This window comes from Lycium barbarum, chromosome 2, assembly GCF_019175385.1.
Source record: "Lycium barbarum isolate Lr01 chromosome 2, ASM1917538v2, whole genome shotgun sequence".
NCBI lineage: Eukaryota > Viridiplantae > Streptophyta > Magnoliopsida > Solanales > Solanaceae > Lycium > Lycium barbarum.
The window spans coordinates 127,058,389-127,121,510 of NC_083338.1; the positions used below are offsets into that span (position 1 = coordinate 127,058,389).

The following is a 63,122-nucleotide window of genomic DNA, read 5'->3' on the forward strand; positions in this document are numbered from 1 at the left end:
AATCAAAATAAATATGTTCATAAACATCATTTACAAATAACATAAGGACAAAAAAAATAGAAATTGTTAAACAACCACCTTGGCTCCAAATACCACAACTTAAGTAATAATTTGTTCAGCAACTGCCTTCTAGGGTGTAGCCGATTTCCTTGATCTACTCTATCTCCTTCATTAGTTTCTTCATCTTCTAGTTCTGCTTCACTTTCTTCATTTGTATCTACTGCTTCTTGGCTCTGTTCTTCATCTCTTTTTGAGGATTGATTGTCAGTTTGGCTGTCAATTTGACTATATCTTTCCTCAACATTTGCTGATTCATAAATAGATTGTCTACACTTGTTGCAACAACTACAAATCTGTTGGATATATTCTACAAACAGAACCAAATAACTGAAGCTATGTCCAACAGATTTGTAGTTGTCGTAACAAATTGTCTATTTGTTGCAAGTGTAGAACTTGTTGCAAAAACTACAAATCTGTAGGATATCTTCTACAAACAGAACCAAATAATTGAAGCTATGTCCAACAGATTTGTAGTTGTTGCAACAGATTGTCTACTTGTTACAGTGTAGAGCTTGTTGCAACAACTACAAATCTGTTGGATATCTTCTACAAACAGAAGCAAATAACTTAAGTTATGTCCAACAGATTAGTGAGTCGTTGCAATAGATTGTCTACTTGTTGCAAAAAGTGTAGAACTTGTTGCAACAACTACAAATCTGTTGGTTATCTTCAACAAACAGAACCAGATAAATACCAGGACAAAAACCAAAAAGCTATCTGTTAGATATATTTTCCTAAACCCTGAACCATTCTAGGACAACAATAGAAAAACCATCTATTTCACTACACACACAACGACAACCTGAATTTTATCCAAACTTTTCCTAAACCAAACAAAACAAAACAAAAATAATCAAAACTTCCTTTCAAGTTTTTTTTTTGGAGTGGGTGGGGGTGCAAAAAACCAAAAATAACTTTTCAAAACATTTTTTAAAAAAACAATTTTTTTTGGGGGGGGGTGGGTGGGTGGGGGAAGTAAGAAACAAAAAAAATTCAAAATTTTTTTTCAAGAAAAATTATTTTTTTGTGGGGGGGGAGGAGGAGGAAGGGGGGTGAAAAAACAAATAAAGAAAATTAAAAAAAAAAATTTAAAAAAATATTTGGGAGGGTGGGCGGGAGGAGGAGGAGGGGGGAGGTTGGTGAAAAAACAAATAAAAAATATCAAAACTTTTTTTTTTAAAAAAAAATTGGTTGGGGGAGAGGGGGTGTTGTGGTGCAAAAATCAAAATCTTTTTAAAAAAAAACATTTTTTTGGTAGGTTTTGGGGGTTGGGGGTGGGGGCCAAGGGTGGGGGAAAGGGTGGATTAGGGGGGTGGAAAAACAAATAAAGAAAATCAAAACTTAAAAAAAAACATTTTGGGGTGGGGGGGGGGGGGTGGGCGAGGAGGGGTGGTAGGAGGAGGGAGGTGGCTGGTGAAATAGCAAATAAAAAAATTAAAACTTTAAAAAATTAGGGGGGGGGGGGGAGAGGAGGGGGTTGGTGAAAAAGCAAATAAAAAATATCAAAACTTAAAAAAAAAAATTGAGGAGGAGGGGGTGTCGACTGGGAGGACGGGGTGGGAGGAGGAGAAGGGGGGCTGGTGGGTTTTTTGGGATTAAGTTGGGGTCTTTGTGTATTTTGTAAAAGATTATAAGTTTTAAAAATTATAATTCAGTCCCAAAATAAGTTAATCACATTTTTAAGACAGGTTTGACCTTGGCTGGCTAAACTTGTCACCATTTCTAATTAGTAGACTTTTTTGTCACCATAAGTTAAATCTTCCAAGTCTTTGGTATTACAATTTATTTGAGAATTGTTGCATGTCCATCAATTTTGCCATCTCACAGCCAGCTTGAGTGAAGTACTTTTTAGCTTGCAGAAGTACTTTTTAGCTTGCAGGATCTTCTGAATAATCCAGAAATCTTATTTAGGTACCTCTTCTAGTAATTTCATATGGCTCTGATATTTGCAATGTATCCATTGCACTAATTCATCTTTTGTTTTAAGAGGAAATGTGTAAGATATTCAGATTGTAACATCTCGTACCATCGAGCTAAGGTTTAACTCGTAAGAGGAGTATATACTGGAACCAAGATAGGGAAGTGTTTTAAAACCTATAAAAAATATAAGAAGAATCTTAGGACAAAGTAAAGCTGGAAGCTACTCTACAGACCATGTTTTCAAGTGAGTTTGCACAAGGCCTCAATTTTAGCGAGTAGAACCCCTTTATTAGTTGGGAATTTTGGAAAGCTTCCTTGATGAAAGTTGTAACCCTTTAAATATCTTTCCATTCATATGGATCTCTATGAAAAAAAGATATGGTCATTTTACTGGGCACTACGAAGTCTACGAGGTCGTCTGCATGGCGCACCTTCAGGTGCGGCACTTTTTATTTTTATTTTTTATATTAAGCCAATTCCCCATACTACATTTGTCTGTGGCCATTGTGTGTGTGTGTGTGGGGGGGGGGGGGGGGGGTTGATATTGACTCCTACCTTATTAATTGAAACATTATAATATACATGGAAGGAGGACTACACCGTGACTCCCTTTTTACACTTGTGAGGAAACAAACCTCTATTAATAGTTTGTCCCTAGAACCAAAGAGAACACTATTAATTAGAAGAGAGGTTCTAATTAGCTATGTTCTCATTACAAAAAGAGATTATATACTTAGGGGACATCATAACTAAAGTAAAAGAAAAGCCTACTCCTTTTACAATGGACTTGTAACACATTCAGAATGAAGGTTTTACCAGTTGTCCGCAGAACTTGACTATCATTTTATACAAAAGATCATGCACTTTTTTGTTATATAACTCTTTCTTCTTCCTCTGTATGCAGCTTCTCCTTTCCTTTTATGCTTCTGCTTCATATTCATCTCGTGTGTTTGATTCTGAAGTTCGTCAGTTGAGCTCTGTCCATCCTCAGTGCTCCCCTAACTTCTCTTGGAATTTCCTGCATTGAATTAAAAAAGTTAGCTATCAGGCTAAATTGTGAACTACTTCCAAATTTTGCCAATTTATCAACTACTGTGTTTGCTTCCCCAAAATAATTTTGGATTTTGATATTTCTTTTGTCAATGATTCTCTTCATGTGCTCCACCTCTTTCAAGAATTTCCAGGGGATATCATATGATCCATCTAGCCATTTAACCAACAGAATCGAGCCAACTTCCAAAATACTATTGTTGATGTTATTAAAATCAATCCAGTTGATACCAAAACTTGCAGCCGTAATTTCTTCACTGTTGTTGGAGCAAAATTGTAAGGATTTGCGACCGCGCACTGGAGGTAGTGTTACTGCCTTTGGTGCACATTCTCTGGGCGGTTGGGCTTGCCAGCTGTGAGGCCACACACAGGGGAAAGTCATTTTAAAAACCTAGGTCATACGCCACACCCAAATACAAAACTTGCTATAGAAAGGAAGCTCTCAAGAACCCAACTTCCTCTAAGGTCCCTACATTTTTTGTTGAATGTATCAACTCCAGAAGTTTATGGCTTAAACTTATGCCGTGGTTATGAATAACCTGTCGAATCATATCTACCTGGAGCCTCATGCAAACATGGATAATTCAGCACACAAAGGGTGAATTTAGACAAGCTCGAATCCTTAAGATAGTTTACACAAAATTCATTCATTCAATTTGAATTGAAAGAAATATAGGAATATTTGGGAAGAAAGAGAGAACTTTAGATGTTTTAACTAGATAAATAGCTTGTATCTGCAATGTGAAAGCTAATGCCACTCTTAGCTTGATCCTTCAATAAGCAAATTTCCAAGTTTTTGAATAGTGTATGAAATGTTGGATGTAGAGGCAACACTTTCTAGGAGGTGAGCTTCTATTTCTTAGTTGTTTGATCAATTAGTTTTGATTGTATAGAAGTTTGCTAGCAAAATTTTGACCGACCAGGCTATGTCGTACTCTGACTAGATTTGTAAAAATCATATTTGATAATTAATGAAAAGTGCTAGTTAAAAAAAAAAAAAAAACCCCTCTTTTCTTCCCTTTTTTTTTCTCTTCTCAAATTTCTATTTCAATGTGAAACAAATTTATTGCTTTATTATACATCTTAGTACCTTATATCTCCTTAAATATATATTTTTAAATCTTTTATTGCATATGCATGTAATCTTAATTACACTAATACTATTAGTAGTACTTTATAGGTTGACGTTTTAGTAATGGTAATGAACTTAATGACTTATGATTGTTATTTTTGTTTGGCTTAAGTCATAAACAGACCCCCAAACTTATTCATAAATTCCACTTAGACCCCTCAACTGAGGGTCGTACCATATGAACCCTTCAAGACATCTTTTAATGTGCCACTTGGACACATCGGGCCAACTGGATAAAATAAGACTTATGCGTGTTGGCACGTGCTGCCTACGTGTATAAGCCTCGCAATTACATTTTTCCACGTCATTTGATATGCCACATACGAATGGGCCAACCCGTTTTAAACCCATTGAACCCGTTTATATTTTTTACCCAAATATATCACACACCATCATATTCCCTTCACAAAATCCATTTCTCTTCCCAAATATAATCAAACCCTAAATTCATCCTAATTCAAACCCTAAATTCATCTATTTCCATTTTAGAATTCGACATAGTGTTTAAACTTCCACCCAATTCTAACTCATACGATGTTAGTTACCCCCAAAATAAACCCTAAGTTCATTTTTTTCAATTGCTTGATTTTGTGTGTTGGAGTCTTAGTTTTCTATGGGTTTTGAAGGTTATTTTGTGCATTCCGTTCATTCTATTTCTTTAAAAAGATAACTTTTGTTGTAGTCTTTTATTATTGTTGAAATATTTAGTGGATGGTATTGTTGATATTTTGGGCAAAATTAGGGTTTTTATTTTTAACCGATTGGAATCTTAAAAAGTAGATATGTTAGATATTATTGAGGTCCATTTTCACCATGGTGGTAACTTTACAATGGACCCTAACCCCAAATATGTAGATGAGATGCATATTAAAATTGATGATATTGATAAAGACTACTTCTCTTTATTCAAGCTACTGTTTTATACAAAAAATTTTGGATATAATTTAGTGGGTGGTTTCTTTTACCAAGACTTGATAAATAAAACTTTTGTCCAAGTGATGACCGATGGAGAATTGTTAAATGTTATGAGTGTTTTGAAAGATGGTGATATGTTACATTTTTATATTTCACATGTGTGTGAAAACCCTGAGGTGGTGGAAGATGTAGGCCCTACTGGTCTTATTTTTGGGTTAGAGGTAGGTGAAAATGAGGTAAATGATGCATCTAGGGCAACAAATGTGGCTTTTGACACTGATATAAATACTGGGGTTGGAGAAAACATAAAAAACCCTAAAGAAAGAGAAGAAGAAGCTGTAAATGCTCCTAGTGTTGAATAGGTTGAAGAGAGAGGGTCTGTAAATGTTCTAATGTTGAAGAGAGAGGGTCAACTGTTGAAGTTGAAGAGGTTGGTGGAGAGGAATTGAATGTTAAAGATGTTGATGATGGTGAACAAACTGATGATGGAGACTCATTTTTGGCTAGTAGTGAGTCAGATCTAGATAAAATACTAGATGAAGGTGCTAGTGAAGCTGATGAAGAGTTAACTTCTTTGAAAAATGAAAGGGGAAGTAAATTGAATAAGCAAATACCAAGGAAAAAAGGAACCAACTGTCACTGCTGAGGTACCCCGAGGTGAGGGAAAAATAGATAGGGTTTTAAAGATATTGGAAAGAACAAGGCCTCCAAATACAATGGATTCTTAGCAGGGGATGAGCAGTATATTGATAGTTCTGCTGAAGAGTATAGTGAAGATTCAGATGATGAGCTGGATATGGATGCTAAACCTGGTGTTGACTTGCCAAGTAAAATGCCACCTATCCAAGATTACACTATTGCTTGGTTTGAGAAAACATTGACCAAATCCTATATAGAAAACGATGATTTCATAAGTCTTTATTTCTCAGTTTTTGTTTTCTATTGTTTTGTTATTGCTTCTAATACGACTTGTTTGTACAAATTCTTCCAACTATGAATGTTCTTCCACAAGTTGACAAAGAAGCCGTTATTTATACGACAATGACACTTTCTTCATGAATTACAAGATCAGTCGAAAGGCGTGCCTTAACAACGGATGGAAAGAGTTTGTTGATGCAAAAGGCCTAAGGGAAGGGATTGAGTTGCGTTTTCAAGTTTGTGATCTTGAGGATCGCTTCCACTTCATTCTTACTGAAGTGGAGAATATGGAGATCATAGATATTGATTAGGCCGTCTCTTTCTATTTAAGAAAAATGATGTTTGGTTTGGTTTGTTTTGTTTTCGTTTACTTAATGAAGTATGATTTTGATTTGTGTTAGTATCCAAATTTTAGTAGTTTATACTTTGCCCGCAATATTGAATCAAAAAAATACACACAACAATGTCAAATGCAGTGCATTTTAACCAATATATATTCATTCGATTCATAAAAGTGTGACCATATACAATTACACAAAACCACAAAATTTGGCCAACTTTGTGAGATTAACCTATACCATAGTATACTACCTAAAACAGTCAAATATACTACCTAAAACAGCAAAATGCAATGCAATTTAACCTACTAGAATTATTAAAACTAAACTTCATCAAGTACAATTTGAAAATTGGAACCAAATTGCAAACAACAGCGCTAGACTAAACACCAATATCTTTCTAGTTCGTCTTGCACGAGCCTTTTCTTCCTTAAGAGCTTTAACCCTCTTCAACAACCCATAAATGACTTTATTTGCTTGCTCGGGATGCCTTGGTTTATACCAATTGAAGTAATTACATCCACCTCTAGCCTTCAAAGAATAAAAAGAAGAAGCTTTTTGAATCAATTACGAGGAATAATTAAGTAATGAAATAACTCATAAGTAGTATACGCTTACCTCATCAATTGGGCACGAAAAAAATCTCCTTCCAGGATTATTTGGACTTCATGAAATTTTCGATTCTCAAATATGCCCACATCAGCAAAACTCGATTCTTGAAGTGTTAGCCATTGTTGAAGCAAGATTAAAAGCAAACGAGAGAGATAGAGTAGAAAAAATTAGTGAAAAAGCAATTAATTTGACTGAAAATTAATAATTTTGGAGCAATAATGGTTTTGGTGTAATTAGGGTTCAATATAATGAATTGGGGATGAAGAAGATATATATAAAATGGGCGGGGCAAATATTACCGTTGGAGGGGTCCATTTGACCGTTAGTTTTAGTCTAGGTCAGCGTTTTTAACGAGCTCATGCGTCCATAAATCGTGAAGTCCACGCGTTATGCCAAGCTGGCCAGAGGTGTCCAAGTGGCACATTAAAAGATGTCTTGAAGGATTCATATGGTACGACCCTCAGTTGAGGAGTCTAAGTGAAATGTATGGACAAGTTTGAGGGTCTGTTTATGACTTAAGCCTTTTTTGTTGTACGAATTTGAATATTCTAAATATCTTATTCTTTCTCTTTTATAATTTTTATTGAAATAATTATTTTATTAAATAAATTTTGATCATGATTATAATAGTTTGAATATAATATTATGGTTTATTATTAGCTTTATTATAATGTGTATTTATATAAATTCTGTTGTAGGCTGATTGATAGAAGGCGTTGGTATTTTTTTTTAATAGGTAGTTTTAACTCTTTAATTTTCTATTCATTAGAATAAATATTTATTATAGAAAAGTACTTTCTGAACTCTTTCTTTTTTCTTTTAGAATGATAAATTGGATTTCTTTTTCTTTTCAGAAACTCTATTTTATCACTTTTCTGATCATATTTTTAAAAAATTCACTTCTTTCCAGCATCAATGTCATACTTGGGATTCCAAATAGTAGGGGTGTCAAATTTGGCCCAAAAAGTGATTGCCCGCCCAACCCGCCTAAAATTTTGTGGGTTTGGCTCAAGATAATTTCACATTGGGCTGATTTTAGCCCAACTCAACATAGTCTATTTTAAAATGATCTCCAACTTAGCCCAATACTAGCCCAATTCTAGCCCGTTTTAAGGATTTACTTAAATTTAGATTTATTGCTTGAGTTTACTCTATTTTTTTTTTATGTATACACTTTTCTTGTATCATGTATCTTATAAGTTTGTAGTATGTTTGATATGAAGGGAAATATTTTTCACGAAAAATGTTTTGCTCGAAAATATTTACTACAGAAAATGTTTTCCTCAAAAATATTTTCGAAAAATCCGCGAAAATATTTTTCGCGAAAAATGTATTTCTAGAAAATGCTTTTCACAAAAATGTTTTTCTAGAAAATAGACCCTTCAAATAAATTGAATCAAGTTGGGCAGGTCATGACCCAACCCATTCTTAGCCCATTTCAGCCCAACCCATTTCAGCTCAAGTAACTTTTGGGTCAATGTTAGCCCAATCCATTTATCACTTCAGCCCATTTTGATTGGGTCAATTTCAGCCCACCCCGCCCATTTGACACCCCTACCAAATAGATCCTCCCTCCCTTTCGCTCCACTTTATCTTGCTCGTTTTCTCTTTCCTTATGCCTGCAAAAACCCATCCGTTTCTTTTAAAACAAATCACGAATTTCCTATTATATTCACATAAGTTGGTAAATAATAAATTTGTCTGAGTTTTTTTAAATTAATTCAAATTAAAATTTTATTTATTTAAAACAATATTACTTTCTCGATATTAACCTTTAATTTATAATAAATTAAGAAAATCAAATTTTATTTAAAAAAATATATGTCTAACATTGTAATTATACTTATACAACTAAATATGACATTTTAATTTACAGTGTAAATTATATTATGACAAATAAATACAAGTGTCAATTAAAATGATTCATAAAAAACATCTCAAGAGAGACTTCACTCTCTCTCTCTACACGTCCATTGATGATGTTCTTCTTCTTTTGTCCAAACACTTAAATTTCACACAAAAAGGTGCAACTTTTCTTAACCCTTTTTTTACTTTAATTAATTTTCCCATTAAAAAAATTAACTTATTTATTTAAATGTCATTGTGGGCCAATCCTTTAAGGTAACATATATTGTCATTTTATCTCACTTTCATTATGATGACTCTTTTCAAGATTCTACAATGCTTCCTTTCTGATCCGATCTCTGTATATTGTTAATTTGTCACAGTATTTTTAAATGCTTTATTAATTCATTTTTTCTCCCCATATTATATGCATGTAGTAATATACGTATATACTGTATGCATGTACAGGTCATTAATGGAGATCTGGGTATGATTTTTAATCTTTCTTTGGGGTTTATGCAGAATTTCTTGGTTCAAATCTTGTACAGTTATGTATAAAGATTTTTAGGTGAAAATGGGGTTTTCTCAGCTTCTAAATTGTTAATATTCAACCTTGGAGAGCAACAAAGGAGCTGAATTTGGCAGCATTTAGACGAATTTTGCGGCAAAGGTAAATACTTTTTTTTTTTTTTTTTGAGTATATTCTGCAAATTTGGTTCCTGGGGTATCTTACTTTTGTTTATAGATTTGATTCTTGAAGTTTAAGTTTGTGAAGTGGGTCTTTAAAACTTTTGGGATAAGAATGACTGTAAAACTTTTGATGAAACTTCTTGGAATTAGAAAGACTTTAGGGTGTGTTTGGTATGGAGGAAAGCATTTTCCAACTTTCCCATGCCCAGTCGACTTTTTTAAAAAAAAAAAAAAAACAAGTTCCTTAAAAATTGAGGAAAATAGCTTCGGTAGTGGAAGTAGGAAAAACAAGTTCCACCCTCTAACACATCTCATCTTCACCCCCACCAGCCCAGACACCCCCCCCCCCCCTAAACCCCCATAATATTTGTCTAGATTATTTACAAATGCTTTTAGGATAATATTTTTTCTTTACTTACCGAATACGAGAAAAATAAGTAAGAAACCTACTTATTTTCCTGGATAACATTTTCCTTCATACCGAACACACCCTTATTCCTGAATCTTTTTCCAAGTGAAGCAGATCAGGGTTCAAATCTTTCCACATTGTCCCTTTATTCTATGAATTTTTCTCTTTTCTTTATGTTTGCGGTGTCATTGATCAAGCAAATCTGAATGCCACACTAATGTAAGGTAGTCACATTGTGTAGGAAGCAAGAAGAGTGTCAAATTGGAGTCTTGTTGCCAATGTCAAAATCTTCTTTCCCTGAATTGAGCGACAGGAAGGTTTCATCCTCTTCTCAGAAGAACAGGTCTGTTCCTCACTTTGATGTGCATGTTAGATATGTTAATGTGCTGCTTGGGTTGGTTTAAATGTGTTCCAGTACAACTACCAATCAGAGATTTTTTTTGGTCCAGAACAATTCATTTATCTTTTTGCTAGAAGTTAAGTAGAGTATTTTACTTCCTGGCTGCTGAGCTTTTCTGAATTCATTTATCTTTTATTTTTTCCGTACACGGAACACTGGGAGGACCAGGGTGGATTATCTGGCATATAACATTACTTATTTGTTGCCTATCATTAATTGTCTAATGACAGAAGTCACTTGCACATTGCTTGATTTTACTTTATCCTTTACTTTTTGCATCAATTTATGAGGCATACTATGATTTATATTGACAATAAAAGATGTTATTTACTTCCAGCGAGGCCAATGGAACTGCTGAAATGGATGATCAGGAAAAGACGATGTCAACGGTTGCTCAACTTATTGAGCAGCTGCATGCAAATAAATCTTCCCCACATGAAAAAGAACTTACTACAGCACGCTTGCTCGGCATAACCAAAGCAAGAAAGGAAGCACGAGGTCTTATTTGTTCACATGGCCAAGCAATGCCACTATTCATATTCATTCTCAGAAATGGCACTCCTTTGGCAAAAGTAAATGTTGCTGCAACCTTATCTATATTATGTAAAGACGAAGACTTAAGGTTGAAGGTTCTTCTAGGTGGATGTATTCCACCTCTACTTTCAGTTTTGAAGTCGGAATCCGGTGAAGCAAGGAAGACAGCTGCAGAAGCAATTTTTCAGGTGTCATCTAGTGGACTTTCCGATGATCCTATCGGCACCAAAATATTTGTTACAGAAGGTGTCGTACCAACTTTGTGGGAACAGCTTAACCCAAAGCAGAAACAGGATAAAACAGTAGAAGGATTTGTGACTGGGGCTTTGAGAAATCTCTGTGGTGATAAAGATGGATATTGGAGAGCAACACTTGAGGGTGGTGGAGTTGACATTATTGTAGGACTTCTCTCTTCTGATAATGCTGCAGCTCAATCAAATGCAGCTTCTCTATTGGCCCGGGTAATGTTGGCATTCAGTGATAGCATTCCAAAAATAATTGATTCTGGAGCAATCAAAGCTCTCCTAAGCCTCTTACATCAGAAAAATGATGTGTGTGTTCGTGCCAGTGCAGCTGAGGCTTTAGAGGTTCTTTCTCTCAAATCAACCGAAGCAAAGAAAGCTGTTGTTGAGTCACAGGGTTTGCCAATTCTCATAGGGGCTGTCGTAGCTCCATCCAAAGAATGTATGCAAGGCGAAGGAGGAGAGCTTCTGCAGCGGCACGCAATACAAGCGTTATCCAATTTATGCGGTGGAATGTGTGCTCTCGTGCTGTATCTTGGTGAACTTTCTCAGTCCCCGAGGTTAGCTGCTCCTGTTGCTGATATAATTGGAGCACTTGCTTATGCTCTTATGGTCTTTGAGCTCAATGCAGAAGAGCGTTTTGATGCAGCAAAGGTTGAGAATATTCTAATAATGCTTCTAAAGCCACGAGATAATAAGTTGGTCCAGGAACGTCTCCTTGAGGCGTTGGCAAGTCTTTATGGCAATGCTTATCTTTCAAATCTGGTCCATCAATCAGAATCTAAGAAGGTTCTTACGGGCCTCATAACAATGGCCAGTGGTGATGTACAGGAGTATCTGATACTCTCCCTAATACAGTTATGTTGTGATGGATTGAGTGTCTGGGATGCAATTGGAAAGAGAGAAGGAATTCAGTTACTGATATCACTGCTGGGCTTATCCAGTGAGCAACATCAAGAGTATGCTGTTGCGATGCTTGCAATCCTAACTGACCAAGTTGATGACAGCAAGTGGGCAATCACTGCTGCTGGTGGGATTCCGCCGCTTGTTCAGCTACTAGAAATGGGGTCTCAGAAGGCTAAGGAAGATGCAGCACATGTTATGTATAACCTGTGCTGCCATAGTGAAGACATCCGTGCCTGTGTTGAGAGTGCTGGAGCTATACACTCGTTCTTGTGGCTTCTGAAAAATGGTGGACCAAAGGGACAAGAAGCATCAGCTAGATCCCTAACAAAACTAATCACTACTGCTGATTCGGCTACCATAAATCAATTGCTACTGTTGCTGAAGGGAGATTCACCAAGCTCAAAGGCCCATGTAATTAAGGTGTTAGGTCATGTGCTTACCATGGCATCTCAGTATGACCTTGTACATAAAGGGGCTGCTGCTAACGAAGGGCTAAGATCACTTGTCGAAGTACTAAATTCCTCTAATGAAAAGACTCAAGAATATGCTGCCTCTGTCCTGGCAGACCTATTCAGCAGTCGACATGATATTTGTGATAGCCTCGCAACAGATGAAGTGGTTAATCAATGCATGAAGCTTTTGACTAGCAATACTCCAGTTGTTGCGACACAGTCAGCTCGAGCCTTGGGTGCTTTGTCCCGTCCAACAAAAGAGAAATCTACAAATAAGATGCTTTATATTGCTGAAGGGGATGTAAGACCACTAATTAAGTTGGCTAAAACTGCATCTATTGATTCTGCAGAGACTGCAATGGCTGCTTTAGCCAATCTGTTGTCTGATCTGGAGATAGCAGCGGAAGCACTGGCTGAAGATGTTGTTTCAGCTTTGACTCGAATTTTAGGAGAAGGATCATTAGAAGGTAAGAAAAATGCATCACGTGGCCTTCATCAACTATTGAGGCATTTTCCAGTGGGAGATGTACTGACAGGAACCGCTCAGTGTCGATTTGCTGTTCTTGCTATTGCGGAATCCTTAAAAGCAATGAGTGCAGACGGAACTGATGCTGCAGACGCTTTAGATGTTATTGCACTTCTTGCTAGGGCAAAGCAAGGCACACATTCGACATACAACCCCTGGACTGCCCTTGCTGAAGTTCCATCTAGTTTAGAGTCTCTTATATGTTGCCTCTGTGAGGGATCTCCCCTGGTCCAGGATAAAGCAATAGAAATTCTATCTAGGCTTTGTGGAGATCAACCAGTTGTGCTAGGTGACCTGTTAGTGTCAAGATCCAGGTCAATAGGTGCATTGGCTGATAGAGTAATGAACTCAAGCAGTCTCGAAGTAAGAGTTGGTGGGACAGCATTGGTTATTTGTGCTGCCAAGGAACACAAAGTTCAGTCAATGGATGCACTTTATGCGTCTGGATACTTGAAACCTCTTATATATGCATTAGTTGATATGATGAAGAAAAACTCCAACTGTTCTTCCCTAGAAATTGAAGTCGCAACCCCTAGGGGTTTCACAGAAAGAACTCCATTTGGGGAAGGAAATGAGTTTGAAGTTCCAGATCCAGCAATGGTCTTGGGGGGTACTGTTGCCCTTTGGCTGCTATCAATAATTTCATCATTTCATATAAATAGCAAATCTACTGTTCTGGAAGCAGGGGGACTTGAGGCCCTTGCTGACAAGCTTGCAAGACACACTTCCAATCTACAGGTAGACATTGGATAAATCTCACCCTTGTGGTTTATGCTTTCCGCTCCTCTACCCGCCCCCCCCCACCCCCACACCCACCCAACTCAAACAAAACAAATACCCCGTTTGCATCATTGCTCTTTGTGCTGCACGCCTCTTCCCAAAGAGCTAATTTTATTCTGTACTTTTCTTTTTTGGACCTTAGCTCTGTTTATTATTCTCTTGTGGGGTTTTATATAGACTGATGGATACCAGATGGCCAGTACTGTAAAACTATTCAAAACAGTTGAATAATTCATTTACCTGACTTATTCATGTGGCTGTGAGGTGTATTATCTGTATTAATTGTGTGCTTCTGGAATAGGGCCAGCATTTATGTCCAGCTTCATGTTTTCGGATCACGATAAAAGTGAATGTGTTTGAAGTGCCATGTCTCATCTTCTGTTATTCGACTGCTTTCTCTTTGTCTTTACATGTGCTAGCTCTTAATAGAAACCACTTGAGTTGCTAAATGGAAAATTTTGCGAGCACCACCCTCTCATCTTTGGCAACAGAGATGAAATTAATGAAAATATAATTAAAAAGTAAAGAAAAGAATGATAACCAAGTAACTGATTCATTGTCACCTTTGCTGTATGCAATCATCGGAAGTGATGATGGTTCACATGGCTCTTTTTGAAGTTTTCATCTGGTCAAGTGAACTGAAGAAAGAATTGTTATGGCAGGCAGAGTTTGAAGATGCAGAGGGCATGTGGATCAGTGCGTTGCTTTTGTCTATATTATTCCAAGATGCCAATATAGTATCCTCTCCAACATCCATGCGTTTTATACCCTTGCTTGCACATCTTCTGAAATCTGATGAAATGATAGATCGATTTTTTGCTGCTCAGGCAATAGCTAGTCTTGTTTGTCAGAGGGACAAGGGGATAAATCTTAGTATTGCGAATTCAGGTGCAATTGCTGGTTTGGTGAGCTTGATTGGTCACATTGAAATAGATATGCCGAATCTTGTTGCTCTCTCTGAAGAATTTTTATTGGTAAGAAACCCTGATCAGGTTGCCCTGGAAAATATTTTTGAAATTGAAGACGTGAGAATTGGTTCCACTGCGCGCAAGACTATCCCTCTACTGGTAGATCTGTTAAAACCACTTCCTGATAGACCAGGTGCACCTCCGTTGGCTGTGCGTCTCTTGATACAAATTGCAGATGTTAATGATGCAAACAAGTTAATCATGGCTGAAGCTGGGGCGCTGGAGGCTCTAACAAAGTACCTCTCTCTGAGCCCTCAAGACTTGACTGAGGCAACTATTTCTGAGCTACTGAGAATACTATTCAGCAATTCTGATCTTCTCCGGCATGAAGCAGCAGTTAGTTGCACGATACAGCTGATTGCTGTTCTTCATTTGGGGTCAAGAAGTGCAAGGCTGAGTGCTGCTAGGGCTTTAAATGAACTTTTTGATGCTGAGAACATCCGAGATTCTGAAGGATCAATCCAAGCCATTCAGCCATTAGTTGACATGCTTGATTCCGCATTAGAAAGTGAACAGCAAGTTTCTCTTAGCGCCTTGATTAAGTTGACCTCAGAAAGTGATTCAAAAGCATCACTGATGGCTGATCTAGAAAGGAATCCCCTTGGGAGTCTACATAGGATTCTTGCTTCACCTTCTTCATTGGAACTGAAAAGTGATGCTGCCGAGTTATGCTTTGTACTTTTTGGTGATCCAAAAATCAGAGCATTGCCAATTGCTTCTAAATGCGTAGAGCCCCTGGTAATGCTAATGCAATCTGACGCAGAACGAGCTGTGGAATCAGCAGTTTGTGCTTTTGAGAGGTTGTTGGATGATGAGCAGCTAGTGGAGCTTGCATCAGCTTATGATCTTGTTGATCTTCTGGTTCATCTGATTTGTGGCTCAAACCACCGGCTCAGTGACGCAAGTATTTGTGCACTTATTAAGTTGGGTAAAGATCGAACTCCCCGCAAGATGGATATGGTCAAAGCAGGCATAATAGAAAATTGCCTTGAGATACTCCCAACTGCATCCAATTCCTTATGCTCCACTATTGCAGAACTCTTCCGCATATTGACAAACAGTAGTGCTATTTCGAGAAGCCCATCTGCTGCAAAAATTGTAGAACCTCTCTTTATGGTTTTGCTACGGTCAGATTTTGGACTGTGGGGACAGCACAGTGCTTTGCAAACTCTTGTAAACATTCTAGAGAAGCCACAAAGTCTTGCAACTCTGAATCTTTCTCCTAGCCAGGTAATCGAGCCTCTGATTTCCTTTCTTGAATCCCCAGCTCAAGCTATCCAGCAACTTGGAACCGAATTGTTATCTCATCTCCTTGCACAAGAGCATTTTAAGCAGGACATAACTACAAAAAATGCAGTAGTGCCTCTTGTGCAGCTGGCAGGCATTGGTATTTTGAACTTGCAACAGACGGCAATTAGGGCTTTGGAAAATATCTCATTAAGCTGGCCAAAAGCAGTTGCTGATGCTGGTGGTATTTTTGAGCTTGCAAAGGTTATTGTTCAAGATGACCCTGTACCGCCTGTTGCATTGTGGGAGTCAGCGGCTATGGTTCTCTGCAATGTCCTGTGCTCTAACTCTGATTACTACTTCAAAGTTCCCCTGGTGGTTCTTGTAAAGATGCTGCGTTCAACAGTCGAGAGCACCATTACTCTTGCACTAGATGCACTTTTAGTTCATGAAAAGGCTGATATTTCAAGTGCGGAACTGATGGCTGAAGCAGGTGCAATAGATGCCCTTCTGGATCTGCTAAGATCTCACCAGTGTGAAGAAGCATCCGGAAGATTACTTGAAGCTCTTTTCAACAATGTCCGGATACGAGAGTTGAAGGTATCTAAGTATGCAATTGCTCCTCTGGCACAATATTTGTTGGATCCACAGTCTAGATCGCAAGACGGTAGGCTTCTTGCAGCTCTTGCTCTTGGTGATCTCTCTCAGCATGAAGGACTAGCTAGAGCGAGTGATTCTGTCTCAGCCTGTCGAGCTCTGATAAGTTTACTTGAAGATCAACCAACAGAAGAAATGCAAATGGTGGCAATTTGTGCATTGCAAAATTTTGTAATGCGCAGTAGAACCAACAGGAGAGCTGTTGCAGAAGCAGGTGGAATTTTAATGGTTCAAGAACTGCTTTTAGCCCCTAATTCAGAAATTGCAGCACAGGCATCTATGCTCATAAGGTTTTTATTCTCAAATCACACGCTTCAAGAATATGTATCAAACGAGCTTATCAGATCTTTGACAGGTAACTTGCTTATTAAAGTAGTATACCTGATCCCAATTTGTGTGGCACTGTTTGACTGGTCACAATTTAAAGAAAGAAAGCAAGACTTCTGAAACTTGTGATCTAAAACAAGCCTTAGACATCTGTGTGGCTATAATCATCTCATTACGGGTAAAATGAGAATTTTAAAGTTCAATTGTGATCTAAGACAAGCCTTAAGACATTTCTATGGCTATAAATCATCTCATTTAAGGGTAAAGTGAGAATTTTAAAGTTCAATTGTTTCTAAAGGTGACATTTTCTTGGAACAAACTAAAAAGAAAAGTGTGTCACATAAATTGGGACAGAGGGAGTACTTTTATCATATTTTTTTTTCCATCTTTATTTTTTGGAAGCATGTTGAAGACGAAGCCACCCACATCCAGTGAAGAACTATTATGGAAACAAACATGAACCATCCAAAGCCTACCCGGAAATAATGTTACATGTAGTCTGCTGAAAACCCTAGAAAAAGTCTTCAGATGTAAATCTCTGTTCCAATATTTTACCCTTTGGAAGTTTATGCTGCAATAATTTTCTCTTTTGTCCCCACAGGTTGAAGGTACGGTAAGGCTTGAAACAATAAATTGAAAGCTATAGCTTTTCAATGTCACTTTAGGAGCTAGCACTTAATTGAAAGCTATAGATTCACAGTCATTTTCAGAAGCTAGATCTGTAAGCTAAAGATAGTGCTCCAAAGAATTGGCCAGCAGCCAAAAGGAAACATAAGCACATTAGATTGATAAACATAAAACCTAACGCCATAGTGCCATAAATTGAAACAACCTTACTTATAAAAAATAAAAATTTGTATTTTCATTTTCTTCATCAAAAAAAAAAAAAAAAAAAAAAAACCTGTATATTAAGTAACAAGATGTCAAACTGTTTTTCCTATGCTTATTGTTTCCAGTTGTCTAGTTTTGCTTGTGGCGCTTCAATGCAGCAGTTAATCTTTCTGATCTATGAATTTTGAAGCTCATATTTCCATGATCTAATGTCTTAAGCTACCAAATCCTACATCTTTGTTGTATTCTTTTTGTTCTCATCTCTTTCTTGTTCCTTTCTTCTTGTCATGGACTGTGGTGCAAGTATTTCCTTTTCCTCTTATTTGCTTAACACACTTCAAAATTCCTTGAAATGCAGCTGCACTGGAGAAGGAATTGTGGGCCACAGCAACTGCTAATGAGGAGATTTTGCGGACCATTCATGTTATATTTTCTAATTTTCCCAAGCTCCATGTTTCTGATGCTGCTACGCTTTGTATCCCTCATCTGGTGTCAGCATTGCAGGCTGGTAATGAGGCTGCACAGGATTCAGTATTGACCACACTATGCTTACTCAAGCAATCATGGTCAACCATGCCGATGGATGTGTCAAAGTCCCAAGCAATGGTTGCAGCTGAAGCCATTCCAATATTGCAGATGCTAATGAAGACTTGCCCACCAAGTTTCCATGATAGAGCAGACAGCCTGTTGCATTGCTTACCAGGTTGTTTGACAGTCACAATCAACCGTGCTAACAATTTAAAGCAGGTGATGGGAGGAACTAATGCTTTTTGTCAATTGACTATTGGCAATGGTCCATCACGGCAAACAAAGGTAATGAGCCAGCACTTTATAATTGTTGATGAGGTACAAAGGCTTTTGTTATTCTGAAATCTGTTTTTCACTTTGAAATCATTTGCTTATCATGAGAATGACTGTTCTGTACAATCACAGCCTACACCAACTATACTAGGGTTATATGCACCAAGTACCGTCACAGCCTACTTTGAGTATAGTACGGTATGTGTATTGCACTGTCACGGCCCAAACTAGGGGCAGTGACCAGCACCCGCAGGCCTGGCGCTCGCTGAGTAAACCATTTTCAACTAATTATAAATAATGAACATCCTGTAGAAATGCTCAAAGCGATCACAAAGTTGAATTAAGTCTTGTGAGACACAGCTCAAATACAATGCCAAGTCCATATAATCCTATCCACAGTTAGTCAGTGGACCTCCTATAGAATACAGTACATATATGTAGGAATGGGACATGGCCCAACATGTAATATTAATGGAAGAAAATGACTTGAGTAGCCACCACACGCCTAGTGTGGGGCTCGACACCAAACGTATGTAGGTGGTGCTCAAGCTATGGCGTCTCTAGCTGAACTTTGGGACATGAAACCAAGTGGTACAAGTAGCTTAATTGACCTCCCTTTAAAAGGTGGGACAAGTATCTTAAGTAACAGACACTTTAATATCAAACCATATTCCTCTTGTGTATCGATAAAATCTCAAAATGATAATAAACATATGGTAAATTATTTAGAAATAATTGTGTGGGGCTCGACACCAAAAGTATGTAGGTGGTGCTCAAGCTATGGCGTCTCTAGCTGAACTTTGGGACATGAAACCAAGTGGTACAAGAAGCTTAATTGACCTCCCTTTAAAAGGTGGGACAAGTATCTTAAGTAACAGACACTTTAATATCAAACCATATTCCTCTCGTGTATCGATAAAATCTCAAAATGATAATAAACATATGGTAAATTATTTAGAAATAATTTTTCTTAACTCTAGTATTGCCAGTAGGCTATTAACAGAATATGTCTTAATACTAGGGAGGTTCCATCTAGACACTGACATAATACACCATCTGTACATCATGGGGCAATACACTTCTCCCAATCAACAAGGAATCTGCACCAAACAGTAATATCGTATGAGTAGGATATGGAATGCTAGGAAGACTGAAGAGAAATCCAAATACACCTCTAGTCATGGGCTTAGTCGTAATCCCGTAATCCCACACAGACACGTTTGGTTTTGGGGAAACACCAAATGACATGGGGTAAATACCCACTCATTTGACAGTTCCTCCAAAAACATGCGTTTTATCTTTCAAATCACAAATACAGCCCTCAGGCTTAGTCATGAATTAGTCGTCACATGTAAACATCATATTATTCATATCTTGTTTCTTTTATTCTAATAACATGAATTGGAGTTGTAAAACGTATAAACACGATCATTTATTAGTTGAATCAAATAGTGGTCATAAAATACATAAACATGGTGAAACTAGCACAAGCTCGTCCCTACATGCACGAGAGCACAAAATAACATTTTAATAAATTCTTTTAATGCACTTAAAACTCATAAAACATGAAAGGATCGAGGGAATAAACCTTTGAAGGGATAGGTTTCGACTTACCTGCTATCTTAGATTAAAGATGTGATGCTAAGTTCTGTATTCGATTACCGCAGTCAATCTTGAGTGGACACTAATAGTCATTTAAGGTTTTGGAGTGTTGAATTTTTGAAGTTTTGAATTATTGGAGCCTTAGTTGGCAGCGAATCTCTCAACTCTCTGAAATGCCTCTTATACGTTGCTCTGTGTGGAGTAATAGAAATAGTGTTGTCATTGTTAAAAAGTAAATTAAACAAGAAATGAGTTTGCACCCAAGGGTGTGGCCTAGTGGTCAATTATGTGGGGCAAGAACTATGAGGTCTCAGGTTCAAATCCTAATAGAGGCAAAAAAGACTGTGATTTCTTCCCATTTGTTCAAGCCTTGGTGGGCAGAGCAGCCGGTGGGAGGTGGCAGGTTACCTCGTGAAATTAGTCGAGGTGAACGCAAGCTAGCCTGGACATAACGATTATTAAAAAAAAGGAATGAAAGAACACACGGGAATGAAGTACGATTTTGAAAAGTGCTTACTGATGATATTTTGCACTACAAATTCTTGAAAACCAAGCTTGGAAGATGGTGTTGTTTGCTCACTTTACGTCTTGAAGTTTAGTTTGATTTTCATGTCTCTATATAGGTGGGGACGTGGTGGTTGAAAGCTTATTTAATTGGTAGAGTAATGGCAGTTTAGGGTTCTCTAGAATTGCTTAAAATCTAAGTGATCCTAGACTTAGAAATTCCATTTGAAAGTCAATGAAGTCAGTGGTGCTTGGAACATTTGTATCTGGGATATACTATATTAAAGAATTTAATTATCCCCTTCAAATATTATAATTCCCTAGTTTTTTATCTATTACAATAATTATCAAATTGTGAATCCTTTACAAATGTAATCCTTGTACCATAACGTCTCCTATTATTTCTTTGAGACAATGTTAGAGTATCCAAGATCAACTTCTCATTACAAATCTAATCACAATATAGCAAATTTATTGTGTCATTATATTCCAAATTAGAAAAAGAAATATAATATGATTTTTCTTGTGAGGAAGAAGTAGAATGTCGTCTCAGATTCTCAGCTCTGGGTGTTGACACGTTACTTTGAAGTTACTTAGTTTATGCCTGCGATAGTGGTGTTACATAAACATTGCTTGTGTGCTTGAAGAGAAAAGGACAAAAATGGTCCCTTAACTATGATAGTAGGTTCAAAATAGTCCCTTAACTATGTACTTAACGGTTTTAGTCCTTTAAGTTTGTTACAAGTTAACAAAAACGGTCCCTTAACTATGAGAGTAGGTTCAAAATAGTCCCTTAACTATGCACTTAACGGTTTTGGTCCTTTAAGTTTGTCATAAGTTGACAGTTTTAGTCTCGACAAAATATTCATCGAACTCTATTTGTTAGATTTGACGAGAACTATGAAAAAAAGGGAAAAATTAATGAGAACTCTAGATCGGTCAAATAACTCGGGACAAAACCGACAGACGTTAGTCGGTTATAGGATGGACTTCCGCACATTTTTCCTCAAAAATAACCGATGGACTTCCGTTGGTTTTCGTAAAAAACAATAAAAATAAAAAATAAAATAAAAAATAGTGTCCCTCGATTTTATCCATCGATTTCCGTCCATCATTTTTTTCGCTTGTTTTTGGTAGTGACAACTTTTTTAGTTTCTGCTATTTCTAATTTATTTCTAAAGTCTAGTGTATTTTATTTAGTCGATGGATTCCCTCAGTTTTAATCGATAGAGTCCGTCGGTCTTTGTGTTTCGAGACACCATTTTCTGACATTATCAAACCGTTAAGTGCATACTTAAGGGACTATTTTTAACCAACCCTCATAGTTAAGGGACCATTTTGTCAACTTATGGCAAACTTAAAGGACCAAAACCGTTAAGTGCATAGTTAAGGGACTATTTTGAACCTACTCTCATAGTTAAGGGACCATTTTTGTTAACTTGTAACAAACTTAAAGGACTAAAACCGTTAAGTGCATAGTTAAGGGACTATTTTGAACCTACTATCATAGTTAAGGGACCATTTTTGTCCTTTTCTCTGTGCTTGAATGTTTAATTACATGATGTCTTGTATAGCTTCTCTTTGCACAAGAATAGTGCTGAATTCCATGGATCTCTGTAGATAATCATATTAAGCTCATCCAACAATTAAAAGAAGATATATTCACGCTAAGAATATTTTTTGCGATATTTTCGGGTTGGCTTCTTTTCTCTCTCTAACAACCCCCCCCCCCCCCCCCCCCCCCCCCCCCGGTCCTTTTTTTTTTTTAATGTTTAATTTGACTTGCAGTTTACTTGATTCTTGATTATACTTCATCGGAACTCCCAAGAGACAAATATCAAGTCTACCTATTAAAAAATATTTAGGTTTAGCAATGTGTTAAAAGAACCTATATATAAAGAAGCTTCTTGTTCTGGTGAGCTATATTTCATATTAACAGTCCATGGTTTATGATTAGGTTGTGAGTAACAGTACATCGCCAGAATGGAAAGAAGGCTTCACATGGGCTTTTGAGGTACCGCCCAAGGGACAAAAGTTACATATCTTGTGCAGAAGCAAAAACACCTTTGGGAAGGTAAGTCGCTTTATATTCTGAATGTCCGATGTGAAGTTTATATTCTTTGGCCAGTAAACTTCCAGCTAGAACATCAGTCTCAGCATTTCTGATGTGTATACTTTTGTTTCAGACTACTATCGGGAGGGTAACGATCCAAATTGATAAAGTTGTTAGTGAAGGGATGTATAGTGGTCTTTTCAGCATCAGCCATGACAATAACAAGGATGGCTCGTCACGGACTCTAGAGATTGAGATTACCTGGTCCAGTAGGATGCCTAGCGATAGTGAGTGAAGGGAAGCAAGACAGAAATAATTCCAACTTTGAGGACGGAGCTGGACCTGGTAAAGAACAATCTCTTCACATTTCCAGCCTACTGCAAGAGCTGTTGAGGGGTGAAGTCCAAGTTTTGTTGTATCTAAAGCATTGCTACCTGTGGTGTAACTGTAAAATAGTAAGATATTTGCAAGCACAGAGAAGTTGAGAAAGGTTTCCACAGAACAAGGTAAGTTTTACACCTTAGATTTTAAGCACCAAATTGTACAGGTTCTGCAGTTCTAAGAAATATCAATATCAAATAGTCACATTGAGAAGAACGGAGGATCCGTTTTTCCAGTTAAAATATGTTGTAATGTTTATTTCAAATCCCAGCAGTGTATTTGTGATGCAAAGTAGCAGCAAGTACCAAAGGGTTTGCTGTGCAGAAGGCCTGGCATTAAAGTTATATTAGTTTTGCTTCATGCTTTTCATATTTACTTCTTTGCCTCATTCAACTCGATTTTCTGCCCGAGGAGTGAAGTGGGATTAGCTTAATCAACATGACAAGATGACTACTTTGCAGCAACAACTAGTGCAAAAGCAGGAGCCAGTGATCCAAACTGCAACTTATGAATTGTCGTTACAACCAAGCTCAACTGATAACTGCAAATCAGAAATGTAATCTTATGCATAGGGAAGCCTTGTGGTAATTAGATTCTCAATCCAGATTTTACCAAAATGGTGAACAGGTTAAGCCCATCCAGGAAGGGCATACTGGAGAATATCTAATTAATATGCCTAAGAAAAGATTAGAAAGAGGAGAATAATGAGAGGGTCTCCCTGGAGGATATCATGCAGTTCTTTTTGTGTTTAAGCAATACCTTACTTTTCTCAAAATAAAAACAATAAATAAAAAGTTTAACGCTATAATTGATGACTACAGTGTCATTATCCAGATGAAGCCTATCTTTTGCCTACAACAATTTCAATAGATAGAGATCAGCTAGCTAAAAATTCTTGAGTCAAATAATGCAGGTTAATTAGCTTAACTATAAAATTTGATTGAATTGTCAATCGAGTGAAGGGCCGATATTTGCAAAAGTGTGAGCGAATGGGGTCACGTACCAATAGTGATAATGGAAAAGGGGGTAGACACTAGTTATGCAAGTGAAATGACCTATTGAACCTAATCAACCCAAATCAATTGCTTCCATTTCTAGAGGACCATTAACAAGAAGAAGCAAAATGTCATATCTAAAGCACTGCTAAGTCGGAAGAGATTGCTCCAGATGAGTGTTTGGATATCAAACCAAAGAAAACTGTAGGTGAGGAGAGAACTTTATGACAACAGTGATTTGGCACACAGAAGCAAGAATTTGGAAGATAGAACTAATTTAATGTGGAAGTTACTGAAAGAGACTTGTTGTGTAATAAACAAATTACTTCACACAAGAACCTCAGGCCAATTAGGAACCAAAGAACTACCAAGTTTTTTTATAAGAGAACGCATTGGGAGTCGATTGTTAGAACTCAGTATTTGAAATTGAAGTCCATCTTGACTTCATCATTCTCTAATCTCTACGTTTCTTACTTAGTTTACAATATTATACAGAAGATGCTTATTTAAAATTTATACAGCCCTTTCGTAGGGATGAATGCTTAAATCATGAAAACACAGCACATGATATAGATCATGTTTTTCACTTTGATGAATGGAGATAAAAAGAAAACAGGCACACTAGTGAAAGAAACTATACACGTATTATCTAGCTAGTTAGCAAATGAGATCACTTACTACGATAACATTGACAAATGCCCATTGGGAGTATCCATCCAAAACTGTCATACTTATGTATTCTAATAAAATACAATAAATATACGACTCTACAACTTGTTTTCTATTCTTCTTCGTTCCACTAACAATATGCACCAATTTTTGTTTTCTTTTTCTAAAACCATCGCCAATGTGAAAGCAAAAAAGAGCCAACTTATGCCAACAATAATGAATATATGGAAATGTTAATTTAAACTGACACAAGAACAAAATTATAAACATTACAACAACGACAACAACATACCGAGTGGAATCTCACAATGTGGGGTCTGAGGAGGGTAAAGTGTACGCAGACCTTACCCCCACCTTGGAAGGTAGGGAGGCTGTTTCTGAAAGACTCTCGGCTCAAGAGAAAACAAGACAAAAAATTTAGATAAGGACAAGCATATCAAAGCAATATAAAAATGGGAAATAACAAAAGCGGGAAAGTCATGATAAAACAGTCTGGAAAGACAAGAACCAACAAATATAAGCGGAAATCAAAGGGCAATAAACGATAGAGCAAGACTACAAATACTAGTACGAAAGAATAAGTGAGACTACCTACTAGCCTTCTATTCTAATCTGAGTCTTTCACAACTTCCTATCTAAGGTCATGTCCTCGGTAAGCTGAAACTGCGCCATGTCCTGTCTAATCACCTCTCCCCAATACTTCTTTGGCCTACCTCTACCTCTCCTGAAACCGTCCATAACCAACCTTTCATACCTCCCCACTGGGGCATCTGTGTCTCTCCTCTTCAATGCCCAAACCATATCAGTCTTGCTTCCCGCATCCTCTACTGAAGCCACTCCACCTTGTTCCGGATATCTTCATTCCTAATCCTATCTCTCCTAGTGTGCCCACATATCCACCGCAACATTCTCATTTTCACGACTCTCATCTTCTGAACATGAGAGTTCTTGACTGGCCAGCACTCTGCCCGGTACAACAAAGTCGGTCTAACCAGCACTTTGTAGAACTTGCCTTTAAGTTTTGGTGGCACTTTCTTGTCACACAGCACTCCGAAAACGAGCCTCCATTTCATCCACCCTGCATCAATATGATGTGTGATATCATCGTCGATATCCCCATTTCCTCGTATAATAGACCCAAGATACTTGAAACTCCCTTTCTTTTGGATGACCTAGGTACCAAGCCTCACTTCCACGTCAGCCTCATGTGGTACATCACTGAATTTGCACTCCAAGTACTCTGTTTTGATCCTACTCAACTTGAATCCATTAGACTCCAACGTCTATCTCCAATCCTCCAGCTTAGAGTAAAAAATATATAAAAAATAATTAAAAAGTATTACACTTATATAATATGGGCTAATTCATAACTAATTCACTCACTCATTTATCACCCAACCCATAGTTTATCAACATGAAATATGAGCGGGCTGAAACTCAATCCGTTTTTATTCAAATCATTTTCAACATGCCCCAAATCCAATCACACCCAGCCATTTGCCACCCCTTGTTGCATTCAAGGTATTCCCTGTCAGTGCACCATCTAACATGGTACTAATAGGTTTTCCAACAAACGACGTGTCAATTAATTTCTTGGTCGACAATGGTAGAGATGAAATGATATCATGATCATTAGCTGGATATTGAAATGTATATAACAACGGCATTTTGAAATCATATCCTACCGTGTACTCTTAAAACGAAGAAACTGCTTTCCCGTTTCAATTTATATAGAACCTATTTAATTGAATACGAAATTTAGAAAATTTAATGTTAAACGAATCACATGTATTTTATGTGAATATAAATTGTATAAAGACAAATTATTTTCAAGTACAAAAAGAATTCATTTTTTTTAGCATGAATTGATAAAAAAATAAACTAACATAAATTGAAACGGAAAGAGCATGTTCGTACAATCTAGCTAGTCCAATAAGTCAATGAGATCACTTACTACGATGACAATGACAAATTCCCATTGGGAGTACATCCAAAACTGTTATACTTAATGTATTCTAATAAAAAATACAATAAATATACGATTCTATAACTTCAACTTCTTCTTCTTCTTCGTTTTTTTTAACAATATACACCAATTTTTTTTTTCTTTTTTCTAAAGCAATCACCAATGTGAAAGCAAAAGAAGAGCCAAACGTTGTACAAACATCCGCACATGCCCTGTCATTGACCTCGGTCTCTTTTGCACGTGCGACAAAAAATTGAAGCAGGGACCCCCACTTACTTCATCACTCCAACAAATTACACCCAATAACCTCGTAAATGTGCAATCTCAAACTTTTGACCATTAAGGAAAAAATTCCTGCCTTCCTGAAGGCTATTCTTGTAAATCAACCATCATCCTTGGCTATTTCTCAAAAGGGATTTTGTAGGTACATGAACATATCCCGAAGTGGCGACATCTCATAACAGCTCTGTAAGCTGTTATCCGCGGTGGCATCAGTGTAATTAAACGGAAAATCAAGGGCTATTGTTTTCTCCCATTCGCTTAATTTCGGTTCGCTTTGAACTTCCCTCTCGCACGTGACCTCCATCGAAGGCACCTGTTCTGAACAGCTTGAATCAGCGTGAAGTTTAGGGAGAGAATCTGATGAATCGAAGTGCATGAAATCATTGTACACCTGCTGTGACGTTATCGGTGGTCTTGTTGAGACTGGAAATGGAAGAATTTTTGGCTTCATATCTATTTCGCTTGCAGGTGGCGACATTCCGATGTCAGTTTTTTGATGATTGAATTGTTTCTTCTCGATTGTACCCTTCTTATTGTATATTCGACATAACACCCAATCATCCAGCTGTCAAAAAGAAAAAGGGGAAAAAAGCCGTTCGATCAGTCAAAAGGATCAAATCACAACCGTCAAAAAAGTTTCAATTAAAGAGTTAATGATAAAAAACATAAATCAATTATCACTTTTTTCACGAGTTTCACTCCGCTAACTATTAATTGTTCCTTTTTTCTATTTAAATTATCACTATCTATGTATTAAAATAAAAATTTAATTATTAACTGTTCCTTTTTCTACCGGATAGAATTTAAATTTTTCTGTGGGAAAAGAAAACAATGGATAATTAAAGTGTATTTAATACATTGACTGTGATAGTTAAGTTGGGAAAAAAAAACATGATAGTTGAAGCGCCAAACAAGCAAAAAAGATAGTTCATTATCTCATATAAATCACTCTCAATTGCTCTCTCACATTGGAGAAAAGAACGAAAAATATACTCTTCTGTCTCAATATATATGTTTGACTTGGCACAATATGTAAAAAGGAAAAAAATACTTTGACATGTACGATTAGAACAAACCTTAAATATTTATATAACTATAAATGAATAAAAAGGAATTTTAAAATTAAATTATTTTTAATTATAGGTGACATTTTATGACAAAACTAAAAGGGAAAGAATTGTAACAAGGGAGTAATAATTTTCCATAATAAGAAAGTTAAATTCCTCTCAATCATAAGTCTAATTCGGCTAATTTACTCACCCTTAAACTATTATTCTTGTTACGAGCAGATCGATCGACATGAGCAAGGCGATATTCGTGCATAATCCAATTAGTCTTTTCTCCTTTGGGAGCTTTGCCTGCGTAAAATACCAATGCTTTCTTAATTCCCATCGCCTTCGGACGACCAATTGGCTTATCCGCACCCGTCGCTTTCCAGTACCCGTTTCCTGCAGCTCGATTCGGGCGTGACCCGTTTGGATACTTCCGATCTCGCGGTGAAAAGAAGTACCACTCTTTCTCCCCATACAACGCCAAATCTGAAACAAGAAATTCTTCATTATTAGAATTTTTTAATCAGAAGTGAATTTAGAATTTCTAGGAAACAAACGGAAAAAAAAAAAAAAAAACAAGTGGAATTGCTTCCTAATCTTTCTAATAAATAACTCAGCATTCAATTAGATATACTATTCAGCTTTCTTAGAGTATCAGCATTTAATATTACTTCCTCTATGTCAATATATGTAATACTTTTCGTTTTTTATTAAATTTTAAAGTTAAATTAGATTAAATTAATATAATATTCTTAAGACTGCACAAAAAGTAATAATATAAGGTATAACGTTTCTCGTATCAATTAATAAATATTAATCAAAATTCATGCCGTTTAAATGTAAAAGTGACAGAGGGATATATCAATTCTAAAAAATATCGTACATAAAATATATATTTTTACGGGAAGAGCATGGATTCACGTGTCCCATAATTTATATATGTAAATTCGCCCGGCCCTGTTTTCAACTATCAGAAACGAAATTTCTTTAATTTTAGAACAGAGTGAATAAATTGCAGAAAAATACCAGGAAGATCCCATGGGTTGTACTTGTACAAATCAATTTCAGCTATAATGGGAACAGCAATGGGCTGTGCCGCACATTTTCGACATAGATAGTGCATCACAAGCTCTTCATCAGTTGGATGGAATCTAAATCCAGCGGGAAATTGCAATTCCATCCCTCCCATTTTCTTTTTTGCAATAATTTGATTTGAATTGCTCTGAATTGCAATAATTTATTTTTCTCTTGTGTGGAGTGTGTAAATACTGATTATATTAAGATTTATGAGAGGTGCTTTGAAATTTGAAACGTAGAACACAAGAGGAAGAAGGTTATATATAGGAGTTGTGAGGGACACGTGGCTAAAGAAGACGGCCGGTTCTAGAATAAACGTGGGGGTGATAATGTCAGGAAAAAATAATTAAATATGTAATAAAATAAGGTGGAGACGTGTGAACGAATTGAAGTGGGGGTGGTGGTGGAGGTGTTGATAAACAAGATGGGTGGGATATTGTCACTGCTTACGTATTGAGTTTTGGATGAGAGCGGTAAAAGAGAAACTACGTGGAAATAGTGATATGAGGGAAGGAGCATTTGATTTTGCAGGGCATTTGTGTACTCCTCCGTTTCAAAATATTTATTGGCTTTTTGCTTTACGCGCCCTTTAAAAAATATTAATTAGAAGGAATATTTTGCTTATTTTACCTTTATTTATATTTAAATTATAATTTGTCTCAATTAAATATTTACTTTATTTATGTTTCATCTACAATAATGATAAATTTCTGCTAAGGGTAAATGAAAAAAAAATAATTAATTGTGTCTTAAAAGTCTAAAACGATAAATAATTTGAGACAATATTCTTAGTAACCACGACAAATATTTTGAGATAAAGAGAGTATGGGTCTTTAATTTTTGCCCTTTAAATTAGTATTCTCTAGGCCTAATTTATATGACACTCTTTCCTTTTTTTTTTTTTTTTGCGGAGTGTCCTTCAAATGCACCGGTCTTTAATTTTTGCCTTTTGCCTAAAACTCCTAGGTTCCTAAATCGAACCCCTACTCAGTCAAAAATTTTAAAAAATTTCGCCAAGTTGAACTTGAATTCGCAAGACAGAGTTTTGCCTGCGAAACTCTGCGCCTACGAAACTCCGCCTTAATTCTGCTTAAAGGTAAAATTCTACCTTAGGCACACACTCTACCTTAAGACAGAGTTTTAAGGTATAGTTTAAAACTCTGCATGCAGACCTAAATTTGATCCGAATAGGCCTACATTTGCTATAAAACTCTGCCTTGCTAATTTTTTTTTTGACTGAACCAGGGTTCGAACCCCAAATCTCATGGTATTAGGCGAAGTGCAAAAATTAAAGACCACCAATTTGATGGGCAAAAATTAAAGACCACCCCAAATAAGGGCATTCCTGCGAATCGTCTCTTTCCTTTTTCGTCAATCTCAAAAAAAAAATGATAGCTTTCTATATTCGTTAAAATTGAACTTTAGGTTTATTTTTTATCTTTAATGAAATGATACAATTTTTTTATAATTTGTTTCAGACCACAAGGTTAAAAATTTTTCTTTTATTTCTTAAATTTTGTACAAGTCAAATATCTTCATATAAAATGGAAAGAAGGAAATAGTTTTTAATTTTTGTCATTCAACATTTTTTGCACGACATAATTTTAGATTTTACTCAGCATAATTTAGATTATATCACATAAGTTATGTCGGGCACGACAAAATTTTAAACTCCACATTAAACTTTATAAAAACAGAACTTATGTGAAAGAACTTAATTCCTATTGAATTTATGCTAAGCAAAGCAAAAATTCAGTTTCTCAAGATAAATTCTACTTATGTCGAGCCAAAGCTTTGGATACTTTTGGAGTAATATATGAGTACTAGGAAAAACAAATTGACCACTAGGAAAAACAAATTGACCACAGATATGAAGAGTAAAAATTAAAGACTAGTGCGTTAGAAAGGCAATCCGCGCAAAAACTCCGATTTGGAGTGAAGCTCAGTGAGGTGGAGGTACATTCAGGGATTGACTTGACCAGCATCACTTTTTTAAGATGACAAAACATCGTGGGCCCCACTTTTTTATTTTATTATCTTATGATTTCTCTGAAGTTAAAATTTATACTACTAAAGTTCTAACAAGAGGAGGCTGGAACTATGGTTTCCTAGTCGTGACGTACGTACGTATAATTACCATCACACTGACGATATTTAAATAAATAATCAAATGAAAAAATTGTGGTAAAAGAAATAAGATCAATAATGCAACTCATCGAATATGCATTGTTCTTAACAAGTTTTCGAATTAATCCTAATTTTTCTCTACAAATTTCCTAATTTGGTCTAGTAATATTTCTTTACAATGAGCGAAAATTTACTACTACATATGCTTCTTAGTCTAAGCAATCATGCTGTTTTAATACCAAAACGAGGTTGTATGTTTGAATCCACTGACTAGAATTTGACTCATTGTGCAAATGCAATCTATTTGAGTTTTTTTTTTTTTTTTTTTTGAGGAAAAACGTAGTGTTATGTGATCCAAGCTTATTCAGGTCACATGCCTTGACTTTTTTGACAGTTTGGTAATCAGTATCCTAATTTGATTATTGACTTTAGGGTCAGTAGGGTTGTCCGTCCTATATAAAAATGAATAGGTGATTATTTTCGTTAAAATTTAATTTAAAAAATTAAGGAAGTTAAGATAAATTGACTCATTATACTCGGAACAAGACTTCTGTTGAAATCTATCACAAATTTTTGTTTTAAAACTCTCTTTGGCTTGCACGCATTGGGTTATTCTTACTCATTTTGACTATCACTCTCAATAACGTCAACACTGTCTACCTAACTCATATAATTGGCTAATTCTCTGTCAGAACATGTACTGTTTCAATTAATATTTGCCTTTTCTTTTTAATTAATGATGAAAAATAGCTGAATATTTCAGTACCATCTTTTTAAGTTGCGCTCTTTGTATCTTACAAAAAGCTCTCCAGTTCCAGTTTAATAGTCCCTTTTTTATTTGCATAAATTTTTGTAAGATAATTTTAGATTTAATTTATGATATTATTGGAGGTAACAGAGTTCAGATTATTTTGAAATTAATAAAATTTTATCTGGAAAGTTAAAAATATTAGGCAACAGATCCTCGTTGCAGACCATTTTAGGATGACCCACAACAAAATATGATACCTTTTTTTCTTTTTAAACAAAGGTTAAAAGATCTAATTGCAAGTATTAGAAGATAGTCGCTTAAAATGTCCTTTTTTTCCCATCAATCATTAATTTCAGTTATAAACTACAACTCTAGCTGTTGAAACAGTGTTGCTTGAGTTGAGACTTTTTAGATCAACAAATCGATAGTGCCAGACTGCCAGTAATAGCAAAGTAATACTACTGTAGACATAATTATCTTGACCCCTTTTAATAACTCAGACTTATCAAAATTTTAAGTCCCCTCTATTGGTTTTTCTTTTAGTATTTTCATAACAAGAGGATCATGTCCTAATTATTATACGAAAAATGCATCTCTACTAGCTAGCAACTATTGTTCTATTTTCACACATAGGTAGAATTTAGTATGTTTAATCCATTCCATGTTAGCTAATTAACATCCTGAAGTCTTTCAAATGATGAACGTTATGGTGGAGTGATAAGTACTCCTTCATCGATCATTAACCAAAGATCTCGGGTTCAAGCCTTGTGTATTGAGTCGCCTTTGTATGGAGCGCTTATCCTCCCAAAGTGAGACTTAATGAAGCGAATATACTGAATTAGTCGGGCACAAAAGGGGTACCGGACACCAGGTGAGAAACCAAAAAGAAAATGATGAGTTGAACTGATAAAATTTTAAAAAATCATCTTAAATAGTCGTATGTCTAAAAAATAGCCGAAATATTTATAATTAATGTATAATATATGATATTGATTAGTGACTACAAATATTTTTGACGAACGGTTAAATATTCAACTTTTTCCTAAAATTTATTGCCCGTGCGAGTAGGATTGAACATGATTAGTAATTTTGTTTGGCCAAGCTATGGAGATAAAGTTCTTATTTTAGAACGTTAAGGTGTTTGACCCTGTAAGGGGAAAAAATAAGTATTTAAGTAGCAGCAGAGACAGTTTTTCAAAAGCAAAAAAAATAACTTTTTCCAGAAGCCCTTTTATGACATCGGTCAAGCTTAAAATACTGTTCTAATAATACTCCCCCTGTTGTTCACTTTAACTTGTCCACTATATCAAAAATAAATTTTCAATTTTACTTCTCCACTTTAACATATCAAGAGAAATACAAACTTTTTTTTCTTTTTGTTTTATACTTAACGTTAATTATTCAATTCCAAATAATTTGGGAGACTATACATTAAATTAATATGAGTATTATGGTAAATATATACTTCAATTATTAATTCTTAAGTGGCACGCAAAATTAAAATAGATAAGTAAAAATGAACAGGGGAATTATTAACAAAAATACACTTCGAATTAATTAGTCAAATACTAATAACAAGTCTCAAAACAAGATTTTTTTTATTTTTATTTTTTTAAAAGCACTTTTGAGGGATTCAATGCCTTTTTATGGCCCTAGCTATCAATAATAAGGAAGACTTACGCATTGGATTAGGTCATGGTTTACAATCACCTTTGGTCACATTAAACCCACTGTGCGTAATTGTGGAGGAGCATACTCCTGCCACGTTGATACGAAGTGTTCTTACTTTAACGTGACTCAATTCTATTGGACAATTATGTAAAGTCAAATACTTTGACTCCACCACACGGCTAAAAGCTTATTTTCTATTTTTATTTCACGTGTCCAAGCTATTTTATCATTGTCTTGTGAAGGTCGGTGTTGCTTTTAATTAGTATTCCTTCCTGTCACATTTTATTTGAAGTATTAGTATTTGGGGAGTCAAATATTTTTTTTAATCTAATTATAATTTTTTAGTTTTGAATCATTAGGTATACTGACTTGAAATACTTTTTATGTAATTTTTAGATAAGTTAATTTCATTTTTATAAGATTGAAGAATCTATATTCAAATTTATAGTTAAACTTAAGCATTTTCACCCTGGTATTTCAAGCTCTTTCGCATAAATCTCTTCTTTCATGTTGAGCAAAAATTCGAAATGCTAAGAGTGGAGGTGCTCTCACTTATGTGTCCAATTGAGAAGTGGCGCAGTCATTCCCATTTGATTCCACATCATTGTTGGACCACTGCACTGGGAATTCATTAAAATACAACAGCTAGAGTTGTAGTTTATAACTGAAATATTAAGTTATACCTCTATATATATATATATATATATATATATATATATATATATATATATATATATATATTTAGTATATATATTAAGTTATACTAAATATATTTAGTATATATATATTAAGTTATACCTATATATATATATATATATATATATATATATATATAGTATATATATTAAGTTATACATATATTTAGTATATATATTAAGTTATACATATATTTAGTATATATATTAAGTTATACATATATTTAGTATATATATATTAAGTTATACCTATATATATATATATATAGTATATATATTAAGTTATACATATATTTAGTATATATATTAAGTTATACATACATATAGTACATATATTTAGTATATATATATATATTAAGTTATACCTATATATATATATATATAGTATATATATTAAGTTATACATATATTTAGTATATATATTAAGTTATACATACATATAGTACATATATTTAGTATATATATATATTAAGTTATACATATATATAAGTATATGTAAGTTATACATATATATGTATACGAAAAACACTATTCTGTATTGCTAACTTGCTGTTAGGCTGTTAGTCAGTAAATATTTAAACTTTAATTATAAAGTTGTATAACATATGAAAATATAGCTACAATATACAAATAAATACTATAATATATATATATAATACAAAAAACAAAAAAAAAATATTTTAAGCAATCCAAACCGGACCGGTTCCGGTTTGGACTTTAAAACCGGTAAACCGGAACCGGCCGGTTTCCTAACCGGTTCCCGGTCCGGTTCCGGTTGGAACCGGTTAACAGGCATACATGCAAGACAAAAGGAACTCATCTCTACTGACAGATCAAGGAATTACGTTAAAAGGAATTTTAAAAAAAAAATGTAGTATATAGTGTTGCACGTAGGATTTGGACTTGCAACTTAAATTAAGACTTGAATTCCCCTTGCTATTAATTATATTAGAATTTTTCTTTATGTTAAGGAAATTTCAAATTTAACAATTTACAGAAAATGGTAAAAATAATGTTATCTATTTATACAGTATAATATAATCTTCAGGTCAAGCGGATTCAATTGAACTCATTTTCTTTCTCTTTAACTCCATCGGTGCTCATCTCTTGTCCGGGCAAATTTTACTAGGGAACAATATTACAATATGTTCCAAGTCATAAATTTAAGAGTTAACGGTATAAAACAGATTGAATTATCACTTTTTCGTGGGTTTCAAATCACCATATCTCTACATTTAAATTGGATACGAGATAAATATACATCGCTATGGTGTATGGTACGGCTTTTATTTTTTGTTATCCCTTTTTAAACTTGGAATACTCTTATATGAGTTTCAACCTCTAGTAAGAACCAATATTTTACTTTATTACTTTACTACTACTTAGAAGAGGGAGTTTGGTCGTCCCTCTTCGTCGTCCGTTGATGGGCCCCATTAAAAAAAAAAAATTGGGCCCTATATTAAACAGGCCTTAAAAAAAATTGTAAAATAAATAAATTGTGGATCCCATATATATTAAACAACTAATATTTAAAAAAAATTGTGAGCCCCATATTAAATACCAACCAGTATTATAAAAAAAAAGTGAATCCCATATTTAAAAAACAAACAATGTTAAAAAAAAAAAAAGTGGGTCCCATATTAAACACCATGCGTATTCGTAGCAAACACTAATATAATAAAGTTTTAGATACGGAGCACAAATTACAATGTTATATCAATCGTGTTTTGAACATAGTACATATAAAAAAAAAACAAATTTGGGCCCCATATTAAACAGGCCCATAAAAAAAATTGTAAAAAAAATAATTGTGGGCCCCATATATATTAAACAACAACTAATATTAAAAAAAAAATGTGGGCCCCATATTAAACACCATCCAGTATTAAAAAAAAAGGTGGAACCCACCACATCCAAACTCACGGGAAAAAAAAAAGTGAACCCCATATTAACAAAATCAAGTAATATTAAAAAAAAAAATTGAATCCCATATTAAAAAAACAAACAATGTTAAAAAACAATTGTGGGCCCCATATTAAATACCGTGCGTATTCGTAGCAAACACTAATATAATAAAGTTTTAAATACGAAGCACAAACTACAATGTTATATTAATCGTGTTTTGAACATAGTATCCCATATTGACAAAATCAAGCAATATATATATATAAAAATGAATCCCATATTAAAAAAATAAACAATGTCAAAAAAAAAAAGTGCATACTTTGTGTTCTTAGCAAACACTAATATAATAAAGTTTTAGATACGAAGCCCAAATGACAATGTTATATCAATCGTGTTTTGAACATAGTATATATAAAATAAAAATAAAAAATTGGGCCCCATATTAAATAGGCCCATTAAAAAACATTATAAAAAACAATTGTGGGCCCTATATATATTAAACAACAACTAATATTAAAAAAAATGTGAGCCCCATATTAAACACCATCCAGTATTTAAAAAAAAAATGGAACCCACCACATCCAAACTCACGGGAAAAAAAAAGTGAACCCCATATTAACAAAATCAAGCAATATTAAAAAAAAATAAAAAATTGTGGGCCCCATATTAAACACCGTGCGTATTCGTAGCAAACACTAATATAATAAAGTTTTAAATACAGAGCACAAATTACAATGTTATATTAATCGTGTTTTGAACATAGTATCCCACATTGACAAAATCAAGCAATATATATATTAAAAAAAAATGAATCCCACATTGTGGGCCCCATATTAAACACCATCCAGTATTAAAAAAAAAGTTGAACCCACCACATCCAAACTCACGGGAAAAAAAAAGTGGACCCCATATTAACAAAATCAAGCAATATTGAAAAACAAAAGTGAATCCCATATTTAAAAAACAAACAATGTTAAAAAAAATGTGGGCCCCATATTAAACACCTTGCGTATTCGTAGCAAACACTAATATAATAAAGTTTTAAATACGGAACACAAACTACAATGTTATATTAATCGTGTTTTGAACATAGTATCCCATATTGACAAAATCAAGTTATTATGTTCACTAAATATACTTAAAATATTTATATTTTAAAATAAGATAGAATTTAATGCAAAAGACAACATGACAAGTAAAATGAGCTAAACCGAGAATATTTACCAACAATTAAAAAATAGTATTTCTTCGTTTAGATAGAAAATCAATTTTTACAACAAGTCTTCTCTTTAAAAAATATTAATAAATTTTTCGATTTTGTATTCGTAGCAAACATTAATATAATAAAATTTTAGATACGGAGCACAAACTATAATGTTATATTAATCATGTTTTAAACATAACATATACTCTCTCTCTCTCTCTCTCTATATATATATATATATATAATCACTATTCAAAGACAACTACATACACATAGGGCCCGTGCGCATAAGCCGTCTAGTAACTTATATAGAAACATGGGTTTTATGCTGATCGTCGTCCATCATGGCATTTTCGCAAATAAAATGAAAAGTGAGGGTAATTAATGCTTCATTCTTCAACTCTTATTTTGACTCTCAACACGTGTCTGTTGTGGCAGACCCTATGTCCCCTTCTTCACATTTTAGGTGTCCTCATATTTTCAATGGAAGCTCATATTGCTGAATTCTTGCCTGCACTGTAGGTTCCGCTTATATCATTTCACGGACCTCACTTTTCCCAAACCCCCAAATACAAAATCATAATTCAAACATGGATTGTTACTTTAATTAAAGAAAAAATCAGTTCTGCCGTTTCTATTTGTCTGCTCTATAATTTTGCAGTGAACAAGTAATTGTTCTATTTTTAAATAAAATATTTAGAAATTGAATTTAAAATCTTTACTACTATTACAGAAGAGTTACATTAATTTTTAAACTTTAACTATAAATTTGGATATGAAAACTTTAATTTTTTTTAATTAAGTTTACATATTTAAAAACTAAATAAAAAATACTATAAATCACAATAATGGATAATTTAAAATATTTAAAAGTGATATGAGAAACATTCTAACTTATAATACCTTTCTTATAATTTTCAAATATATAAACTTTAATTTTAAAATATTAAATTAATTAATATGATTTAGTTCCGATCTCTTGAGAACTGAAACATGACAAGATATATATATATATATATAGAGAGAGAGTAGTAAATCACCACCATATTTAAATTATATGACTATTTTTTGAAAATGCAAATTAATTAAAAAAAAAATCTGTTGGACTTAACCATAATAATTTATAGTTAACTTGCTTACACTTAATTTGTGATAGACAAATTCCCTAACCATATAAAAGACAAGAGACAATTACAGATAGTTTCGAACATTAATTTATGATAGTAAGTTCATAATTTTTTCATTTCAACTATATATGAAAGGGTTGTACTTGGAATTTAGGACTATAAGAATGCTATTTGAATTAATTGAATTATAATTGTTTTCATTACTCACTCCATCTCAATTTATATGACATCATTTGACTACGCACAAAATTTTGAAATGTAAAGTCCAAAACAAGTCTAAAATATTTGTGTGGACTGTAAATCATTTAATAAAATTAAGTTGCTTCTGCAAATAAAATTAAAGATGATATTTTTTGTCGCGATAGATTAAAAAAAAAAATGTGCTACGTAAATTATGACACATGAAATCCTAAACTGTCTTATTTTTCAAGTTGGGCCCATGCTTGCAGGGGCTCACCATCATCTAGTCTAATTTGAATAATATTGAGATAAACTCTTCATAGTGAACGACCAGCTGTGAGATCACAATATTCTACCGGTTCATTGGTGGGAGATAATACATAATACCATCCAATTGAAAGAACCATCAATATTTTAAATTAAATATTTTCAGATTTTTCCTCCCAAATTTCACTCTTTTTATGATAATAAAATCTAACAACACCACTTCAACACAACGGAAGAGTTCTCCAGGAAACATGGTTGTGAGTTCAATTAGCCGTGAAATACGCTCTTCCTAATTAGGTTCTTGTTGTTCTAACTCAGATCAGATTATCTCCGATCCCGAAAGGGACACGAAATAATAAGTTCAATATTACACGGAAATACTATATACATTCACCCCTCACAAAGAGAAAATATAAAGTTCAATAAATTTGGTGTTACTTGAAGAGTAGTTCTTATTGATCACTCTTTGTCATTTATTTCTAAAAATAGAGGAAAATGGAGTGATATTCGTTGATTAGGCGATTATTCCGCGTTAGTTTACAATTCTACTTGAAGAAATCGAGCCTGTCAAGATAAGGACACCAAGTTTTGATGCTATCTGCTATTCTTTTTTATTCCTTTCTTTTTCTTTTTCTTTTTCTTTTTTTAGCAAAAACCATTCAACCAGGCTATTGCTTGAGATGAAGAGGGGATTTGGTGCGACCCCTATACTCGTCTACATCATTTCCCAAAAATAAACATGGAGAAGAACATAAACTTTATCAAATTCTTGATTTTAATGTTACGTTGTTTAGAAAGCAATGGAAGGAATCTGGATATATGCTGTGGAATAAAGCATGTAAAGCCAAGGACCTAGGAATACTTTTAATAAAATGAAGAATACATTACACCCAAAATAAATTGATCATTATTAATGCGTTCATCTATATTTTTACAGCAAATACCAACTAACCTAGCTAGGACCTCCCTTTCTCCTATTTGTATTAATTTAGTTTCATATGTAAGCCTTAAAGTTCCATTGTGGTGCCAATATATTGACAGAGCTTTCTCTCTTGTTGTTCTATTGCCGTTCAATCAATGACTCATCTCTATGAGATTCACAAGTTATGCACTTACGTTTCTCCTAATACCTAATAATGTTGCATTTTATGTTGATGAAATTGAGGATGACGATTCCATTAATGAACTAAATATATAAGTGGAGACTACACTCTAGCACTTGTTCAAATTAATAACCTACTATCTGTTTTGTTGATTCCCAAGAAGAAAGTTAAAGTTCATAAAGAATACTAGAATAGATTAAAAATCAAACTCATATGCACATTTTCAGCTAAATCAATTGCAATAGTATTGTGGCGATCAAGGTGGGGTTATAGTAGTTGATGGACGGTAGTATTTCAGTGGAGGTAAAATGATCACTAGAAAAAGTGATAAAAATGTAGGTGAGATGAGAGAGAATAGTTTAAATGAAGTGATTTCTGTACGCAACTTTTGTTTTTTATTTTATGAATGTCATTGGATTAAGTGGTGGTGGAGTAATAATGATTTTGAAGTTCTATTTTTCTAGTGGAGAAAGCCAATTGTTACGGTGGTAATGATTAAAAAGAATGAAACGACGACCGAAACACTGAAATTTGGATCATTTCTAATGAATGTGCAAGTAGGGCAATTTTAGATCATTTCGCAAAGTTTTAAGGACAGATATTAGAAAGCCTCTATCACTAACTAATAAAGGAAAATTGAGTCTATCTTTGTGACTGTAAAAATAGATCTAACCTCACTTATTAGTGATTAAGTGGTGGTGGAGTACAAAGGAAACTCGTGAGGAAAAGTGAGTTAAACAAATGGCGGGGTTGGCAAAACTCTTTAATTAACACTAGGAATTGTATGTTTTCTTTTAAAATAATCTGTATAAGTCTAAATAAAGTTTCTGAATCTGTAAAACACTTAGTAAAAGCGGATTACACAATCTGTAAAAACTATAAACCAGTAAATTACAGAAAATGGACAAATGAACAGAAACAGTTTTAGAAAAAAAATAATAAATATTCAGAACATAATCGAGCCCACTTAGTTCAAAGTGTGTCCTTAAGGAAATTATTCCCCTCACAGTACTCGAGGTTGATGGAATATCCCCTCCCAGGATAGAACAATTATCTTACCAAAATAGTAGTACTCCAAATTCTGGTAGCGGCGAACCACTCAATGGCAGTATATCACACAGAAAAGAAAACTTGTAAGAAGAGTAGAAGAATAGAGGATTTCAGAAAAATTCGTAAGTAATAATCTGAATATTAACTGGAATTTATAGCCATTAACGCACTGGTTGGGAAAAGGTTTGCACCTTTTCAGAAAGGTTTGCAACCTTTCAGAAAATGTACGTTTTAAAAAAAAACGGAGGGAAATTTAAATTAATCCGGGGAGAAACGGGTCGCGGGTCAGACACGCGGATCCGGGTCACTAACGGGTCAGAATCTGGAAATAATTAATTAATTAATAAATAATTAAATTAAAATTTAAAAGAATTTTGGTCCAAAAAGATTATCAATCAATCAGATCATTTGACCAAAGCCAAAGCCAAAGCCAAAGCCGAGCCGAGCGAGCGACGACGACGGCGCGTGGGGTCCTTTCCCCCTCAACCCTTTTAGCAACTAGAGAAGGTGTAATGTAATATGTACATCTCTCTTTTTCTCTCTTTTTCCTATGTGGGACAGATGCTTTAACCAAAGCACAAGGAACCTTTTACATTTCCCAAAGCAAAAAAGGGACCTTTTATATTCCCTTCACTTTTCATCCCATCATTTCCCATTCACCAATATCAAAAAACCCAACAATCCCCCACATGAATGGGGAATGGCCATAATATAAAAGAATGCGCGGACAAGTGTGATATACAAGCGAAGATTGACTGCATCTGGATAAGTAGGTTTCCCTTTGAACTTTCCGTAGTGAACTTACATCGGATATACTCGATCAATCGGTAGATTTGATATCTTTGAACCGTCGAACTTTGTTGTATACCTAGACAACATAAATCACACAATCAACCTTCAACCATTTATGGTTCTCACGGTTGTGTTCGTTTCAGCCATGAACACCGCCTGGTTTCATGAGTGCATAGAGAATGGGCCTTCACTATCATTCCCTTTTAAAACGGCTTACACTTAACACTCACATAGGTGATTTCTAAACATGTGGTCTTATAGCCACATTATCTGGTCATACACTGCCAGATTTAGATAATCATTAAAAATCTTAATGCTTTATTAACTCATTAACAAGCCATAAAGTTTTATCCTTATTTCTGAACATTGTCTTCATCCGAGAATGGGTTGAGTTGTTTGACAATGTTGAACCGTCAGTCATAACTTTGTTTGATCTCTTTGAACCTAGTTCTTGGGATCTCCAGTCTGCTAGGTAGAGTTACCGCCATGATGACTTGTCCTCGGCCTTAACCCCATTCCCATTGATGATCTACTAACTCCCTCTCTAGATAAGCCTTTTGTAAGCGGATCCGCTACGTTATCTCTTGACTTTACATAGTCAATCGTGATAACGCCACTAGAGAGGAGTTGTCTAACGGTATTGTGTCTTCGTCGTATGTGACGAGATTTTCCGTTATACATTACGCTCCCTGCCCTTCCTATTGCTGCTTGACTGTCACAATGTATACATATAGGAGCCAAAGGTTTGGGCCAGAATGGAATATCTTCTAAGAAATTCCGGAGCCATTCAGCTTCTTCACCGGCCTTGTCTAAAGCTATGAATTCAGATTCCATAGTGGAACGGGCGATGCAAGTCTGTTTGGATGATTTGCAAGACACTGCTCCACTCCCAATTGTGAAAACATACCCACTCGTGGATTTAACTTCAGACGATCCAGTGATCCAATTTGCATCACTATATCCCTCAATCACTTCGGGATATTTATTATAATGCAAAGCATAGTCTTGAGTATGTTTCAGATACCCCAAAACTCGTTTCATTGCCATCCAATGTGTGTAATTGGGATTACTTGTAAACCGACTCAGTTTGCTAATGGCACATGCTATATCTGGTCGTGTACAATTCATGATATACATCAGACTTCCCAACACTCTCGCATAGTCCCCTTGTGATTTACTTTCACCTTCATTCTTTTGAAGTGCGTAACTCACATCAATTGGAGTTCTGGCAATCTTGAAATCCAAGTACTTGAACTTGTCAAGTATTTTCTCTATGTAGTGAGACTGTGATAATGCTATACCTTGTGGAGTTCTATGAATTCTGACTCCTAAGATTACATCAGCAACTCCTAAGTCTTTCATATCAAATTTGCTAGCCAGCATGCGCTTTGTAGCATTTATATCTGCCATTTCTTTGCTCATTATCAGCATGTCATCAACATACAAACAAACAATGACTTCGTGACCTGGAGTGTTTTTAATGTAAACACATTTATCACACTCATTGATTTTAAAGCCATTTGCCAACATGGTTTGGTCAAATTTAGCATGCCATTGTTTGGGTGCTTGTTTAAGTCCATAAAGCGACTTTACAAGTTTGCACACTTTCTTTTCTTTACCAGGAACCACAAAACCCTCGGGTTGTTCCATGTAAATTTCTTCCTCCAAATCACCATTTAAGAAAGCTGTTTTAACATCCATTTGGTGAATTTCAAGACCATACACGGCTGCCAGAGCCACTAACACCCGAATGGACGTTATTCTTGTTACAGGCGAGTATGTGTCAAAATAATCAAGGCCTTCTTTTTGTCTATAACCTTTGACTACAAGTCTTGCCTTATATTTGTCAATAGTGCCATCAGCTTTCATTTTCCTTTTAAAAATCCATTTAGAACCTAAAGGCTTGTTTCCAGGAGGAAGATCAACCACTTCCCATGTGTGGTTATCTAAGATTGATTGAATCTCACTATTGACTGCCTCTTTCCATAATGCTGAATCAGAAGAAGACATCGCTGCTTTAAATGTTTGAGGCTCATTTTCAAGTAAGAATGTCACAAAATCTGGTCCAAAGGAAGTAGATGTCCTTTGACGTTTGCTACGCCTTGGATCCTTTTCACTTGGTGTACTTTCCTTTGGTTCTTCCCGCGGTCGTTTAGATCTTTCACTTGACGACTCACATTCAATTTTATACGGATAAATATTTTCAAAGAATTCAGCATTATCTGATTCAATTACCGTATTAACATGAATTTCGGGATTGTCGGATTTGTGAACCAAAAACCGACAAGCTTTGCTGTTTGTAGCATATCCAATAAAAACACAATCCACAGTTTTTGGTCCGATTTTTACCCTTTTAGGTAAAGGAACTTGTACTTTTGCTAAACACCCCCACACTTTGAAATATTTCAAGTTGGGTTTTCTTCCTTTCCATAGTTCATATGGAATGGATTGTGTTTTGCTGTGGGGCACTCTGTTGAGTATTCGGTTAGCTGTAAGGATAGCTTCCCCCCACAAGCTCAGCGGTAAACCAGAACTTATTAGTAAAGCATTCATCATTTCTTTCAATGTCCTATTTTTCCTTTCCGCAACTCCATTGGATTGTGGTGTGTAGGGGGCAGTGGTTTGATGAATAATTCCATATTCTAAACATATCTCTGCAAAAGGAGATTCGTATTCTCCACCCCTATCACTTCTAATCATTTTTATCTTTTTATTTAGTTGATTTTCGACTTCATTCTTATATTGCTTAAATGCTTCTATTGCTTCATCCTTACTGTTTAGCAAGTAAACATAACAATATCGAGTGCAATCGTCAATAAAAGTTATGAAATACTTTTTCCCACCGCGAGATGGTATTGACTTCATATCACAAATGTCAGTGTGTATTAAGTCTAAAGGATTTGAATTCTTTTGAACGGACTTATACGAATGCTTAACAAACTTTGATTCAACACATATTTGACATTTAGATATATTACACTCAAATTTAGGCAATATTTCAAGATTAATCATTTTCCGTAAGGTTTTGTAATTGACATGTCCTAAACGAACATGCCATAAATTATTTGACTCCAATAAGTAAGAAGAAGCAGATTTTCCATTAATACTGGCAACAACCATTACATTAAGTTTGAAAAGGCCCTCGGTGAGGTAGCCCTTTCCTACAAACATATCATTCTTACTAAGTACAAATTTATCACTAACCAGCACGCACTTAAACCCATTTTTCACGAGTAGTGCGGCTGAAACTAGGTTCTTCCTAATTGATGGAACATGCATGACGTTGTTGAGAGTCAGCACTTTGCCGGATGTCATCTTCAACAGAACCTTTCCATATCCTTCAACTTTGGCTGTTGCAGTATTTCCCATGTATAGCTCCTCGTCAGGTCCAGCGGGAGTGTAAGTTGTAAATGCTTCCTTAACGGCACACACATGTCGAGTGGCGCCAGAATCAAGCCACCACTCCTTTGGGTTGCCAACCAGGTTGCACTCGGACAGCATTGCACATAGGTCATCAACATCTTCCACCATGTTTGCCTGACCCTTGTTTTTCTCTTTGTCCTTCTTGGGTGCACGACAGTCGGGAGCTTTATGGCCTGCTTTACCACAATTGTAACAATTGCCCTTGAATTTTTTCTTGTTAGGATACTTCTCTTTTCCAGAACGCCTCTTCCTTTTATTGTTCTTTTTCGGAGCAGCATCTTCAACGACACTTGCCCCTTCAATTGGTGAACTCTTACGGTACCTCTTATCAGCGGTTTTGTTATCTTCCTCGATCTTGAGACGAATCACAAGATCCTCCAATTTCATTTCCTTTCTCTTGTGCTTAAGATAATTCTTGAAATCTTTCCATGAGGGTGACAACTTCTCAATCATTGCAGCCACTTGGAATGCTTCATTCACTACCATACCTTCAGCAATAAGGTCATGGAAGATAAGTTGAAGCTCTTGAACTTGGGTTCCAACAGTTTTTCCATCCACCATTTTGTAGTCTAGGAATTTGGCAACCACAAACTTCTTCAAGCAAGCATCTTCAGTTTTGTACTTCTTTTCCAGTGCACTCCATAATTCTTTGGAGGTCTCTACTGCACTGTAGACGTTGTACAAATCATCTTCTAAGGCACTCAAAATATAGCCTTTGCACAAAAAATCAGCCTGTTTCCAAGCCTCAGTAACCATGAACTTCTGATTGTCAGGCATGTCGGCGGCAGGCACGGGAGGGTCCTCACTGGTGAACTTTTGCATACCAAGGGTGGTAAGCCAAAAGAACATTCTCTGCTGCCATCCTTTAAAGTTGGCACCGGTGAACTTCGAAGGTTTCTCAGCCGGTGGCACAGCAGCACGGGTTGTAGGCGTGACCGCTGGTGCAATGTTCACAGAAGGAGTTCCAGTCGCAGAAAGAGTTTCAGTCTCAATTGCCATTCTTTCTTTGTCACTGTCAAATCGACAAACTGTTTTAGTTAATAAAACTAGAATAGCAATTAAATCACAAACTTAAACGATGAAGATTTTATTTCTTCAAATCGCAGTATAATTATGAACTTTGGTATTCCAACGAAGTTTTTATATCTTCAAGTCAGAATACTAATATTCATATGGAGTAGAAAACTACAGAAGTTTTAATCTCCTTAAACACAATACAGATTATAATATTATATAATAATTTCCTTAAGATTGTTTTCTTTTAAAATAATCTGTATAAGTCTAAATAAAGTTTCTGAATGTGTAAAACACTTAGTAAAAGCGGATTACACAATATGTAAAAACTATAAACCAGTAAATTACAGAAAATGGACAAATGAACAGAAACAGTTTTATCAATCAATCAGATCATTTGACCAAAGCCAAAGCCAAAGCCAAAGCCAAAGCCAAAGCCGAGCGAGCGACGACGACGGCGCGTGGGGTCCTTTCCCCCTCAACCCTTTTAGCAACTAGAGAAGGTGTAATGTAATATGTACACCTCTCTTTTTCTCTCTTTTTCCTATGTGGGACAGATGCTTTAACCAAAGCACAAGGAACCTTTTACATTTCCCAAAGCAAAAAAGGGACCTTTTATATTTCCTTCACTTTTCATCCCATCATTTCCCATTCACCAATATCAAAAAACCCAACATTGTATGTTCCAAGTTTGTTGCAAGAAAAAAAAAAACCGTCTACGTGAAACGAACCAATCATTTTCCCACAACATAATTATGCCAAAAGGTTCAAGTTCAACCAAGTGGCGACCCTCGCCGCCATTTTGACAGCCACACTTTTACCACTATTCAAGAAAGTGGAATAAATTCATCTTATCTTATCTTTTCTCTTTTCTTTTTGGAATCTAAAATTTACTAATTTAACTACTTTAATTTAGTATCGGGTAAGTGTTGCTCGACGGAAAAAGCATTTTTTACCAAATGTTGTTATGTTCTAAATTTTTGATGGTTTGAAATTGACATTTTTAGGTGAAAATGAAAAATTTCATTCATCTCACGATACGTTGATGGTTGATGATCAATCTTACCCTTGCTTTATAGTCTTTCCAAAATGTGGCAAGCCTCGCCGCATTTTGACAGCCATGTATTCAAGAAAGTGGAATAAATTAATCTTATCTTTTCTTTTTCCTTTTTTTGATATCTAAAGTTTACTAATCTAATTAATTTAATTTGATCGTGTAAGTGTTGCTCGAGAAAGAAGTGTTTCTTACTAAATGTTAGTATTATATTTCAATGGTTTGAAATTGATATTTTTATTGAAAATGTGAAATTTCATTCATCTCACAACTCGTTGATGATTAATCAATCTTATCCTCGTTGCATAGTCTCCTCCTATTTCAAGATTTTGTTCTTTTCTTGGGTAATTTTCCTTTGTGACAAAACATTCTTTTTTCTTTCTTTTTTTTTTTTTTCGTTTGACATCTAAATTTTGCTAATCTAACTAACTTAGTTCAATATCGTGTAACAGTTGATCGAGGAAAAAGCGTTTCTTACCAAAATGTTATTATATTTTAATGGTTTGAAATTGATATTTTTAGTTGAAAATGAGACATTTTTTTCATCTCCCGACACGTCAATGGGTTATCAATCTTATCCTCGCTACATAGTCTCCACCTACTTCAAGATTTTATTTTTTTCCAAGTAATTTTCCTTTGTGACAAATGACATTCTTGTTTATTTTGGTATCTGAAATTTAATAATTTAACAGATTTAGTTCAGTATCGTGTAAGTGTTGCTCAAGGAAAAAGCGTTTCTTACCAAAATGTTATTATATTCCAATGGTTTGAAATCGATATTTTTAGTTTAAAACGATAAATTTCAGTCATCTCATGACACGTTGATGCTTGATCAATTTTATCCTCGATGCATAACCAGAATCTCAACCTACTTCAAGATACTGTTTCTTTCCTGAGTAATTTTCATTTAAGATAAATGACATTCTGTTTTTTTTTGTATCTAAAATTTACTAATTTAATTCAATATCGTGTAAGTGTTGCTAGAGGAGAAAGCATTTCTTACCAAAATGTAATCATATTCCAATGGTTTGAAATCGATATTTTTAGTTGAAAATGAGAAATTTCATTCATCTCATGACACGTGAGTGGTTGATGAATTTTATCCTCGATGCATAATCTCAACCTACTTCAAAATTTTGTTTTTTCCTCAGTAATTTTCCTTTGGGACAAATGACATTCTTTTTTCTTTTGGTATCTAAAATTTACTAATTTAGTTCAGTATCGTGTAAGTGTTGCTCGAGGAAAAAGCATTTCTTATCAAAATGTTATTATATTCCAATGGTTTGAAATTGATATTTTTAGTTTAAAAAGAGAAATTCATTCATCTCATGACACGTGATGGTTGATCAATTTTATCCTCGATGTATAATACCATAATCTCAACCTACTTCAAGATATTGGTTTTTTCCAGAGTAATTTTCCTTTGTGACAAATGACATTTTAAAAAAAAAAATCTAAAATTTACTAATATAATTCAATATCGTGTAAGTGTTGCTCGAGGAGAAAGCGTTTCGTACCAAAATATAATCATATTCCAATGGTTTGAAATCGATATTTTTATTTGAAAATGAGAAATTTCATTCATCTCATGACACATTGGTAATTGATCAACTTTATCCTCAATGCATAATCTCAACCTAATTCAAGGTTTTGTTTTTTTCCTGAGTAATTTCCTTTGGGTCAAATGACATTCTTTTTTCTTTGGGTATCTAAAATTTACTAATTTAGTTCAGTATCGTGTAAGTGTTGCTCGAGGAAAAAGGGTTTCTTATCAAAATATTATTATATTCCAATGGTTTGATCGATATTTTTGGTTGAAAATGAAAAATTTCATTCATCTCACGACACGTTGATGGTTGATCAATTTTATCCTCAATGCATAATGCCATAATCTCAACCTATTTCAAGATTTTGTTTTTTCCCTTGAGTAATATTCCTTTGGGACAAATGAGAGCCCACAATCACGCCTTCAACTTCTGTGTATTTTGCATCGCATATTGTAAGATCTAATAAGTAGTATGCATACTGACTTCGCACTTTTGAGAAGATTATGTTATTGTTGGGTTGCTGAAAAAAAAAAAAAAAACAGGCGTGACAAAAATTTGTGGCAATATTATCTGAAAAGAACAACTGAGAAATGGTTGTCCTTTCTGTCCTTAGATTTATGGATAAGTTTCAATGAAGGTGTCCTTATATGGTGCATGCTAATTACTAGCTCTGATCCTTTTTTGATGATGTGATATTTTCATTACTTTAATATTTCTTGCTCAGTAATGAAATATGAAATTCATTTTTAAATTTTGTGCCTAATAACATATATCATCATATAAAATAGAATATATGGAGGAATTTCTAGTTTTTAACAAACAGTATGTTACTATTCAAAATAATAAAATCTAGATAAAAATATTATATTCAAAATGAGTATGTTTTAAACTTTTAAAACGATAGAGCAAAAATAGATGATTAATGAGTTTTTATTCCACAATATATTATTGAGTTTTAAGGCTGACTCGATGAAGTTTTATTTAAAATTAAACATTAGCTAATCCATTTTTCTTGTATTTCTTAACGGCTCAAACAATACTATACAAGAGAATATCAAAATTTAAGTATGAGTGCCATTATTAGTTATGACTTGAAACATGTTATGAACTTGGTACAACAATATTACTGCATGAAAATTTTGTTTTGAGGATGATGTGTGTTGATTAAGTGCTTTTGGATAATATAGAAATTGTAGTTGTTGAAGTTCAAGCAATTCTTGAACTTTATAGTTCGTGAAATTGCAAATAGAACTACGAGTTATAATTTCTAGAACATCATCTTTTTCATTTGCTTTTCAAAAGATTTGATTATCTTATCATCAAAGCCGCAAGATCTTTTGAAAATCTATAGTTGTACAATAGCACATGCATCAAATTAATCAATCCATGTCACTCCATTTTGACATTTTCGAACATTTGAATTTTATGTTTTGTGAAAAGGATCCTAAGAGAAAAGACAGCAGGCATTCCATTATCAGACTCTACCGACAACAAGCCTTGGATGTTCTCCCCACGTCAGCTCCACGTTAAGTCATCAATGCAATTCATCTTTCCAGATTTTTTTTAAAATTATTATAATATAACTAGTAAATTTATTCGCCCTTCGCGTGTTATAAAAATACATCATTTTATTAACTTAAAAACAATAAGAAAATATATGTTCTTGGTAGACATTAATTTCAACATTTAACTTAAAGTTTAAGTTTGTTTCTACCAAAAAAAATAAATGAAATTTGACTATGTCAATGTGCCAATAGTAGATCAGTGAAATACATGAAATTCATGGACTTACTGAAAAAATGAAGAAGAAAGACACAGAGGGAATTAAAAAGGAAATAAGAACCTAACCTACCCCTTGTTTGTTAACCTCAACACTCTCTTTGACTACATTTACCTGAAACAAAAAAATGAGAAGTTCAAAACTGAAAACCGTACAACCCATAACAGCAATATGAAAATATTGAAAAGATTAAACTTTCAAACATTTACAATCCATACGCACATTGTTGAAAAGCTGAGAATGATCAAAGTTTCTCATAAAAAAAAAAAAAAAATTACAACCCCATAAGCATAAAAGTAAAAAAATTTAAGAGAAAGGAATGCTAATCACCTTCCAATCAACAAAATCAAAAGGGGAAAAAACTAAACGCACATTTATAGATGTAGGTTGACACAAAGAATGACACTAAGGCATTAAAATTATTGCTGCAAAACAGATAAAAATGGCTTATTCTTACATTTTAGTGATATGCAAATTTAGTTGCATCACTTATATCCGAAAATTCAATATCACCAAACCTTAGAAAGATTGGAAAATGATATGTATAAGAATAAGCACGATCATGCATTTTAATATCTTGTCTTTGTCATGCCTAGTAAAAATTTGAAAACATTGAATTTAATTCTTATTACGTAACAAACATACAAAAGAAAAAAAAAAAGAAAAAAAAAAGAGAAGAATGTTTCTAACTTCTTATTATCAATTTCATCTGCCTTTTCTATCTCTTTCTGATCCTGGCCTATAATCAAATTAAATTAAATACCAGAAGGCATAAGCTCAAAAGAAAAACATGTCGTGTAAAAGGAAAAGCATAAACCATTTGAGGGGACAATTACATTAGACTCGGGAATAAGATAAGAAAAATAGTAATTATCAGTTGTGAAGCCATAAAATGATATTCAGGAATAAGAACAAAATTTCAAGCTTTTGTTTCTTCGATCGTGCTACAATGTAAAGTCCATGTAAATTCTAATAATAAATAAATTAATGGAAGAAATTAGTAGAGGGTCTTTCTTTTATTTTAAGCAATATCTTGAGCTGAAAATAAAACAAAAAGGCCCAAAAATTGATAAAAAGGATAAATAACAATCCAGGCAAAAAAAAAGAGGTGCCACATACACATACTTTATGCGTAACTTTATTTATTTATTTATTTATTTTTCCTTTTTTTTTAGCTTTTTATATCATTTTTCTCAATTATTTTATTTTAAGAAGTCATCTCCATAATTCACACCCTCTCATCTTCGTAACTTCTACTCTTAATTAATTAGAAATATTCATAATTCTCAAGTCTTTCATGTTCATAATCCCCTAATTATTTAATATATCATTTTCCTCAATTAATTAGCAATATTCATAATTCTCAAGTCTTTCATAACCCCTAAGCAAATGTAAACGTTAAATAATGCTATAATTATGAATTGAAGAGGGAAAAAACTATACTGTCAAAACATAATGTAACCAAATTCTTAAATAGGAAAAAAAAAAAGGGAAGGAAAAACTACAATCATTTTTTAACCCTTTCATTCATGTCATTCAAGAAGCTAAAACGAATGTACTCTAATTTAATCGGTGACCATTTGAATAATCTCCCCAGGATTGCTAATTACCCGAACAATAGATTACAACAATTATAATTCAAACTCTAAAAAATGAGCAACTTTACATTGACACCAAATAATATAAAGCATCCTTATACAACACATAGTCATAGACACATAGAATTCTACATATATTATAAAAGTTTTTTTTAAAATTCTAAAATAGAAATGAAAATCCAAATAGAAAAATAACTAACCCTACCTTCTTGTGTAATTGTTGTCAACAATATAAAAATGGTAGTAGACTTTGATAGAATTATTTGGCTTATCTAAGCAACAAAGTCTATATATTTTACATATATTAAAGAGTATTAAGTATAAATATTCTAGACTAAACTATGGTATCATGATCAGAGGCGGATCCAGTATTTAAATTTTATGGGTTCAATATTAAGATTTTTAGCATCGAACCCATTATATTTTTAAAGTTAGGGGTTCATATCTACTATTTATTGCAATTTCAATAATTTTTTACACATAAATTTAGGCTGCGCACCGAAAGTTTGGGGTTCAGTTGAACCCCTACCTTGTAGGCTACATACGCCTCTGATCATGATCCTTCTCAAGGATTTTTAGTAAAAAACAAACAAAAAAGGGAATGATCAATTGCAGAAGTTCTAATGGAAAAATTGAACTTTCTCAAAGATACCACATGCTAAAAGTACCAAGACACTTGCTAAAAATAGTATTCGAATACCTGACATAAGGGATAGTTCCTTCTCATCAGCATAATTTTCATTTAGGCTTTTAATCTCTCCTCCTCCGTTCTACAATACCTTCCATTTATTGGACTGAGAATACCATGTAGGGGTGATTTCAATTAGGTGTCATAAACTTACACATTAAATAATTAGGGGGTTATGAATATAAAAGACTTGAGAATTATGAATATTACTAATCAGTCATAATTCTAATACTAATTAAAAGTAGAAGTTATGAAGTTGAAGGGAGTGTGAGTTATGTAGATGACTTTTCAAATTAATGTGACACCTCTCTATGGCGTTCATTGCTATTTATTTTTATTCTCCTTTTTTGAATTTTTTTTGGTTTTTTAAACATAATTTACTAATTAAATGGCTTAAAAAAGCCTCACAAAATAAATATTGTACTAAATAGCACTTATTGAATAAATGTTGTGATCAAGTCACAAAATAAATATGAGCATTGAATAAAGCCCACGTATTCCTTTATTATTGCTTCATTGTAGCTCCACGATAATTTAGGAAATATAAGTACGTATAACATTCCAGGATTGTAGTTGTACTACAATTAAGGAAAATAAATATAGCCACCGTTTCATAATACTAGGAGACGCCTCTTACTTAACATATGCGTTTTTTTTTTCCTTTTCGTTTTGTCAATAAATCAGAGAGTCTCCTTAATTACTGTTCATTAGATAAATAAGTTTTTGAAGATGGCGTGGTGAAGAAATCTATACATTTCATTGGCTTGACTGTTAAATGAGAAATCTCAGATGACTCAACGAATCCAACTATCATAATTTTCTTTTCCCTCATGTTTTATCTTCATATTTGTAATTAATGAATTTGTTAGTTATGATTTCTTTTTTTTTTTCTTGGTCTTTTTTTCTTTTTAATCTGTCCGTAAATCAGTTCCGTATCATAATCTCTGCAAGCAAGGCAAATAACTTTGGCTCTCTCCAATCTCTTTGTGGATTCTCAAGAAACTAAAGATCATGGTTAGATTTGGTGTCTGGAAAAAAAACATGGGTTGACAGTGTTAAATTTTTTACCTCTGCATTTACAGTTTTTGTTTCCTGATCTTGTTGTGTAGATAATGTTAATTCTACTACGATGAGAGAAAGACAGAGATGTATGTGAAGAATACATTATATATAGAAGATGCTTCCTTTGAACTTCGTGTGAGAACAAGGTTTCTTTTAGGATAAAATATTTGACAATTTTTAATTCAATTTCAAGGAAAATTGGATGTGAAAAGGTATTTCTTCAGTTTTGTACGTTTGTAACTTAATTTCTTTTTTTCATAAATTGATTTTTTTGGCTCATGATATTCGATAATCATGAATAGTTTTAGGACTTCTTATAGTTTTTGTCAAATATCTCTAAACACCGGATGATTTATTTACAAGAGGCTTTATATACGGATATATCTTGTGTTTAATTAAGTACAACTTGAATAATTGACATGACATATTTCTTGTAGCCTTTTGAATGCTATGCCTCATGTAAAATTGTATGCTTTCACGGGCAAGAATTCTGATTGTAAAAGGTGTGGTTCATAGCTTTGTGGAAGAATGTAGAAACTTGAAACTAGAAGATTTTGTGCTCGACACCTTTTTCTTTTTTTGTGCAAAGTGGAGAATTTGGAGATCTGTATACTCCTTTCTTATTTGACAATTGACGTAGATTATTACGATTAAGGAATCTGGTGGGAGTGGATGTATGGATTTCTTCAACTTCTTTAGAAGATCTTTCGCGACGCAGTGATTGAAGTACAAATTAGCCCGGTGAAAGAATAACAAATACTCAATGATTTACAAAAAAGAAATACAAATGCAGACTATTATTTTGGTCACTAAATCTACATCTTTATATATTAATGTAATTCTGATCTTATGTAATATAACAAGATGATAAATTCTATTCTTTCTTATTTCCCTGAACATTATTTTCATTCTGTCGTTTTATTAATTTCTGGACTTTCAATTTTTAAGATTATTTCCTATTCTCGTATTATGTTGTTATATTAATTTCCCGGCTTTCAATGGTTTCTTATTGTATATGGGATTTCTATGAAGCATTGGCTTTTTGTGGTTTTTATTTAACAATTACAAGTAGTAATTCTTTTCTTCTGTTCTGATCTTCCTCTAATTACTACTTTTTATTTAAGATTGCTTTTCTTCTGTTGGACTAAAATTCTCTGTTTCTTTTGGGGCTAAATATGTCTCTTATTATGAATAAAAATTACCTCTAAATACATTAACTAAATAATGGTTATTAATTTTAATAATTAAATTATTTGTGAACAAAATATAAATAGTAAGGACAGGCTAGAAGACTTATGTTACATATTCGTTTTTCCTATAACATGAAATGTTAGCTTCTCTTTCCTATGAAAGGATTGTTTCTCGAGAACTATGTGCACTTCTATTCTTTTATATGTATTTTTCTTATACATTTTGATCATTTAATTTTACATTTTGCATATGTATATCTCATATTTTATATTTATTTGCTAACTTTTTAATAAATTTTTAACTTTTCGATAGCAACTAAATTTTTAAAGACCGTGTGTAGCGCGAGCAATTTCACTAGTAATTAAGAAAAATAATATAAAAGCCAAAAAAAGAAGAAAAATGATAAATAGGAATGGTGACCATAGAGAGGTGCCACATCACCTTGTCTATACCAAGCTTTATATTATATATAGATTGGTTGGACATATATGAGTAATGATGGAGCTAAGAGAGTTTTCGTTAAGCAGATCAACTTTTATAAAATTAAACTAAATCAAGCTTATATTTTTTATTAAAGGGATTCAATTTTTGTATTTACCATGTATGTTATTATTTTTAGCTTGTAATATACATGTATAATAGGTAAATATTTGAACAAAGTATCATATGAACTCCTTTGCTTCAATGTGACTCCGCCACACTAAATATATGCGGCTTCTTAAATTTATGAGATAAGGGTCAAAAACACACCTCAACTATAACATTTTTTTTTAGTTTCATACCTAAACTACCAGAAGGTTGAGAAAACTACCTAAACTATCACTATCTAGTTTGCAAAACACACCTAAACTAAATGTGTGAACTCACTCTCCAAAAGGCAAGTGAAGCTGAAGTTTTCTCAAAAAAATTGTCCACATGGCATAAGTAATGCTATGGTGGCACCTACATGGAAATTAAAAAAATAATATTTTTTTATAAAAAAAGTGACTATATATTTTTTTTTAAAAAAACTGCATTACTTTTTTAAAAAAATCAACATTTTTTTAAACAAATATGAATAAAAAAAATTGTAAAAAAATATCTAAAAATTTAGAAAATCAGAAAGAAAAAAAAAGATTTAAAAAATGGAAAAGTTGATTTGAACAAAAAAATGTGAAAACTAAATAATCAGTTTTCTTATTTTTTTTTTTTAAAATAACTTTTCCATTTTTTAAACTATTTTTTTTTAATTTTCTATAATTTTTGTTTTTTTTTTTACAAAAATTATTATTTTTCAGTTTGTTTTTTCAAAACAAATAGTTTTTTTTTTTAAATTTCCATGTAGGTGCCATTGCGACATTATTTATCCACATGGACAACACTTGACAATATTTTTATATAAAATCGAGAGTGCAGATCACATGCCATTCAAGAATAATTTGAGTTGTGTTTTGCAAACTAGATAGTGATAGTTTAGGTAGTTTTCTCAACCTTTTGATAGTTTAGATATAAAACTAAAAAAAAAAAGTGATAGTTGAGGTGTGTTTTTAACCCTTATCTCTAAATTTATTCAATTTTGGCTCGTGCCTATTGAATATTTGATTTCAAACATCCTCTCCCGTTAAAGGACGAATCTATCATATAAGTTACAAATTGAGGTGGATTGATCAATTGCTTTTGTCCATATCTTGAATATTTATATCATTAAATATTTATTAGTTTTTTATTGTGAACCCAATTATTATTATATATTCTTTCTGTCTCAGCTACGTGAGACCGTTGGAATTTAAATATTCAAATTTCTAAATTTTGACTGTGAATTCGGACATAAAAATTTTAAATTTTTTAAAACAAAATTTATATATTTAAAAACTATGTAAAAAAAGTATATTATAAATGGCAATAATTAAACTCTACCCTAACCCCTTTTCCTAATGTCTATCCTTTCTGTTTTAGCAGACAAAGCAGGGATATCAGAAGCACCATCGAAGAATATTTGTGAAACATGGCCGGAGAGTCTCTCCAAGACTTAATCCATACGTTTAGTCTCTCTTTAAAAAAAAAAAAAAAAAAAATTCTTCAGTTTTTCTCCCTTGTGACATGTCTTTTCTTGCTTGGTGTTTTTTTTTTCAAATCCACATATGATCCACACGTTTTATATTTCTGGTTGATTATTTTTTAAGGTGTTTAATTGGCATATTTTAGTAGAAATTAAGTATTCAGTAGTTACGAGTTTTAGCATATATGCCGGGCAAAATTTAAGGGACCATGTCCGTGTATGGATTCAATTTTTTTTTTTTTTTTGAGTAGTCGCAATCCTTCTAGTACTAGTGCAAATATGTACAGATATAATTTTGGCAATTGAAGTACACAAACCCCAACTTCATGCCATGTTCATCTGTGTAACACTACTAAAAGACTAGCAAAGTTGCAACTAAGGATAATAGGTTAAGGACTGCATTAAACTAGCTAATCTAAGGCATAAAACACCTCTACGGTGAATTGTTAGCGTTATGATTTTAATGATGACAAATTGTGTAGGTACTATACTCAAAGGTTCAACCAAACCCATTGGACAGAAAAGCCCAATGGGCAAAAAGAGTTTAGTCGGCTACAAAGGAGTACAAGCCCAAGTCAGCTGCATAAGAAAAGTAATTCAAGGCACGAAGAAAATAAGCTATTTTATTTTTGGAACAAGTTCTTGCTTTATTTTTGGAAATTAGGATCCTCAATATTCCTAATTTACAAGGATCAATTCTTTTGGGTTGATATCTTTGCTGAAAAAGAGTCTAAACGGCTAGTTGATTTGAAGACTCTATAAACAAGACTTTAGAGACGAAGAAAACATACTTTGGTCTCATACTCTCAAGCTCTCTGCTTTACTTTTCACAAACATTGTATTCTTGAGTGATATAGTGTAAAAAAAAAAAGGAGAGATATAGTATAGTTTATGAGGCATTGTATCAAAAAGATCACGAGTGTTTGAGTGTAGACATAGGGACTCTATTCAAACAAACCATTGTACCAATCCACTTACAAAGAGCTGCAAAGAACACCCTTGCAACCCAAGGGGACTGGACTAAGATTCACATTGAATCTGAACCAGTATAAAATACTTGATGTCATTTACTTTCTGCACTTTTATTACTGCATTGCTTTATAGTCGACTAGGGTTCCAAGTTAGTCGACTGTCTGAGTGAAAAAGTTACAATTCACCCCCCCCCCTCTCTTGCGCTTTCAATTGGTATCAGAGCAAGGTCTCACATTTCATTGCTTAACAACAAGTGAGAAAAGATCAAATGGCTGCATATCAAATTCCCGGAGCAATCTTACAAGATGGGCACTCCACAACAAGACCACCCTACTTCAATGGTGAACACTACTGTCATTGGAAAGAAAGGTTCAAGATCTTTGTGCAATCAACAGACTATCAAGCATGGATCGTGATCAAGAAATGACCTAAGCCTATCCCAAATGTGGATGCAAAGGATACAAATACAAAAATTGATCTGGAGTCACATGATGTGACTAAAGAACAACATGAGACTCTATCAACAAATGCTAAAGCAATAGCTTTGCTGTACTGTGCAGTCAGTGAAGAGAGTATGCCAAAATATCCAACTGTGAGACTGCAAAAGAAATGTGGGATAAAATTGAAGTCACTTATGAAGGAACATCAAAAGTGAGGGAAACCAAAATTGATGCACTAAGGCATGATTATGAAGCTTTTAGCATGAAGGATGATGAGAACATTGAATCAATGTTCACCAAATTTAGCAAGATCATTGGTGAACTTAAATCTCTTGGAGTGACCTACACCAATTCTCAACAGGTGAGAAAACTTGTCAGAAGTCTACCAAAGACTTGGGAAACCAAGGCGATTATTTTGGAAGATGGAAATCTGGACAATTTCACCTATGACGAACTAAGAGGAAATCTGATGGCCTTTGAAAAGAACTATATTCAAAGATGTCAGAAGGATGAAAAGAAAAAAATGGTTGCCTTCAAATCTCAGGCTGAAGAATCGGATGATGAGTTTAAAGAAAAAGAAGTGGCCATGATTTCTAGGCATGTGATTGAAGCCATGAGAAGATCTAGAAACAATAGAAAAGGAAGTTCAAATTTCAGAAAAGGTAAAACTTCCACTGTTCAAAGAAATGATGGAAAATGCTACGAATGTGGAAAATATGGTCACATTGCATCTGAATACCCTGAGGAAAAAAGGAAACCATCGAAAAACTATCAAAAACAAAGAGCATTCAGCAGTTAGACTGAAGATGAAGTCTCTGAAGATGATGAAGAAGGAATGGAGAACATTTGCTTCATGGCAATTGGTGAAACTAGCGAGGTAAGACCTTATCACTGTTCTAACTGTAGTGAAACTCAAGAATTGCTTGATCAAATACTTGAGGATTTTAATAGAGTGTTTAATGAGTATAAGAAACTTAAGAGAGAAAGAAGGGACTGGGAACTTAAACTAAAAGTAGTTGAAATAGAAAGGGATCTTCTTCAAGAAGAAGTTGCGGACTTGAAATTGCAGCTTAATGGGTTGCGTAGGTCCACCAGCCATAGCTCAGTTAGATCTAACCAGTTGACCCGTAACAACAAGTCAACTCGGAAAAGACCTATCAGTGATAGTAATACCTCTGAAAATCTAACGGTATGTCAAACAATTATGAGGAGACAGATCAGTCTAATAAAAGCTTTCAAACAACTGAAAGGAAGTCTCCAAAAAATATTCATAAGTCGACTACTCAGTCATTCTCTGAAAAACACTCTTTTCAAAAATGTTTCTGCTGTGGAAAAACGGGTCATAAATATCTTCAATTTAGATTTCGCTACACATCTTCTCCAGGTTGGATATGGAAGCCCAAGACCAATCATCAAAGCACTAACTCTTAAGGACCCAAGGAAGCTTGGGTACCTAAAAGAAAGTAGCTCCTTTGTTTTGCAGGAACACCACAAGAAAAAATCAAAAGGGAAATGGTATCTAGATAGTGCGTGTTCCAGTCACATGACAGGCGACAAAAGCTTGTTCAAATCAATCGCAGACATTGATGGAGGATTAGTTACTTTTGGTGATAACTCAATAGGAACAGTAATTGGTACAGAAACTATTTCGTTTAATAACTCTTGTGATATCACTAATGTTTATCTTGCTGAAGGACTCAAATGTAACCTCTTAAGTATCAATCAGCTATGTGATTCTGATTTAAAGGTAAGATTCAAGAAAACAGGCTGTGTCATAGAAGACAAAACTGGAAAAGAAATTCTTCCTGGCAGCAGAACAAAAAATGTGTATGTGCTTGACTCTGTTAAAAGTCCAGCTGGACACTTTTGTTTGGCTTCAATGGGAGAAGATCCTTGGGTTTGAAACAAGAGACTTGGCCATGCTAGCATGCGGCTAATTGAAAAACTAGCCAAACACGATTTGGTCTTAGGCCTGCCTAAAGTAAACTATTCAAAAGATCATATATGCGATGCTTGTCAGAAAGGTAAGCAAACAAGATTCTTTTAATTCCAAAGATATTGTATCCACTTCTAAACCATTGCAGCTTCTACATATGGACCTTGTTAGTCCTACTAGAACTGCTAGCATTGGAGGAAAAAGGTATGCTTTCGTTATCGTTGATGATTTCTCTCGTTTTACTTGGGTTATATTTCTTGCTCATAAGGATGATACTCTAAAGAATTTTAAGTTTTTCTGTGAGAAAGTTCAGCGTGACAAAGGTTACTACATTACTTCCATAACGAGTTATCATGGAGGAGAATTTGAAAACAAGGCCTTTGAGGATTTCTGCAATGAACAAGGTTATGCTCATAACTTTTCTTCACCAAGATCTCCTCAGCAAAATGGTGTTGTTGAAAGAAAGAACAGAACTTTACAAGACATGGCTAGAACAATGATTTTAGAACACAATCTGTCACATCACTGTTGGGCAGAAGCTGTAAGCACAACATGTCATGTATTGAACAGGTGTCTGATTCGACCTATTCTAAAGAAAACCCCTTATGAGTTATGGAATGGTAAGAAACCCAATATTAGTTATTTTCACTCATTTGGGTGCAAATGTTTTGTGCACAATAATGGAAAGGACAACATTGGTAAGTTTGATCCTAGAAGTGATGAAGGTATTTTTGTTGGCTACTCAAATAATAGCAGATCTTATAGAATTTTCAATAAACACACTAAATCTATTGAAGAATCTGTTCATGTTATTTTTTATTATATTAACCGTTTGGTCGAGAAAGAAAGATTTGCAGGTGAAGATGTCTGCAAACCTTCAGTCACTATGACTACTCCTTCAACTGATCAAAATCTCTCATCAAGAGAAACTACCTCTGTTGATGAGTCGACTAATCTTACAATTGGACCTGTTCCAAACGAATGGAGGAGTGAGCCTGATTATCCTAAAAAGTTTTTCATTGGGGAAATAATTGAAGGAATGAAGACTTGAGCATCTTGTAAAAATGATGAAAATTTGGCACTCATATCTCAACTCGAGCCAAAGAAAGTTGATGAGGCTTTAAAGGATGATCATTTGATTAAGGCGATGAAAGAAGAACTGGATCAGTTTGACAAGAATAAAGTATGGAATCTAGTTCCCAAGCCTGAAAAATGATCAGTAATAGGAACAAAATGGGTTTTCAGAAACAAGTTAAGTGAAACAGGCGAAGTTATGAGAAACAAAGCATGACTGGTTGCCCAAGGCTACTCACAACAGGAAGGAGTCGACTATGATGAAACATTCGCTCCTGTTGCACGGTTAGAATCTATTTGAATTTTGCTTGCTTATGCTGCCTTTAAAGGTTTTAAACTATTCCAAATGGATGTTAAAAGTGCTTTCTTAAATGGATTTATTGAAGAAGAGGTCTTTGTAAAACAGCCACCTGGTTTTGAAAATCCCAAATTCCCATATCATGTGTTCAAGCTAAGTAAGGCTTTATATGGTCCTAAACAAGCTCCTAGAGCTTAGTATGATTGACTAAGCACATTCTTAGTGGAAATGGATTCTCTAAAGGAAAGATTGATGCAAAAATTTTCATTAAAAGATCTTCCTTTGGAAATCTAATTATACAGATTTATGTAGATGATATTATTTTTAGAAGTTCTAATCCCTTTTTGTGTAAGGAATTTTCTGATCTCATGTAAAGTGAATTCGAAATGAGTATGATGGGCAAACTAACATTTTTCTTGGGACTTCAAATTCATCAATCTGACAAAGGAATATTCATTTGTCAAAGTAAGTATACAAAGGAGCTTGTTCACAAATTTGGCTTAAGTGATGCTAAAGCTATGAAAACTCCTATGAGTCCCACATGTTCTATTGACAAAAATGATACAGGTAAAGCAGTTGATGAGACTAAATATAGAGAAATGATAGTCTCTCTACTGTATCTTACTGCTAGTCGACCGGACATCATGTTTAGTGTTTGCAAATGTGCTCGTTTTCAGTCAGCTCCTAAGGAATCTCATCTTAGTGCTGTAAAATGAATAATTAGATATTTACTTGGAATAATTTCCTATGGATTATGGTATCCCAAAACTAATCCCTTCAAACTAGAAGGATTCTCTGATGCTAATTTTGCAGGTGATAAAGATGATAGAAAGAGCACAAGTGGTTCCTGTCAACTACTTGGAAAATCATTAATTTCTTGGCATAGCAAAAAAAAAGGATGTGTTTCCCTTTCTACTAGTGAAGCTGAATATATTGTTGTTGGGCAATGCTATGCTCAACTCCTATGGATGGTGCATCAACTAAGTGATTATGATCTATTATTTCAGTATGTTA

The 63,122-nt window shown here is 34.2% G+C and overlaps 3 protein-coding genes across 6 annotated transcripts; 2 read left to right on the forward strand and 1 right to left on the reverse strand.

The window, feature by feature from the left end:
* The first annotated feature begins 8,872 nt into the window (after positions 1 to 8,872).
* LOC132627134 (protein CELLULOSE SYNTHASE INTERACTIVE 3-like) lies at positions 8,873 to 23,455 on the forward strand. 3 transcript variants are annotated; one of them, XM_060342291.1, is made up of 8 exons: positions 8,873 to 8,969; positions 9,313 to 9,460; positions 10,131 to 10,232; positions 10,627 to 13,687; positions 14,392 to 16,936; positions 18,098 to 18,552; positions 22,604 to 22,720; positions 22,833 to 23,455. In XM_060342291.1, the coding sequence occupies exons 3-8, from the start codon at positions 10,168 to 10,170 to the stop codon at positions 22,992 to 22,994; spliced, it is 6,405 nt and encodes a 2,134-aa protein (XP_060198274.1). In that variant the 5' UTR covers positions 8,873 to 8,969; positions 9,313 to 9,460; positions 10,131 to 10,167; the 3' UTR covers positions 22,995 to 23,455. The 3 variants fall into 3 exon arrangements, with proteins under 3 accessions (XP_060198274.1, XP_060198273.1, XP_060198272.1); XM_060342290.1 differs by lacking the exon at positions 8,873 to 8,969 and adding an exon at positions 9,082 to 9,151; XM_060342289.1 differs by lacking the exon at positions 8,873 to 8,969 and having other exon boundaries at positions 9,101 to 9,460.
* A 3,154-nt stretch (positions 23,456 to 26,609) lies between these two features.
* On the reverse strand, positions 26,610 to 29,357 carry LOC132627135 (NAC domain-containing protein 2-like). Of its 2 annotated transcripts, XM_060342293.1 has the most exons (4): positions 29,071 to 29,357; positions 28,253 to 28,530; positions 27,384 to 27,557; positions 26,610 to 27,310 (listed from the first exon to the last, which is right to left on the reverse strand). In XM_060342293.1, the coding sequence occupies exons 1-4, from the start codon at positions 29,231 to 29,233 to the stop codon at positions 27,251 to 27,253; spliced, it is 675 nt and encodes a 224-aa protein (XP_060198276.1). In that variant the 5' UTR covers positions 29,234 to 29,357; the 3' UTR covers positions 26,610 to 27,250. The 2 variants fall into 2 exon arrangements, with proteins under 2 accessions (XP_060198276.1, XP_060198275.1); XM_060342292.1 differs by having other exon boundaries at positions 26,610 to 27,557; positions 29,071 to 29,356.
* A 30,278-nt stretch (positions 29,358 to 59,635) lies between these two features.
* Positions 59,636 to 60,703, forward strand: LOC132628880 (uncharacterized). The gene has a single exon (XM_060344635.1). It carries the CDS (start codon positions 59,636 to 59,638, stop codon positions 60,701 to 60,703), a length of 1,068 nt encoding a protein of 355 aa, XP_060200618.1.
* Positions 60,704 to 63,122: the final 2,419 nt, after the last annotated feature.

Coding starts and splice junctions, on each gene's coding strand:
- LOC132627135 (XM_060342292.1), bottom strand. CDS start 29,233: ATGGGAGGGATGGAATTGCAATTTCCCGCTGGATTTAGATTCCATCCA. Junction 28,531..29,070: donor CAACCCATGGGATCTTCCTG/GTATTTTTCTGC, acceptor TTCTTGTTTCAG/ATTTGGCGTTGTATGGGGAG. Junction 27,558..28,252: donor ACAAGAATAATAGTTTAAGG/GTGAGTAAATTA, acceptor TCTTTTTGACAG/CTGGATGATTGGGTGTTATG.
- LOC132627134 (XM_060342291.1), top strand. CDS start 10,168: ATGTCAAAATCTTCTTTCCCTGAATTGAGCGACAGGAAGGTTTCATCC. Junction 16,937..18,097: donor GCTTATCAGATCTTTGACAG/GTAACTTGCTTA, acceptor CTTGAAATGCAG/CTGCACTGGAGAAGGAATTG. Junction 18,553..22,603: donor GTCCATCACGGCAAACAAAG/GTAATGAGCCAG, acceptor GTTTATGATTAG/GTTGTGAGTAACAGTACATC.
- LOC132628880 (XM_060344635.1), top strand. CDS start 59,636: ATGGAGAACATTTGCTTCATGGCAATTGGTGAAACTAGCGAGGTAAGA.